The sequence below is a fragment of the Calliphora vicina genome, chromosome 1, assembly GCF_958450345.1.
Source record: "Calliphora vicina chromosome 1, idCalVici1.1, whole genome shotgun sequence".
Classification (NCBI taxonomy): Eukaryota; Metazoa; Arthropoda; class Insecta; order Diptera; family Calliphoridae; genus Calliphora; species Calliphora vicina.
In genome coordinates this window covers 98646195-98718283 of record NC_088780.1, presented here as the reverse complement: position 1 = coordinate 98718283, position 72089 = coordinate 98646195, and the positions used below count along the sequence as shown (strand labels likewise).

The following is a 72089-nucleotide window of genomic DNA, read 5'->3' as shown; positions in this document are numbered from 1 at the left end:
ATGATTTAAGATGATGGGAAGCAGGTTATGCTTCGTAAGGGCAGTTACACAGTATTCTCAAGGAATATTTTCTATAAAGAAATTTGTTTGGTTATTTTTTGTTGAAAAAATAATCAAAAATTAAAATTATTCATATTTGGTTTTAATCGAAGTAACTAAAGGAAATTTAAATCAATTTTAGTTATTGCTTTTTTAGGCCTTGAAAACCGGTTAAAACCGAAACGACAAACGTTAAAAAAATTTTGTATGGAAAATATTCAAGTTTCAAACCATTTTCCCAGTATTCTTCATACAAATTGCTTACGCTTCCAAACGTTTCGTTTTATAAAATGAGGCCCTAAATGTATAACAAATTTTTCGATCTTTTTTAATATTATTTATTTTTTATCATTACAATTATATACTAAATAAAGTTTTTTTTTAAATAAAACGGACACTTCACTTAACTTACAATCTTAGGGTATAATTTTATAAAATGAAATGACAAACGTTAAAATAAAATTCTATGGAAAATATTCAAGTTTCAAACGTTTTGTTTTATAAAATGAGGACCTTAATCTCGTTTCAACTTCTTCCCCAACATTCCAGCCATTAATCTAATAACCAGTTTTGACAATAACTTAATTAATTTAAAAACTACATATAATACTGCAAAAATAAATGCAATTACATCTAAATTTGTAGCCTCCACAAATGACATAGATTTCAGAGAGCTTTGCATATGAGGCGCACCCTTATATCTGATCAAATATTCCAACCAATAAACAGCAGTATCTTTAGCTTTTAAAGGTCGATCACGATATAACAATGAAAATCGTTTTACAGTATTAGCATACTTTGGATTTTGTAAAACTTCTGTAACAGTTTCGTAGATAATTTCTTCGGTTAGTGGTTTTTCATTATCGATACTTAGACCATAACCTTTTTTAACAACTTCTACCATATTCATGGGTTGATCACCAAATATGGGCAATCCCACCATGGGTACACCATAGAATTTCGCTTCAGTTATGCCACCCTTACCGCCATGACCAAAGAATAATTTAACATTAGCATGGCCCAAGATATCACTTTGTGGCAACCATTTGCGATATAGAATATTTGTGGAATTTCCAGGCAACTTGGTCTCATCATCCACTTTCCATAAAACTTTTTGTGGTAATTTTGAGAAAACATTGTAGATTTTTTGTAAGGTATTAACATGCATATGATGCGTCTTCACATTGGTGCCCATGCTGAAAAAGATCACTCCATATTGGGCGGAATTTATGAAGTTTTCTAGGTCCTAAAATAGTTGAAAAGTGTTGTAAGTTTTTAGAAAGATTTTTAAGTGGTAAAGAGAGTTCTTACCTTTGGCAAAGCATTACGTTGATCATTTATATGTATGCCCCCAATTTCAATGAGTGCTGGCACTAAAGGTCTTACGGGTTTCTCGCTGAAATGATGACTAAACAAAACCATGTCTACTCTTTCTTTGACTTTATCGTAACTGATATATTTATCGGCCGGAAAATGTTTACTGTCATATGAATGAATTAAAAACAAGTAAGAGTACTATATTCGGCCGTGCCGAATCTTAAATACCCTCCACCTAAATATGATGGTATAAAAGCTGAAATAATATAATAATTGTTAGAAAGACTAGTTTACGCAGAAGATATTTTATTTCAAATGTACAAAAAATTGTATCTAATTCAGCAATTTATAACTGAAATTCCTATTAGAACGTTTGACACAGTTAATTATTGTGTTTTAATTGAGAAATTGTCGTCTAAATTTAATTTTTCTAAATCTTCGTGTACATTATTATTTTCTTACATAGGTAACCGTAAACAGTTTGTTGGAACTGGGTTAAACGATCTACAATATCTGAGTGTCAAAGTGGCGCACAGTGGTATGAGAAAAAAAAAGAGGGAAACAAATCTGTAACTTCTAAACCCTTAGTCCGATTTTAATGAAATTTCACATGCGCAAAGGGGAAGTGTTGTCGAGTTTAAGTCTATACCTCAACATTTTTCCCTTTTAACCTCAAGTGAAGAAACAGAGTATAAAAAAGGGTATACAAATATATTTAGACAAATTTCAAAATATTTTGTTGTGGGACTTATGCGGGAGCTATGACCTATTATGATTCGATTGTCATAAAATATTTTTGCGTGATTTTTATGTATTTATATGAGAGCTGTGGCCAATTATGGACCAATATTCACAAAATTCAGTATTATGATTTTTGAATACAAATTACTGATCTGTGTACTATTTTGGTTTAATATATGGATGCTATGACCTATTATAGTCCTAAGTATTTAAGGGCTATTTTTGTAGAATTTCATATAAACAACGCTATTAACAAGAATGGATCTTATGTGGGAGCTATGCCGAATTATGCACCAATATTTAAAAAATCTTGTAGTACAATTCTTGGATACAAATTACTCATCGGTGTAAAATTTTGGTTGATTGTAGATTTTTATGGATATTTGTGCAGGATAATGTGTTTTCCTGAAGAAGTTCTTATATGGAGGTTATGACCAATTATGGGCCTATCATCATAAAATTTGGTACATCGATTTTTGTATATATTGAATAAATTTGTTTTGAATTTCAACCTGATAACTATATTTGTAAGGAATGTATGAGGATATTAGTGATTTTCGGGAGTGGACATTATATGGGAGCTATGGTTAAATATGGACCGATATTCACAAAATCCAGAAGTATGATTACTGGATTCAAATTACTGGATCTGTGCGTAATTTCATTTTGATATCGATATGTTTATAATACTTTTTAAGGTTAATATCTTTTTTCGGAAATGGGCCTTATAAGGGAGCTATGACCAATTATCGGCCAATCTGCATAAAATTTGGTACAGTGATATATGAGTATAAGTACATATATATGAGTATAATTTTTGTCGAATTTTAGCATGATAAAGATATTTATAAGAGATTTATGAGTACTTAACTGATTTTCGGAAGTGGACCTTATATGGGAGCTATGGTCAAATATGGACCGATATTCACAAAATCCAGTAGTATGATTTCTAAATATAAACTACGGATGTGTGTGAAATTTTGTTTTGATATTGATATTTTTTAGATATTTATGTAGGTTATTGTGTTTTTCGGAAGTGATCCTTATATGGGAGCTATAACCAATTATCGGCCGATCTTCATATAATTAGGTACAGCGATTTTGGTATATATGGGGATTATTCATGTCGAATTTCAACTTGATAGCGATATTTATAAGACATTTATGCTTATTTAAGAGATTTTCGGAAGTGTACTTTATATGGGGGCTATGGTCAAATATGGGCCGATCCACGAACAATTTTGTAATATAATTTCTTTTACCACGAGACTTATTTTTGCTGAATTTTATGTGGATATTCCTATTCTGTAGGCATTTATAGACCATAGAACCATATTTCGGGAAAAAATTTGTATGGGGGCTAGGAGAAATCATGGACCGATTCTTATAATTTTCACCAGAGTTACTCCGTTTGTCATAAAAGTAACGAGTGCAAAATTTTATGATATTAGCTGCAATATATTTACAAAAAATGTCCAAAAATATGTGAAAATTATTAATTTTTTTTTGAGGTTGTCCCACATTTTCATTCATAACTTTGGTTCCACTGTACCGATTTCGCTGATTTTCAATACCAAACTGCTTAGGACAATAATAAACATTTTTCTTGTAACTCTACTAAGTTTGTTTGCGTATTTTGGACGTGAGCGTGTTTTACACAGACGGACAGACGGACAGACGGACAGACAGACGGACATGGCTCAATCGACTTAGAATTTCATAAGGATCAATAATATATATACTTTGTTGGGTCTCAGATGAATATTTCTCAATGTTACACACGGAATGACAAACTTATATATACCCTCATTCACCACTTATGGTGGTGGAGGGTATAAAAAAAAATAGTTATAATTATAATAAATTAAGATACAGTGCCGAACTTAAATATTCACACAGCATAGAGATTTATCTTTAATCTTAAATATAATTATTTAGTTACTAGCTGACCCTACAGACGTTGCCCTCTCCAAGTTTTGGCAAAGGTAAAAATAGTTAAAAAGAAAAAAAAACGTATTTTTGAATGATAATTTTTATTCATATAGGACATAGAATTAAATATACATAGAAGCTCTACTGACAGACAAAGAACATAAGTTTGTTGTCAAAAACCTAAGTCTTGCAACAACAGAACACATATAAATCAATGTTTATATGTATTTTGAGTTTTTATATAAGTAATCGAATTTTGGTCTGAAAAATGAGTGATAACAGATCGAGCTCCTTTTCTTTAGAATTTAGATATTTTGAATTTTTATATAACAAATCGATTTTTGTTAAGAAATATAAGTGATCACAGATCGAGCTCCTTTTCTTGATTCAACGCTTATTGAATAATTTTGAGTTTTTATATAAAAAATCGATTTTTGATAAGAAATTTGAGTGATCACAGATCGAGCTCTTTTTCTTGATTAAACGCTTATTGGCCAAGTTATTAGCGAATTTAGATATTTTGAGTTTTTACATAAAAAATCGATTTTTGGTCAGAAATATGAGTGATAACAGATCGAGGTCCATTTCTTGATTAAACGCTTATTGGCCAAGTTATTAGCGAATTTAGATATTTTGAGTTTTTACATAAAAAATCGATTTTTGGTCAAAAATATGAGTGATCACAGATCAATCCCCTTTTCTTGATTCAACGCTTATTGGCCAAAGTAATAGCGAATTTAGATATTTTGATTTTTATATAAAAATTCGATTTTTGGTCAGAAATATGAGTGATCACAGATCAATCCCCTTTTCTTGATTCAACGCTTATTGGCCAAAGTAATAGCGAATTTAGATATTTTGATTTTTATATAAAAATCGATTTTTGTTAAGAAATATGAGTGATCACAGGTCGAGCTCATTTTCTTGATTCAACGCTTATTGGCCAAGTTATTACCGATTTAAGTTATTGTGAGTTTTTATATAAGTAATCGAATTTTGGTCTGAAATATGATTCATCACAGACCGATGTATTTTGCAGATGTATTTAATAAGTGGGCGTATTAGTGGACTTGGACAGTTTTTATTTATGTAAAAACTTTTGCGGACTATGTATTGCTAACATTAAAAAAAAATTAGTTAAATCGGTCCAGGCGTCCTTTGACCTGGTAGAAACTTAAATTGGATTACTATGATCATTTAAACAAAAAATTAGCCAAATCCATATAGCCGTTTTCCGATTTTAAATAAATCGAAAAAAGTGGGCGTGGTCAATTTTTCATTCCGTAAAAACCTAAGTTGGGCTATGACCAACATTTAAAAAAAAAAATTTCTAAATCGGTCCGTCCGTTCTCTACTGATGCAATTACCAACGAACGACATTTGATTTTTATACCCTACACCACCATAGTGGGGAGGGTATTATGCGTTTGTGCAGATGTGTGTAACGCCAAAAAATATTGGTCTAACTTAGAATCACTTTCTGAGTCGATTAAACGATGTCCGTCTAGCTGGCTGGTTGGTTGGTTGTCTGGCTGGCTGTCCATGTAAACCTTGTGCGCAGAGTACAGATCGCAATTTTGAAGATATTTCAATAAAATTTGGTACATATAATTGTTTCCAAGGACCAAGCCTATGGAAACTGGCTGAAATCGGTCCACTATTTCACCTAGCCCCCATACAAATGTCCTCTCGAAATTGGACTTTATCGGTCATAAATGTTTAATTTATATATGTATCTACACAAATTTCGCTCCAAATAAGTTTTATATATACAAAATTCATGTCACCAAATTTTGTTACGATCGGTCCATAATTAGTCATAGCTCCCATATAGACCCGCTTCCGAAAATCACTGTGTATCGTGTAATCGTGCTTAAATCACTGTGTATACACAAAATTCAACATAAATAACTTTCATATAGACATAAATCACACGACCGAATTTCATGGTGATCGGTCCATAATTGGTCATAGCTCCCATATAAGGCCCACTTCCTAAAATCACTCACGAATATAAATAATTGACATTTTAAAAGAAAAATATTTTTACTCATTTACTTTGTGTAGGGTTATTATATGGTCGGGCTTGACCGACCATACTTTCTTACTTGTTATTTATATAGATATGTAAAAAAAAATATTTAATTACATATAACTAATTGAAATATACATACTAAACATAAATTGGCACATTTCAGAAAAATAATTAACTAATGTTTCGAAGTTCGATTTTAAGGGGACAAAAATATTCACACAGTTTCTAATTTTTAATAGGAAAACAGTTTTTTTAAATAGTTTAATATTTTGTGGAGAAGCATTTCTTTTTAATGACTTCTTTTAATCGTTTTGGCTTTGAATGGACCAGCTCCAATTTATCCCACAGATGTTCTATGGGCTTCATGTCAGGTGATTGCGGAGGAGTCGGTAGAATGTGGGGAACATGAAGCACTATCCATATTTGGACGTCATGGTCTGTGTATTTTGGGTCATTGTCCGGTTGAAAATTAAAATGTTCCCCAAGATTCGACTTTAGAGCGCATTGTAGTAGGTTTTATTTTAAAATATTACGGTACACTGTTTTTTCCTACAACAGATGCCGACATATAACCCCACAACATGACCCCTCCTCCGCCATTTTTGACAGTGTTTACTTCATTGTTCTTTTCCAATTCAGTGTTTGGCCTTCTCCAAACTGTTACTCTGCCATCCGATTAAAAGCTAATTAGCTAATTAGTAATATATATTAAGATTTATTAAGAAACATTAACTAAGCAGCTATTTAGTATTTCAGAATTTAGGTCATTTACTTTTGTTATTCCATTTGTAACATATCGAAAGTATATATATATATATATATACTTATATATATATATATATATATATATATATATATATATATATAAAATTCTAAGACGATGTAGCTATATGCGTACAGTCTGTTGAAAACACAATAGGGCCCAAACGAAAGGAGCTAACTGGCTGATTTTCCACACATGGGCAATACGGTAATTGATTTCATCTAGTCCCCATAAATATTTCTGAATACTGTTTGATCAATAATAAATAAGTTATGCGGCAATCCTGATAAAATTTTGCACAAATTAGTTCTAACTACTCTGAAATTATACTGTAAAGAATGGCGAAAATCGGACAATATTTGTCACTAGTCCTCATACAAGGTCACCCTTAGAAAATTACTTATAATAATAATAATAATAATATCTTGATGAAATTGGACATAAACATGTTTTATATGAACCTAAATATTTCTAACAACTTTTTTGAGGATCGTTCCATAATTGACCCTACCCTCCATATAATTAACATGATATTAACATAAATTTTGGACACTAAAGTTTTAAGTAATTAATCACTCTATCGAATTATGTACAGTTCGAACCATAACTGATTCAAGTCCCCATATAAGTCCAAAACTACATACGTTCCTACAAGGAGAACAGGTCGATACAATGTTTGAACATTAGGGTGGCCCTTAATAAACGAAAGTTGGATTTTGGCCATTTTCACCCCGCAGTCTGGTGAACATTAGTAAAATAATCATCCTGAAAAAATTGTAGGTAAATCGGTTGGGGTTAAGACGTGCCGCAAGCCCTCTGAAGTTTTGAGATGCATTTACAAGGGGAAAAATGCATTTTTTTCAGTTTTTGTAAAAATTTTGCCATTTAATTTAAAAGAATAGAAATGTGTAAGTAATTGTCGTTCTAATGACACATAAAAAACCGAAATTAGTCAAAAAATGTTAAAGTTATTAAAAATTCGCCAGGCCATTAACGTGTCTCAGGCAACTAGAACCAGAAATGTAGGAAAAAAATTAACATATTTTGATGAATATTAAAATAAAAGCTCATTTTTACTTAAAATATGTACATATTTACTTGTATATGAGTTTTTGTCTTTGTATGATACCGTTAACCTATTCGCAGATATGGCCAACAAAATAAAAATTTTTTAACGGCAGTTTCAAAACTCCATTTTCAAATTTTTAAAAATTCTGTTAAACAAATTTCAGAATTTTTTGATCATCTCATTGGGATTTATTGAGAACATAATGGGGAATAAAAATATGAACAAAATATGAAAATATCGCTTATAGTTTTTCCGTACCTGCGATTTAAATTTGGAAATTTTCGAGAAAAACCAATTATATGGCAATTTTTTGGCGAATGTGCTCTACTTCATTACTGTTATGAATTTTATGTAGAACCTATTCAGAATATTATAGCCCAAATAATTATAAATAGACTCTGAAAATTTTATTAAAATTGGAAAACTTTAAACCTTAAATCGTGAAGGTCAAAGGTAAAATTCTTCAATATTTGGAATTTCTAATTCAAAGTTAGCGGAATGTTATTTATTTTTGGGTCGATTTTGATGAAACTTCAGAGAAATATAACATGAAGTCTAGTATTTATAATAATAGAGCAAAAATGGAAATTAACCCTTAATGGCACTTGTGGTTAAAATGACCCCACTATTGAAATTGCCAAGGTTTTTTATGATTTTAAAAGTTTGAGGTCATTTTAACCACAAGTGCCATTTAGTGCCATAAAAATTTGAAAATGGAGTTTTGAAACTGCCGTTAAAAATTGTTTTTTTTTGGCCATATCTGCGAATAGGTTAAAGGTATCCTACGAAGACAAAAACTCATATACAAGTAAATATGTACATATTTTAAGTAAAAATTAGCTTCTATTTTAATATTCATCAAAATATGTTAATTTTGTTCCTACATTTCTGGTTCTAGTTGCCTGAGACACGTAATGGCCTGGCGAATTTTTAATAACTTTAACATTTTTTGACTAATTTCGGTTTTTTATGTCTCATTAGAACGACAATTACGTACACATTTCTATTCTTTTAAATTAAATTGCAAAAGTAATTTTCTAATGGCAAAATTTTTACAAAAACTGAAAAAAATGCATTTTTTCCCCTTATACATGCATATCAAAACTTCAGAGGGCTTGCGGCAAGTCTTAACCCCAACCGATTTACCTACAATTTTTTCAGGATAATTTTTTTACCAATGTTCACCAAACTAGGGTGTGAGAATGGCCAAAATCCAACTTTCGTTTATTAAGGGCCACACTATTGAACATGTCTCTATTTTGTGCTAACGCCTTCACTTCTGCCCAACTTTTGCCACTGCTATTTAGTTCGGCCTCAATCTGCCTTGTCCATGTATGAGCTGGGCATCCCCTTCGTCTGTTCCCTTGGCAGTTCTCGTTCGCCATTTTCGTCTCCTTATTTCAGTTGATAGGATTTGTTGGCCTGTTTTTTTCCCAGAGCGTCTGATTATATTTGGTTGTCGGCCAGGATCTTACGAAGACATCGGTTCACGAATACTTGCATTTTTCGTATATCACGAGTGGCAGCGTTCCAATAAAGGACGATTTTACATTGGCATTGAAGATTGATCTCCAAATAGGTTTTAGGCCTCCAAATGTTTGACGTGCCTTCTGCAAGCGATTGTCGATGTACTCACCTGATCCCCGTACGTAGATATAATGCTCCCAAGATAGCAGAATTGGCCGAAATCTTCTATTTCGCTTGCAAATAAATTCTTCATGGCAATTATTTTCAATTCTGCTGATTCCGCTGCCAGCATAACGCTTCGTATGTTCGCCGCGAGATCTGAGTAGCGTGAGCCAGTAGGCAAATATGGTCTGCATAATCAAGATCGTTTAGACGACCCTGCAATCCCCACAATATGCCCCTGCCGTTATCGAAGGCTCCTCCAAGGATTGTGTCCAAGGCTATATTAAATATAAGTGGTGATAGGACACATCCCTGTCGGACAACTATGACAACTCTCACAGTTTCACTCAGCAATTTGCCATGTTTTATCCTACAAGAGGCATAAGCTTTTTATAAGTTTGAGAGGTATTCTCCTACATGCCAATGAACTTCAAATCACATCGTGGTTTAGTAGTTTATAGAAGGTCTCTCGAAGTCTATGAAGCATAGATACAGTGGTGAGCGCCACTCTACAGATTGTTCCACAATAACACGTAAGCTGTTTATGTGGTCGATGGTGGACTTTTTTATGTCAGATATTATCTTTTCTAAATTTATATCGGATATATATTTCTTTTCTGAAGCTTTTACCACTGTTATTACAGTCAAAATGGTCACCGAACAAAAGGTAAGTAAAAAAAAAATTAAAACCTATCAAAAAAATCCAATATGAACTTTCAAAACAATAGTAAATTATTTGAAGGTTTATCGTCACACTGTTTCCAAAGCCATTAAACTCTATAAGGAAGACATGAGCATTGAAAGAAAAAAGGTTGAACAGATATTTGTAAGGCAAAAGAAGCCGAAAAACACTTTCGAAGATCCCCTAACACTTCTATGTAAAAAACAGTTCGTAAAGTTAAATGCTCTGATTCTTTTGTGCGCAGAGCCAAAGCTAATGCTGGTTTGAAGTCGTATAAAGTTCAGAAAGTTCCAGATCGCAATGCGGTAATGAACTTATAAGCAAAAGAACGAGCGAAAAAATCGAGGTAAAATTTTATATAAAATACAGTTGTTTCAGCTTTTCATAACTTCCGAGTGAAGATTTTTATGTGACTGATGGACGAGATAATGTTCAAAAAGTTTCTTGTAAGACATTTGCAGTTGTGCCAAAAGAAGCCAATCATTTGTGACATCAGGCATGATAAATACAATATACAAAACCGGCTTTAACATTTCTTAAAACATATTTCTGGACCGAATTGGCATCATGCCACTATGGAAAAAAGGCTCTTGAATGGTATTCAAACAATAATGTTAATTTTGTACCACTGGAGGCAAATCCACACTGCTGTCCAGAACTTCGGCATGGGGAAAGATATTGGGTTCTAGAGTAAAAAATTAAAGAACACAGGAAAGGTATCCTAGGATATGTCCGATTTTAATCGTAAATGTTACCTCGTCCAAAAAGGTAACGGAAGCAACTATAAAATCATTAATGGGAGGATTTCCGCAAAAAGTGGAAAAATTTATAAATACCGAGTAATATGCCAATATTTTAATGTTTAGTGAATTTGTACAATATTTGAATAAATTTATGTATTTTTTTTTTGGCTCACTCTTTAGTTTCCATGATTTTAAATATCTTATTACTTGTTAAATTACTTACTTCTGAAATGTTTTACGTTTAATACGTTTCTGTTCGCTTATCTTGTCAATTGTAATTTGTATTCATAAAACTACTTCAATGACTTAATAATATGTCTACTACGGTCTGTTTTTGAATTATTATAAATTATTAATCAATTGTAGTAGATTACTGAAATATGTTCTTGATTTGTTTTCCAAATGTTATCGAAAGTCTGTTTTATTGTTTATATATGTAAATATGTATGTATATGGATATGAAAATTACATAGCAATTTATTTCATTAGTATAAAACTAATTTCGAACGGCAATACACAGCTTTAGATTTAGGAATGTTTCAGTATCACGAGATATCAGACAGTCATATCCGAATTAATCTTATCTGGAGTTGCTCAACTCGGTATATTATCCTGTATTCCAACAGACTGATCACAAGATTAATATTATAAAATCTTAGCTAATTTTATTCCAATCGAACTTTTAGTTTAAAAAATACTTAATTGAATTAATGTTCTTTAATATTTTACTCATGATCAGTGAATCAAATCGGCACTTACCGAAAACATCAACTTAATATTGATTGGTGTGTTGGATAAAGTAGAATGAAAGTTCCATGTAACGAACGAAGAATTTTATGGAACTTCTCGAGTCTTGAACTGGAAATTGTAGTTAAAGTTAATGAAGAAGAAGCCACAAACGATAAGCTTTAGGAAATTGCAGAGAATAGAAATTTCACTGTGGATAACAATGGTATTATGTTGCAAGATGCATGATCTAGCAACATAAATTAATCATCTTCAGTTTCAATAGGGGCCGGTACGAAACCTCTATTAGAATAAAGTCTGCTCTGTGATACTTGTCTCGGTCGTCCAAACACGACCTTTATATGTCCGTGTGTGTTTCGATGCCAAACCAACGAGATGCATGAATTAACGAATGCATCTTTCGAACATCCAACCCCAACAGAACCATCAGGTCATACTGAAACTGACTCCTTATCCCCGCTACAGAAGGCCAAGAGGACAACATCTACAAATATCTATAGCAGGTAGATTAAATTTCCATTAAACATTATTCTGTCAATACCATCACCAGAACTTGTAGCAGTTCCCGTTTAATAGCCATCAAAGCACATAAGCCTCGATTTCAAGCATTTATTTAAAGTAGACCATATAATCTGAGCACACGCAGAGAAAAATCATGGTTGTGGTAACCATAAACTAAGAGCAACATATTATGATCAGATTTATGCTTGTAGTCCAAAACATATTATGATCATTATTAGTATCATTAAATATCATAATATGTTCTGAAATAATCATATTATGATACAAATCATTATGACCCAATTAAATCATATTATGATTCAAAGTAATCATATTATTATTAAAATTTATTTTTAGAAATACAAAATTTTATTTTAATAGGTTTTAGTTTTAAGGTACTAAATTCTCAATTAAAATATTATTGATAAATTCAATGAAATTTATTGTTATTCGCTCTAGAAAAGTTAAAGATAATATACAAATAAAACTATACAGCGATTGGGAATTACAGACACTCAAAATTTACTTGTAAAAATAACACAGCTTAGACAAACACCAGCACTCACAAATGGTGGGGAAAAAGTCTATTAAAAGTAAACATATTTTGTCTAATGTCGTTCGTTGGTAATTTCATCAGTTGAGAACGGCCGGACCGATTTAGACAATTTTTTTTTAAATGTTGGTCATAGTCCAACTTAGGTTTTTACGGAATGAAAAATTGACCATGCCCACTTTTTTCGATTTATCTAAAATCGGAAAACGCCTAATTTTTTGTTTAAATGTTCGTAGTTATCCAATTTAAGTTTTTACTGAAGGAAAAATTGACCACGCCCACTTTTTCGATTTATCCAAAATCGGAAAACGGCTGCACCTAAATGTTCGTAGTAATATTCGTAAGAAAAATTTATCGCAGAACGCCTGCACCAATTTGACTATTTTTTTAAATGTTCGCAATAGTCCTCAAAAGTGTTTTACGCTCAATAATACGCCCACTTATCAAATGCATCTGTAAATATGTGACCAAAGGTAGTGACATGGCAATTTCATATGGGCCGCTATGTTAGCAGTAACGAAGCCATTTGGCGCATTTTTTCATTTGCCATGAATGAAAGATATCCAACTGTAGTTGATTTAGCCGCACATCTGGAAAATCGTCAAAGAGTGTACTTTACTGCGGAGAATGTATTACAATGAGTTGACCGACCGCCATCTACAACATTGATCAGATTTTTGAAATGTGCCGGAATGATAAATTTGCCCGAACTCCGAAATGCAAAGTTCACCGAATCAAAATCCGAAAGGTGTTTACAAACATTGCACAAAATTACAATAATATATTGGCTGCGAAAAACATTGATGTCGACGAATTGAATTTTAAGATTCAAATTGAAATTGCTGCCGCCTCACAATCTCCAACTGAAAGTTTGATCGGTAACCATAATGTTACGAAACATAAACCAACCACGTCTTTGTAATGGCACCCGACATGCGGTAAAAAACCTGATGAATAAACTCATCGAAGCAACAATACTAAATCGATCGATCTGACAAAAAATCGATTTTTTATATAAAAACTGATAATATCTATATTCGCGAATAAATTGCCAATAAGCGTTTAATCAAGAAAAAGAGCTCGATCTCTGATCACTCATATTTCTGGCCAAAAATCGATATTTTTTATATAAAAACTCAAAATATCTAAATTCGCTAATTACTTGGCCAATAAGCGTTTAATGAAGAAAAAGAGCTGCATCTGTGATCACTCATATTTCTGACAAAAAATCGATTTTTTATATAAAAACTCACAATATCTAAAATTGGTACTAACTTGGCCAATAAGCGTTTAATCAAGAAAACGACCTCGATCTGTGATCACTAATTTTTCTGAACAAAATTCGATTACTTATAGAAAAACTCAAAATATGTAGGTGGATTTACATGTTTTCTGTTGTAAGGTTGTAAATCAAACATAACCCAGGATATGTTTAACTATTTATCATTATTTAGTTGTCCGAACAATTCTGTGATCCATATTCATATTTATAACATTTAATGGTTGTACATGAATATATAAACGTTTACAGTAACTAAAATATTGTTTAAATTAAATTAAAACAACAATTATATGTTTACGACAACAATATATTGTTACAACGAACATAGTATAGTTGTCGTAACCATGTCGAACCATGTTTTTTCATAAAGTTACCGCTGTACAGACAGACGACTTACCGGATTTCACTAGTTCAACCGTAATTTACACAGTAAATTGTTTGTCAAGGAAGGATGTGAGTGTGCAATTATTGTATAAATTGAAAAAAACTTTTGGAATAAGTACGAAATAAAATTGTGTTCCTACATAACGTTTCTTTCCTAACTACTTCAAATACAGATTATTCAACTTACTCATAAACTTGACGCTGACCTCTACTTTGAACTTTCAGCAGTAACAATTCACCAGCAACAGCCGCCACATTCTTTAGCCGAAACATGAAACCCGTACTATCGCTCACAGCATTGATTAGGGTCAACACCGTATACGACATTTCCAATGGATTACCGATCATATTTAATATGCCAGCAATGGGTATATTTGGCCATATTAAAGCCAGTGGACAATCAAAGTGCTCAGCTATGCCAAAAAAGAAATCACCAAACATATAACCAAACAGCATCAAATCAAATTTATTTCCCGGATTATGTAGCAGCTCTTGAAATTTGGGATCCTCGAATATTACCGCCATCTGGCTTGACATCATTTTCATCATATCCATGGATTTGCGAAATTTCTCGAAACCTTTCATTTTTGTTATATTAATGGCAATGTCCATGTCAATTGAACCCTTATCCAACTGTATATGAGTCATGGAGGAATGTAACCAATCCTCTTTCAAAGGCAACACTGAAACTACAGTGACATTATGCTGACGTTCGGCCATTGCCTTGACCACGGCCATTTCAATGATTAAATGTGAAGGACTGCATGAGGGTAAAAATGCCAAGATATTTGCTGCCTCAGAATATTGGGGTGCTGAACAATACGTTAACGCTATTATGGTTAGAAATTTCCACTTGTTTATCATTTTGTTTTAATATTATTTTTATTTACAAAGTATTCAATTGTACGATTTTGTTATGTCCATACGATTTGACTGCTTAATTGAAACTAATTGAAAATTCTATTGTGTTACTATCTATATATCAAAGCATGCTACATTTTAATCAGTTTTACAATTTGAGAGATTTGATATAGATCTTGTGGGTTCTCAGGCTACCCGGTAGAACAAACGATAACGTCATTGCATTATTCGTATTTTTGTGTATTGTAGATTAAATATAACATTGCGGGTGATAAGAAACTATACTTGAAGAGTCATTCTGCTACAAATATTCTCGTTTGTCAACAAAATACAATTTCGTGAAAACCACCGTTAAATGTTTAAGTAATTCCATTTTTCTTAGCATACATTTTATTCAAATCTCATGTTTGGAAATTAAAAACAGATATAAATATTAGGGTATTCAAATTATTCGATTTTTCTCTTGTTCGAATAAAAAAATAATTCGAATAAGAGATTTTAACTTGTTCGAATAATTCGATCACACGTTTAAAATTGCACTTAAATCTCATTATAGCGTATAGTATACGTTGGATGTATCTTATTTGAAAAACCAAAAAATGTTCATATTTAAATATGAAAACGTGTACGAATGTAACATTCGTCACGCAGGATTTGCCCATATGTCAGCGGAATTGTTCAAATAAAACAAAATTTTAATTTCAAGCTAGATTTAAGATTTGCGTGGTTATCTGAGTTATCTGCGATTTTAGTGTGGTTATCTGAGTGAGACAAATGCTCAAATCCCCGTAGAGTTAAACAAGGAGTTCCTCAGGGCGGGGTCCTGTCGCCACTCCTGTTTAACTTCTACCTCTCTAATCAAGGAGTTCCACAGGGCGGGGTCCAGTGCGCCCACAGGGTGTGGAGGTTATCACCTATGCGGACGAATGCACCATCTTGGCGACAGGTCACAACGTTGATGAGCTTTGCGGTTTGGTAAATGGTTATCTGAACGAAATCCACAATTTCCTCAATGCACGAAACCTGCAGCTATCACCAACGAAGTCATCGGCAGCACTCTTCACCACCTGGACGAAGGAGGTAAAACACAACTTAGGCATCATGGTCGACGGCGTACAAATTCCGACAGTGAACCACCCGTAAATCTTAGGTGTCACTTTTGACAGCCTTTTTACCTCCTCAGCACACGCCACTGCAATCACGCATAAACTGCGAAATAGGAACAAGGTCCTCAAAGCACTAGCCGTCAGCACTTGGGGTATGGACAAAGAAACCTTGCTAGCAACCTACAAGACGATTGGCCGGTCAGTGGTTAACTATGCTGCTCCAGTGTGGTCGCCTTCGTTAAGTGATACTCAGTGGAGAAATATTCAAAGGTGTCAAAATGCAGTCTTAAGGACCGTCACAGGCTGCCTCCAAATTACCTCCGAACACCACCTTCACGAGGAAACTAAGGTTCTACCGGTCAGGGAACATAACGTCATGCTGACGCAACAATTCTTTCTGGGATGTCACCGGAGGAGTCATCCAAACTTCGACATCACACAGTTGGAGTCTCCCCCGAGGCATGTCAGACAGGACCTTAGAATCAGAGGTATGTGCAGGATCCATTTGATCGCTGCTCGTATTTGACAGCTTTGAATGACATTCATAGAGACGCCATCAATTCCGCGGTAGCAGGATACCGTATGAATGTCGTACTTGGAGGTCGCCCACCACCGATATCAGACACCGTAAAAACTCTACCGCATAAAACAAGAGTTGTTCTGGCACAACTAAGATCAGGAAGGAACAACAGGCTTAATTCCTTCTGGTCCCGCTTAGACCGTGCCGTCCTCAACTTATGCCCAGCATGTGGTCAGGGTCCCCATGATACCCTCCACATTTTCAACTGTCCAGCAAGCCCTACTTCACTACGTCCAGTAGATTTATAGACCTACCCAGCAGAAGTAGCACAATTCCTTGGACTTGATCTTGCAGAACCCCCAGATTAAATATTGTAAAATTGTTGAAGCTGATACAACAACAACAACAACGATTTTAGTGCGTTAAATAAACAATTAATAAATCAGGTGATTAAAAATTATAAACAAAATTTCGTAAGACAGGTATTATTAAAACTTAACATAATAGCAAGAGAGTTTTTGTAATTTCCAAAAATCATTCCCTGGGGGGTTACCACTAATTTACAATTAGCCGCAGGGCAAATGACGCGGGGCGATAGCAATGAAGCGTATATTTCTAAAAAAAAACATATTACTCGTATATACAGAAAAAACAATTTTTTAAACAGTTTCAATTCAAATATTTATACACACCAGCGCACGGTGGGGCAGAATCAAAATTTTTTGGAAATAAATCTGGCATTTCTAAACGGCTGGTCCGATCGGGATGAAATTTGACTTGGGCGTAGCTAAGGAGTATTAAGCTATTAAACTGGACCCTACAAATGATCCAGGGGCGCTATGCGGGCTCAAATAGGGTACCTTCGACATGTAAAATTTTTAAACACGTGCTATTTTTTTTTGTTTCCCATCCGATTTCAAAGATTTTTATATTTTTAAAAAGCGCTCGGCTAGGTCTTGAAAAAACATGATTGCGTGTGCTATTTATCTCTTCTAATTTTCGAGTTATAAGCATTTAAAAATTGAAATTTTTAAATTAGGCCATACGTACATAAAGCGTAATTTTGCACCGAATGGACTCGAATTTTTTGTATTAGTTGCGCAAGTCTCTTGTGTTTGTAGATGTCAGAGGTAATGTCGGGTTAAGGAGAAGAAAATTTAGCATGCTGTTTTCTTGCTGTGCAAGAGACTTGCGCAACTAAATTGCCTAGTGTGAAAGGGGTCTTAGACAACTAAATTACCAATAATATACAAAAGATTTGAGATCAATAGCTATTATGGATCCAAAAATAAACGATTTTCAATTTAAATATTAAAAAAATAGTAGATTTTTGCTAAGTTAATAGCGAATTTAGCTATTTTGCGTTTTTATATAAAAAATAGATTTTTGGCTAGAAATATGAGTGATCACAGATCGAGCTCCTATTCTTGATTAAACGCTTATTGGCCAAGATATTAGCGATTTTAGATATTTTGAGTTTTTATATAAGTAATCGATGTATTTTGCAGATGTATGTAATAAGTGGGCGTATTAGTGGACGTGGACAATTTTTATTTATGAAAAACTTTTGCGGACTATGTATTATTAAAAATTAGTTAAATCGGTCCAGGCGTCCTAAGATTTTAGATATATTGAAAAAAACATTGGAGTGGTCAATTTTTCTTTCAGTAAAAACTTAAATTGGATTACTATAATCATTTTAACAAAAAATTAGCCAAATTTGTGTAGCCGTTTTCCGATTTTAGATAAATTTAAAAAAGCGTGGTAAATTTTTCATTCCGTAAAAACATAAGTTGGGCTATGACCAACATTTGAAAGAAAAATTGCCGTTCTCTACTGATGCAATTACCAACGAATGACATTTGATTTTAATTTATATAGATTGCCAATAAAAGCGATCAGTAGTTTAAAAATTGTAAATTTACACAACAATTTAAATAGTCACTCTCTTTTAATACATACAATTATATTACACACTGGTAATACGGTTCATGTTAATTCAAACAGTGCTTACGATACATTCCTCGGTTGTTGCTCTAGCTTCCAGTATTTATACACACCAGCACCATCTTCTAGTGACTTCCAGAAACACTCAAATATTCTATTTCCACAATGATCACCTAGAGCTTTTAAACTACTTCACAGATATTATTGTTATCAAATTGTTCATAACTAGAAGTTTCTAATAGTGGAAATGTTTATAAACATGATGTGTGTTGCAAGCATCTGCTTTAAATTCAAATTGATAATGCAATTTCATAACAACATTTAAAGCTTATTATTGTATAATTGTTATTGCAGTGAAAATAATGGACTGATTAAAGCTCGAATTTGTCATAAAGAGAACAAGCAACACAGATTAATTAAAAAAATATTTGATTTTCATCCAATCATCAAAATGATACTAATAATTACGTTACAAAATTCAATTAAATTTTTTATTGAATCAATTAAGTTTATAATTAAAATTTTGCATAAAATCGATTAAAATATTAATTAACACAATTCGCCTATTAACCCAACAAAAATAAGAATATTTTAAAAAAATTTTTAATTTTTATTATAATTATTTAACATATGTATGTGTACATTTAAAAGATATAAATTATTTTACATGTTTTATTGTATGTAATGTATGTAATAAGCAGTGTTGCCAATTCTTGGTGAACAAAAGGCTAAAAGGATAAAAAATAGCTAACATTTTTAAATTAAACAAGTAAGAGTACTATATTCGGCCATGCCGAATCTTAAATATCCTCCACCTAATTATGATGGTATAACAACTGAAATAATATAACAATTGTTAGAAAGACTAGTTTGCAAAAAATGTTATCTAATTCTGCAATTTATAATTGAAATTCCTATTAGAACAATTTATATACTTAATAACACAGTGCAACAGTGAAAAAAACACACGACCGTGACTATATAGGTTCGACTCTACTACCAAAGGGTAGTAAAACCCTATACTCAGTTTGTCCGTTTTGGTGACCGATTTTTTTTAAAAAATTTAAAAAAAAATTAAACTTAAATATAAAATATATTTTTTCAAGAAAAGTACACGAAAAAGCTATTTTTTGGAAACAAATTTTAACAAAATTTATTTGGCGGACTCTTAGCTATATTATTGCCATATAAAGTTAAGTCGTATCACAAAGTCTGAATTAGCTGTTAACCAAAAACTGATGACACAGTTTTTAGAGGCCCAGCTGATTTTCAGAAACTTTGGGGCCCATAAAAAAAAATCGGTCACCAAAATGGAAAAACTGAGTATAGGGTTTTACTACCCTTTGGTAGTAGAGTCGAACCTATACTGTCATGATCTTGTGTTTTTCCAAAAGTCTTCATTTGTTGCATAGTGTAATTAGTTATTACATTTGAATCAACATGTTTCCTTTTTAACCTCAAGTGAAGAAACAGAGTATAAACAAGTAAGAGGTCTATATACGGCCGTGCCGAATCTTAAATACCCTCCACCTAAATATGATGGTATAACAACTGAAATAATATACTTAACAATTGTTAGAAAAGTACATATTTCAAAAGTACATAAAAATTGTATCTAACTCAGCAATTTATAATTGAAATTCATATTGGAACGTATGAAATTTAATAATACTTAATAATTAGTTAATACGTTTGGATCAACATTTTTCCTTTTTAACCTCAAGTGAAGAAACAGAGTATAAACAAGTAAGAGTACTATATTCGGCCGTGCCGAATCTTAAATACCCTCCACCTAAATATGATAGTATAAAAGCTGAAATAATATAACAATTGTTAGAAAGACTAGTTTACGCAGAAGATATTTTATTTCAAATGTACAAACAATTGTATCTAATTCAGCAATTTATAACTGAAATTCCTATTAGAACGTTTGACACAGTTAATTATTGTCTTTTAATTGAGAAATTGTCGTCTAAACTTAATTTTTCTAAATCTTCGTGTAAATTATTATTTTCTTACATAGGTAACCGTTAACAGTTTGTTGGAACTGGGTTAAACGATCTACAATATCTGAGTGTCAAAGTGGCGCACAGTGGTATGAGAAAAAAAGAGGGAAATAAATCTGTAACCTCTAAACCCTTAGTCCGATTTTAATGAAATTTCACATGCGCAAAGGGGAAGTGTTGTCGAGTTTAAGTCTGGACCTTATGAAATGAAATTTAACAATTTATATACTTAATAATTAGTTAATACGTTTGGATCAACATTTTTCCCTTTTAACCTCAAGTGAAGAAACAGAGTATAAAAAAAGGGCATACAAATATATTTAGACAAATTTCAAAATATTTGGTTGTGGGACTTATGTGGTAGCTATGACCTATTATGATTCGATTGTCATAAAATATTTTTACGTGATTTTTATATATTTATATGAGAGCTGTGGCCAATTATGGACCAATATTCACAAAATTCAGTATTATGATATTTGAATACAAATTACTGATCTGTGTATTATTTTGGTTTAATATATGGATGCTATGACCTATTATGGTCCTAAGTATTTAAGGGCTATTTTTGTAGAATTTCATATAAACAACGCTATTAACAAGAGTGGACCTTATATGGGAGCTATGCCGAATTATGGACCAATATTTAAAAAAACTTGTAGTACGATTCTTGGATACAAATTACTGATCGGTATAAAATTTTGTTTCAGTATAGATTTTTATGGATATTTGTGCAGGTTAATATGTTTTGCTGAAGTGGTTCTTATATGGAGGTTATGACCAATTATGGGCCTATCATCATACAATTTGGTACATCGATTTTTGTATATATTGAATAAATTTGTTTTGAATTTCAACCTGATAACTATATTTGTAAGAAATTTATGAGGATTTTAGTGATTTTCGGGAGTGGACCTTATATGGGAGCTATGGTTAAATATGGACCAATATTCACAAAATCCAGAAGTATGATTACTGGATTCAAATTACTGGATCTGTGCGTAATTTGGAACAGTGATATCTATATATATGAGTATAATTTGTGTGGAATTTTAGCATGATAAATGTATTTATAAGAGATTTATGAGTACTTAACTGATTTTTGGAAGTGGACCTTATATGGGAGCTATGGTCAAATATGGACCGATATTCACAAAATCCAGTAGTATGATTTCTAAATATAAACTATGGATGTGTGTGAAATTTTGTTTTGATATTGATATTTTTTAGATATTTATGTAGGTTATTGTGTTTTTCGGAAGTGGTCCTTATATGGAAGCTATAACCAATTATCGGCCGATCTTCAGAGAATTAGGTACAGCGATTTTGGTATATATGGGGATTATTCATGTCTAATTTCAACTTGATAGCGATATTTATAAGACATTTATGCTTATTTAAGAGATTTTCGGAAGTGTACTTTATATGGGGGCTATGGTCTAATATGGGCCGATCCACGAAAAATTTTGTAATATAATTTCTTTTACCACGAAACTTATTTTTGCTGAATTTCATATGGATATTCCTATTTTGTAGGCATTTATAGACCATAGAACCATATTTCGGGAAGAAATTTGTATGGGGGCTAGGAGAAATCATGGACCGATTCTTATAATTTTCACCAGAGTTACTCCTTTTATCATAAAAGTAACGAGTGCAAAATTTTATGATATTAGCTGCAATATATTTACAAAAAAATTCCAAAAATATGTGAAAATTATCAATTTTTTTTTAAGGTTGTCCCACATTTTCATTCATAACTTTGGTTCCACTGCACCGATTTCGCTGATTTTCAATACCAAACTGCTTAGGACAATAATAAACATTTTTCTTGCAACTCTACTAAGTTTGTTTGCGTATTTTGGACGTGAGCGTGTTTTACACAGACGGACAGACAGACGGACATGGCTCAATCGACTTAGAATTTCATAAGGATCAATAATATATATACTTTGTTGGGTATCAGATGAATATTTCTCAATGTTACACACGGAATGACAAACTTATATATACCCTCATTCACCACTTATGGTGGTGGAGGGTATAAAAAGGTTAAACAAATGGCTAAAGGCTAAATTAGTTTTTTAGTGGCTAAACAAGATTGAAAAGGTCTAAATCTAGCCAGAAAAGGGCTAAATTGGCAACACTGGTAATAAGTAATAGTTTTTTCTGTGTATAAAACAAATATTTCAATATTAAACCCCTGTCTATACTTGACAAATTTTTATCATGATAAACGTCAAAATGGTTGTCAAGATAAAAAATTATCAGGTATAGTCCCCATTTATTAGTATTATTGCTTCGTTATGACAAAATTGTTAGTGCTTTTGCTAAGACAACTTTGTCTTGACAACAAATGTCATTTATTGTTATGATAAATATTTGTCAAGTATAGACAGGGGGTAATACAATCTATTTCAAATATGTAGATCGAACGACTAAATGTTAGTAAAACTTTGATTAAAAAAAAAAAATCACACACAAAATTTCATGTGCTAAAATTATGACATCACTCACAAAACAGCTGACAGAACAAATGGGAAATGTTAACAAATCTGTAACTAAAGTCACCGTTAAATTTAAAAAAAAAATGTATACATATACAGTACGGGCTCGATTTGTGCAACTACCTATTATTGCAACTGACCTATTAGCGCAACAGCCTATTTTTCTTTATAACTGCAACTTTTTTCAAAAAACAGACGCGATAAGTGCAACTTTATTTTTTTTTTTCATATGTAATATTATTCAGAAGTTATTCTATTCTCTTCTCTATTTATTCTGGTTGTTTTTTTAATCAGAAGCGTAATTCAGAACTATTTGCCAAATCATAGGCACCTAAAAAATACTTTCACGACGACACTGCTCTCATAAAGAATTTTGGCTGTTTATTCACAGTTATTTTTATAAAAATATTTTTTTATTTATTCGAGTACATATTATATACATATATTTACACCATTTATTTTTACTTTGTTTTGTTTAATAAATGAATTAATTACTTTTTGTTAATTAAATTGCAAGTTTTTGTTAAAAAAAAGAATACAAAATAATAGAGTATATAGTGGTTGCTTATTGCAACATTTCGAATATCGCAACAACCTCGATTTCCTTTCGGTTGCGCAAATCGAGCCCGTACTGTAATTACTTTTTTAGATAATAGGATTTTTCGAATGTATTCCTTGAGGTACTCTTGCGTGTGGGATGGTTAAGAACACTATTCGAAAAACATTCCTCATTACTAATCTTCCTAGATCGTTCAGTCTTATATCGATAATCTTTAAGCAACAGCAATGCACGTTTCTCGAATAATGTTGATTCCAACTCATAAGATTTTTTGCCTTCTTCAGCTAATATTTTAGAACAATTATCAGTAAAATAAGTTTCATCCTCCAATTCTTCTAAATAAGATTTTTGTTTGTAATATGGTACGACGAAAAGTGTTTTATGCATCTTTTTGGCATATGCAGAAGAGGAATTTATACGATCTCCTTGTTTAATTTTACCCATACGATTTAGATATTTATCATATTTCTTACTTCGTACAAATTTAAAAGCTTCTTTCTCCACATCGTAGAACTGCAAGATGCGACGTTTTTCTTCTTCATCTAATTCGGTCTGAAATTCGGCTGAATGATCATCTATTTGTTGATTCGAATATGTCTGTAATTTGTTTTCGCTGACATTGCCATACAGACAATATGATGTTGAAGGTGATTGGGTGACCTGTTGAAAATCCTTGGTAATGGATACAAATAATGGTGCAGTTTCCTTTGCATTAGTAGCCATGGGTTTAATGTTATGTGATTTTGTGGTATCGCCCATAACTAATTCCGGAGCTTTTCCAAAACAATCCAGGGTATCGTAATAGTGATCATTTTGTAAACTGTCAACGACGTTTTCAAATAGGTTATTGAGGCTTGAGGGTGATTTCAAATCACGAAACGACCTAGTAAATTTGTTTATAAATAGTGCTCCATTTTGAGGATGTCTTGGTGATATTACTGTATCAGGAACACTGTAAATTACCGAAGTATTAGGTTGCAACTGTTGAATTTGGGTGGGCAATATTTTTTTCGAATCATCATGAGTTATATATAGACCATTTAATTCACCACGACAATAATTATTGACGAATAAAATATTTGTTTCCTTTAAGGTAACATTTGATTGTATGGGTCGTAATATATCTTCAACAAAGTTTAATTCCCCATCATTTGTGTAGAGGATGTCATTTTCAGCGCCATGAGTCATCGTAATGAAATATAAGCACTCAAGTTGTTCTAGATTTTTATATCGCAAATATTTTACCAAATTCAAAAGCTGAGCTCGAGTAATATCTTCTATTAAAATATAGGGAGTTCGGATTCTCTTAAATTCACGTATCAACTCATGAACGTTTTGTTCACTGCCTACACGTATTCCCATGTGATTTGTAAAATAGTAATTATTGACGATAATGGCCAAAGCAGGATTTATACTATAAAAATACAATTCGACATTGGTTTTCCTTGTTGTCAATATTGCGCAGAAATTTTGTATAATCAATTCCAATTCTTGGACCGATATAAATGGCCGGCATTCCACTATTTTCAATAAATTTTGAATCATTAAGTCACCTGAACGGCAATGACAGTCTTGGAATAAAAATGTGTTCTCCAATTGACTTAATTGAAAACTAAAGAAATCTACGAACATTTCATGCCGTTGAGACACAGAATTCTCTTTGCTTTGGTAAAAAGTGCAAATTACCTTAATTTTATAGCGTAAAGTCTGGTTGTTTTCGATTGCCTTAATTATCGTACGTAGACTTCTTGCACGACAAGGAAAATGACAACAATTGATACAAATTACTATTGATGAATAGCTCATGAATATCGGTTTTGATATAAAGTCATAGATTTTATTTGACTTTAGTATTAGCAAGTCCAAATTGCAAATAGAATAATTATATGTTGGAGGTTTCTTCCAAATTTTTATTCCATAATCATGGTTTTGACAGGCAACAACGAGCAGCATTAGCCTTAATCCCAACATTTCTATATCTGATTCTGTCATGAAGCTCGGTAAAGGCATTGTGTGATTTTAGACGGCTGTAGTGGCTGGAGTTGAATAAAATCGATGTTGTGGCAGATGGACGGCGAGTACCAAATGTTTTTACAATTAGCTGTAATACAAAAAATTCTATTAACAACTTGAAATAAGCCGTAGATTTTTTTTGTTAAAAAATGTATAATGTAATTAGACTCTAAAGGCCGAACGTTGATGGAATGTAACCGTAATGTTGACTTAAGGTAAGGCTTTAGAGGAATTATAGAACATTAAAAACTTGTCATGTGTTTTTGACATAAACAAACAAAATATTCTTTAGTCGGTCAATTTGTTTTTATATCCTTCACCTTCGTGAGAAGGGTATATACAAGTTTGTCATTCCGTTTGTAATTTCCCCAATATAATTTTCCGATAAAGTATATATATTCTGGATCCTTATAGATAGCGGAGTCGATTAAGCCATGTCCGTCTGTCTGTCTGTCCGTCTGTTGATATAAACTTTCCGAAGCCCATAAATAACTTATATACACGATTCATACATCAATATCTCCGGAATTCTTCCGGCTCTGTTGCTATGAGAAAATCGGTCCACAAATGGCAGAGATATAAGTAAAAAACCAGCACAACCTCGATTTTTTAAAAAAAAAATTTTTAAAAAATTAAAAATCAACTTTGGAAAAAAAATTTTGTTTACCTAAAAATATTTAAAATTTTTATTTTGAAGTATAATTTCGTGAAGGGTATATAAGATTCGGCATAGCCGAATATAGCTCTCTTACTTGTTTTACATTAAATAATTTTTTTTTTATCTCTTTGGCCTGCACCAATAATATTAATTGTTCGACATTCATTTGAATATATGTATGTATGTACATAATTAAATTTAATGTTTTTTTTTTAAAATTTCTCTCTTGTCGCTGATTGAAATTGTCAAAATTTAAATAGCTGTTTTATAGTGTTAGTCCCATTTTACAATGTAGAAATTGAAAGGCAGACAGACGAAGTTTCATGGCGAGGGGTTGAATAGGTAGAGTTGAACAATTATTTAAATACTATTCAAAGGATTTTACAATTTTTTTCAGCGATTGTAAATAAAATTTATTATGTGCTGTTTTATAATACAAGCGAGTACTTTGAGTGTAAATTTTACATGTACATATTTTGTTTTATTACAATAACAAAACACATGTAAAATTTCAACTCAAAGTACTTGTATTATAAAAACATCACATTAAACATTGTTTGGTAATATTACTTATAACGGCCATTTTCACAATGTACCTACAATTATTTAATTTTTAACGGAAAATTAACGAACTGTCGGTTTGTTTAACGGGGACCATTTAACCAACGGTTAGTGCCCATTTTACAATGCAGAAATTAAAAGGCAGACTTTTTTCTCATTCTCTTTTGAACTTGCCTAAACCTTTTACAATCGCGAAATTGATAGCGTATGAATATTTTCATTGTCAAATGCATTTAAATATTGATGTTTGAAAAATGATATGAAGCAACAACACGAAACAAAAAATGGCTAGTACAGATAGTCGTGTACTACTGCCTTTTCAACCCCTCGCTAACAAACTTCGTCTGTGTGCCTATCAATTTCTGCATTGTAAAAGGGGACTTACCGATTTACATTTCACCATCATTTGATTACTTAACAAAAGCATTCAGTAGAAAGTATGGCAATAATGCACACATTTGTTTACGAAAAATAGTGTAATGAAAGATTGAAATATAACGATTTTCTAAAAAGTCGGCATCAAGGCGAATTCATATAAGGTGTACTCATGAGCCCAGCTGATCATCAGCTGTTTTATCAAAACTGTCAAAATTTATGTTTGGGTTGGTGCGCGCCATATATATGTGTGTGTTTTTAATGCGTCAACTATTTTCTGTTGTTTTATATTCAATTCTTCTGTTTCTCCACGCGTTTGAACTCATCATCGAATATTTTAACATCCTCCACATGAAATGAAGCAAAAAAAATATATATTACACTAGTTTTTTGCTAAATTCCACAGTATTGAATTCGTCTTACTTGTGTTTTTTGACAGATTGGATAAAAAGCAAAAACAAAATGTATGTTGTTTTTGTATTGTTGTAGGGACGAGTACACCTTATATGAATTCGCCTTGGGCGGCATCAAAAAATAATAATTTGTCTTTAATTAGTTTTATAATAATAAAAAATTTATAAAAATCAAAAACTGAACAAACAATTACTGAAAACAAACAAGGAAAAGTGCACATTTTTTGTTTGGTTTGTATTTTTTTCTGAAGTGCAATATCCGGGTGGGATCTGGATCTCGCCGTGCAAAATTTACATTTTTAAAAATATTATATTTCTTACAATTAAGATGCTAACTGGCAACTTTTCTGTTAAATAGTGTTAGTTAAAAAACAAGTAAGAGTACTATATTCGGCTGAGCCGAAACTTAAATACCCTCCACCTAAATATAATGGTATAACAACTGAAATAATATAACAATTGTTAGAAAGACTAGTTTACGCAGAAGATATTTTATTTCAAATGTACAACAAATTGTATCTAATTCAGCAATTTGTAATTAAAATGCCATTTTAACAATTAATATACTTAATAATTAGTTAATACTTTTGGATCAACATTTTTCACTTTTAACCTCAAGTGAAGAAACAGAGTATAAAAAGGGTACACAAATATATTTAGACAAATTTCAAAATATTGGGCTGTGGGACTTATATGGGAGCTATGACCTATTATGATTCGATTGTCATAAAATATTTTAAAGTGATTTTTATGTATGGACCGATATTCACAAAATTCAGTAGTATGATTTTTTAATACAAATTACTGATCTGTGTACTATTTTGGTTCAATATATGGACCTAACTATTTGAAGAATTTCATATAAACAACGCTATTAACAAGAGTGGACCTAATATGGGAGCTATGCCGAATTATGGAATAATATTTAAAAAATCTTGTAGTACGATTCTTGGATACAAATTACTGATCGGTGTAAAATTTTGGTTCAGTACAGATTATTTTGGATATATGTGCAGGTTAATGTGTTTTCCGGAGGTGGTTCTTATATGGCCAATTATTGGCCTATCATCGTTACATTTGGTACATCGATTTTTGTATATATTGAACAAATTATTTTCGAATTTCAATCTGATAACTATATTTGTAAGAAATTTATGAGGATTTTAGTGATTTTCGGGAGTGGACCTTATGTGGAAGCTATGGTTAAATATGGACCGATATTCACAAAATCCAGTAGTATGATTGCTGGATACAAATTACTGATCTGTGTGTAATTTCATTTTGATATCGATTTGTTTTAAATATTTATTAAGGTTAATATCTTATAGGGGAGCTATGACCAATTATCGGTCAATCTGCGTAGAATTTGGTACAGTGATTTCTATGTATATGAGTATTATTTTAGTCGAATTCTAGCATGATAAAGGTATTTATAAGAGAGTTATGAGTACTTAACTGATTTTCGAAAGTGGACCATATATGGGAGTTATGGTCAAATATGCACCGATATTCACAAAATCCTGTAGCATGATTTCTAAATATAAATTACGGATCTGTGTAAAATTTTGTTTTGATATTGATATTTTTTTGATATTTATGTAGGTTAATGTGTTTTTCGTAAGTGGTCCTTATATGGGAGCTATAACCAATTATTGGCCGATCTTCATAGAATTAGGTACAGCGATTTTGTTATATATGGGGACTATTTATGACGAATTTCAACTTAATAGCTATATTTATAAGACATGTATGCTTATTTAAGTAATTTTCGGAAGTGAACTTTATATGGGGGCTATGGTCAAATATGGGCCGATACACAAAAAATTTTGTTTTGTGATTTTCTTAAGCACGAAACTTATTTTTCCTGAATTTTGAGTGGATACTGCAATTTTGTACGCATTTACAGACCTTAGAACCATATTTCGGGAAGAAATTTGTATGGGAGAAATCATGGACCGATTCTTATAATTTTTACCAGAGTTAGTCCTTTTAACATAAAAATAACGTGTGTAAAATTTTATGGTATTATTGCAATATATTTGCACAAATAACAAAAACTATTTTAAAATTATCAAGTTTTTTTTAAGGTTTATAACTCTGGTTCCACTGAACCGATTTTGCTGATTTTCAATACCAAACTGCTTAGGAGAACAATAAACATTTTTTTTGCTTGTCTATTTTGGACGTGAGCGTGTTTAACACTCAATCGACTTAGAATTTCATAAGGATCAAGAATATATATACTTTGTGGGGTCTCAGATGAATATTTATCAATGTTATATACGGAATGATAAACTTATATATACCCTCATTCACCACTTATGGTATTGGATAATGGCCCATAATCATAGTCAGAAATAAATATAATATAATACTTTAAGAGAATTAAACTCGACTTTACTTAAGAGTGGACTTTAGGTCTATCATAGACGAGTTAAAGTATACTTCTGACGTTGAAGTCGACTCTAAATATAAAACTAGCTGAAGCTGTTATTAACTCCTTTAACATCAACATCAGCTGTTCTTCGCCAAGTAAAAAAGTTCACCAAAAAGTAAAAAATGTTTAAGTTACAACATATTGGCAGAGATTTTGCAATTATTGAACAGTTATCAATATAATTACTCTAATACCCCGGTTTGCGTCGCTAATAGGGCCTGAAGAAACGCTACGTAAACCGAAACGAAGCACGATTTTCCATACATTTGTATTGATTTTCATTTAATTGGTTCCGAGATTCATAATTTTAGCTGAAAAAAAAAGATTTTTCAATCAAAAATATTGAATTTTTTGTCAACTAACAACAGCATTTTAGATTTTTAGTATTTAGAAATGTACGTTCTACCTGGCAAACGCTTCCAAAAAAGTCCCGTTTCATCAGCGTTTAAAACTTGTTGTGCAGAATATACACCCTTCAATAATTGCTTTTAATTCAAGCTTGAACTTTTCTGCAGCTGAAGTATCTGCACTAGCAGATTCTCCTTTTAATGCAATGATATGCAAATTTCCACGGATTTTAAAACGGTCAACCAACCTCTGCTTGCATCAAATTCTTCCGGATCTTCTTTCAGATCTTCAAGTTAGTGTTTTTTTTTTTAATTACCATTTGACTTAATGGCATTCTTCGCTGATGTAATTTGCAACCATCAGACAACATAAATATGTATGTATTTCTATTAGACTTAAACGGGAAATCTCCTTTTTCTGTTTTAGCATTGTACAAACATTTTCATATTAACGACGCAAACTGAAACAAAAACGACGCAACTTCGAAGTCACAGAAATTTTAAAATGAATCAACTTCGAATTTGCACTAGATTTAAACGGGAAATACCCTTTTTTCTGTTTTAGCTTTGTACAAACATTTTCGAATTAACGACGCAAATCGAAGCACTAATGACGCAACTTCGAAACATGCGACGCAAACTGAAACAAAAACGACGCAACTTCGAAATCACAGAAATTTTAAAAAGACGCAACTTCGAAGCAGACGTAGTACCAAAATATCCTAAATATGATGGAAAAATGGAAAAGATATATTATCTTTTCCATTTTTCCACCACAAAAAACTTGTTTTCATTAGTTGTCCCGGTTACATTTATTGTTTACCTTTTTTGTTTTTTTAATTTTCTATGTCAGCTGATGAAGTGCTTCGAAATGTCTATAATTGTGGGGTGAATAAAACACGAATATGTAACACTTAACAACTATTTATTATTTATTCATTTAATGAAAAGGAATTTACACTTAATTTAACAAAATACTGCATGTGTAGTAGCAAAGACGACTCGAAGAATTAAATTCTGTTTTCTGTCTGTAAACACGAAGTATCTTGTCAATTCTTTTGCTTCTCTCTGGCGCGTTGCCAGACAGTTGGTTTTGTAAAACAGTTGTTCATATTAGGGTTCTATAGCAGAAACAAAAAGTCGACTTTTCGACTTTTTCCGTTTTTTAAATAGTCGACTTTTCGAACTTTCGACATTTTTCGTTTTTTAAAAAGTCGACTTTTCGAACTTTCTAGATGGTAATGCAGTGTTATAAATAGTGGCAGAGGTTGCAGTCGTGAGTGAGTTGATCAGAGACGCTTTTCGAAGAAACATCATCTGAGTGCCTTAAAGTGTGTTGTGTTTTTTTCAAGTAAATTCGTGTACATTATAAATTGTGTCTGTAATTCTGAAAATTTATAAACCTGTATAAAAAACATTGAGTGGCTATTTAATTCTGTGGTTGTTGTACATTTTAAATAAATAAAGAGTTGTTACAATTTTTAAACTACTAAACGGCTTTTATTTGCAATCAAAAGTATCCGGTTTATTTAAAGGAAATAAACCAGCGTTTTGAAAAGGTTAAAACGTAACAATATATATATATATTGTTATTAAAAAAGGGCCCATATTGGAAAAAAATTTTGATTTTGCAAAAAAAAATTAAAAAATTGTATGTCTTGCGTTACAAAATATTTATTTTGATAGATATCCCACTCGCATCCCACTAAGGGACTAAAAATATCTTAAAGGAATGGACCTAAGCTTTCTTTTGAGCAAAAAAAAATTTTTAAAAAAAAGTCCCATATTGGAAAAAAATTTCGATTTTGCAAAAAAAAATTAAAAAATTGTTACAAAATATTTATTTTGATAGATATCCCACTCGCATCCCACTAAGCGACCAAAAGGGTCTTCAAGGATAATATCTAAGCTTTTGTTTGACCTAAAAAAAAAGATTAAAAAAGGGTCCATTTTGAAAAAAAAAAGTCAACAAAGTTTTTGATTTTGCAAAAAAAGTCAAAAATTTTATGTTTTGAGTTACAAAATATTTATTTTGATAGATATCCCACTCGCATCCCACTAAGCGACCAAGTAGGTGTTCAAGGAAAATATCTAAACTTTATTTTAAGAAAAAAAAAAAAAAAAAAAAAAAAGGACGCATTTTAAAAAAAAGTCAAAAAAGTTTTTGATTTCGGAAAAAAAATATTAAAAATTTTTTATTTTTTTTTTAAATATTTTTTTTCGAAAGATCGAAGAAATAGCTATCTATACTATTTGGGACACATTTTGCTAAGAACAATAGGTAATAAGTTACATGGATAAGAAAAAACCCCTGTTTGACCAAATTGTCAAAATTTTACCCCCTATAACTCAGAGAGTTCTCGACCGATGTTGTTGAAAAATTGTGTCTGAGTTACTATCCAATAGAGCTAACCTTGGTGCAAATTTCATCCCGATCGGAAGACATCGATTTCAAAAGTTGGTTCACTTGACATGAAATGCCCCATATATAATTCTTCTGTACGTGTGTTAGTAACTGAACTCCTCCTTAACGGTTGGGTTGATTTCGATGAAATTTGTTGTGTGTGTTTGAGTGGGCAGTGGATGGTTTAGATTCACAATTGACAAATATAGGCACAATGGGCATGGCACCTCCCATACAAACTAAAAATTTATTATTCCATTTCTGGAGTACAATTACAGCGGGAGTCTTCAAACTTTGTGTGAGCTATGGCAGAACAATAAAATGTTAGCATATTTAAATAAAAATATAAAATACGAAAGGAAAAGTTTCGCGTTAAAAATGGGAAGCTCGATATTGATTTTAGACCCATGGTTTCTTCGGCAAAACTTCTTAGAATTCATCGAAGATTACGATTTTTGATATCCGCTTGGTGCATTTCTTTTATCCCTACAAATTTACCCACTCTAATGTATATATTCTGGATCCTTATAGATAGCGGAGTCGATCAAGCAATGTCCGTCTGTCTGTCCGTTGAAATCAATTTTCCGAAGCCCCCAAATAACTTACATACACGATTCATACATCAATATCTCCGGAATTCTTCCGGCTCGGTTGCTATTTAAAATCGAGAAAATCGGTCAACAAAGGCTGGGAAGGAGGAGGGAAATTGATCCTCTAGGATAAAGCCTTGTTGATGTGACATGTTCCTTCCTTGAAAGTATTAGAACTAGTATTAAAACGATGTATTTTCTTGTAAATATATACAATGAAACGCAAAATTTTCTAATGTTTGTTACTCCCATTAACACGAAGTCTGGTTAGGTGCTAACTAATAGTTATATTGTCGTTTAAAATTATTTTTGTATGAAAACTGTCAGTATAACTATTAGTTAATACATAACCAGACTTCGTGTTACTGGGGGTTAGCATGAGAAACTCACTATCAGTATTCCCAATTCATATTTCTAATAAATTTTGTCAAACTAATTTTGAAAATCATAAAAATAAAGTTGTTAAAGTTATTTGTGAGTTTTTTTCGGTCTCACCTTTCAATCCACTTTTAAGAATTGTTTTTTATTTAATTTCGCATAACGCATTTGTGATTATGGAATACACCAATATAAATATTTATTACTAGTTTCGTTTCTGTTTCGAATTCGATTTAGAATTTTTTTCGCGCTCCATTCTTGGTATCCATTGGTAAAATGATCAACAAATTTTTTAGCATTATCGGCAATTCGACCAACAGTATGAATTGTATTGTAACCAAAGTTTGTCTGAAAAAAAATATTAAAATTATGTACAATAAATATTTAATAGAAATAAATTTAATTAAACGTAAGAAATTAACAACTCACCATGGTTTAAAGTAAACAATCCAAAATATTTTATGAAATGCATTTAAAAAAAATGATTACTGCTGAGGACGGGATTCAAGATATAATTCTAAATTATTACTGATGCTAATGCCTGAATAAACACAGATTTAAATAGTATTTGTGGATGATTTAATAAATATGAGATCGTAAAGTTTTGCTAAATTTTTTACTCAAAGTATAAACATAAAGGATGTTTCGCTATTTTTATTTTCACAAATACTTACTCTCTGCTTACAAATTTAATTATGAGTGATGTATGAATCAGTATTTCCATTTAAGGCTATTTTCTGTTATATTAATGGGTTTATACTATACAGTAATTTGAATTTTTTTTTTGTGATGAATGCCACCACACTCCCTAGCCGATCACACGGAATTGTTATGAATGTTGCTGATCGACGAAAGTAATACTCATCATCAGGGAAACCAAAATATGCAAATGCATGTTTTTTCTGGTGAGTCTAATGAGCACATGGATAAGATATTTACACGTTTCAGAATTATTTAAGAGTTTTGGCATCGATTTGTTAGTGCATATTTTTGCATATTTTACCCTTAAATGCTTATTTTTGCATATATTTGTTTTAAGAGCATATGTATGTCATATTTTTGCAATTTTAGTGCATATTTTACTGTTTAATATCATATTTTGACTTTATCAAAAACAAATTTTGTCTTACTTATTTGTCACAGGTTTTTACTTCCTTTTTTTAAAATTCAAAATTGAAAAATATATGGAGTTTTTTAATATAAAATAAGCACTATTTTAATAATAGCGCCATCTATATATCAAATTTTAGTTCTAATTCAAACTTAACCGTTCTAAGTGTTAAAGAAATATTGTCTTTTAAATTTGCTCTTATAACATCAGTTGATGTCGAAAGAACATTTTCTATTAATAAAAATGTTTTCAAATCCAATAGACAACGATTTTTATTTGAAAATTTAAGTCAATATTTTGTAATTTATTACAATAATAACCTTAATTGAAGAATGACTTTATATTTATATAAAATATCATCAAAAATTACCTCTCGATGCCTTTTCATAGCTTATTGTTTTTATGTTGTATTTAGTTTTTGTTATACTTGTTTTAGTTCATATTCAGCCCGCGGGAGTTTGTTCCCCGGGAGTATTTTCCCATTGAATTTGAATAGGAAAAATTAAAAAACGGCAAAAACTCCCGCGGAATTTTTATTCATAATTGGGCTGATTATTTTTGTTTATTTTATGTTACTTTACCTTTTTAGAATTGATTTGTATTGATTTTTTAAATAAAAGTAAATTTGTTTGTTAAAAATTATGTAAAAGTTGTTTTTTTTAAATTTTAAGGGCATATTTTAAAGTTTTTACTTTATATTTAAAGCGCTTAAAACGCTTTTTTAGAGAATATTTCCGGTTTCCCTGCTCATCATATAAGAGATAGGCTAGTTTTTTTTTCCATTGAATCCGTAATACGGTTTCCAGAGACTATTTGGTGTCCTGAAATATACAAGAATGTCTTCTCATCTCATTGAGTGATGTTTGTCATTCCAGGACAATATATATACAAGTGGAAATTATCCCATAAGAGATTTAAAAACTGCCTGATTATCAGTGTAAATCCGAAAATTCTCTCCGTATATTCGCTGAAATTTCAGCCCCTTTTTCATTGCTGAAATCTCTGTCTGAAAAATACTACATTGGTCATTCGTTTCAGTTCATGCAATGTACATAGAAGCTCACCCACTTCAAGCTATCAGAAAATATAGAAAACCCAAAAATAAAATAGGTTTGCATTGGATAGATAGAGGAGAAACTTCATAAGATCCAATCAAAAACCCTACATCCTCTCTATGGCTCTTCTACATGAAACGCTCGCCTAAGTGTTCTGATTTGAGAATAGCTTCGAATCAGGAATAATGCCTGGTTGATACATATAAGACATTAAACATGTTTTTAATTCCTATTTATTTCGGTCGCCAAAGTTTTCGGTATACCGAAACGATAACTTTTAAATCTTTAATTTATTTGGTTTGCGTTCTACAGAATATAATTTAAGATGAACGAACATAAATAAGTAGGTATATAAGATTCGGCATAGCCAAAAAATAACATTCCCACCTGATTTTATACCCTACACCACCATAGTGGAGAGGATATATTGGGTTAGTGCTGATGTTTGTAACACCAAAAAATATTTGTCAAACGCTCATCTTTAAATATAGTAATGATCACTTTCTGAGTCGATTTAACGATGTCGGTCTGTCTGACTGGTTGTCCATGTAATCCTGGTGCGAAAGAAATAAGATTTTTGTTCATAAATGTCCGATTTATTTAGGTATTCACGCAAAATTTCTACACAAATTAGTTTTATATAAAAGGAAATCACATTTAAATTTTTTTTCGGATCAACCCATACTTGACCATCTCTCCCATATAAGTACCACTTCCGAAAATCACTTTAACGATCTGAAATCTCATAAAAATTTTAAAATCCAAATAAAATTTAACAAAAATAATAATTAACGTTCTCTGTGGGGAATCTAAGCAAGTAATATATGCAATCACAAGTTCGTGAACAGAACTGTACTTGTATTATTATTAATATGCCGAATTTTAGATCTGTTAAAGAGAGTGACGTTAGTTACTACTCTTATAACTCTATAACGCCTGGGCCGATTTCGATAATACTCCCCGATTCGGACTGGTCTTCGACCAAACAAAAAGAAAATTCCAGAAATATCCCCGAAAAACAAAATGCTGAAGAAAATTTATTTTCCCATATAAGGCTTTCAAAGTCCGTGATTTTAAAATTTTCACAGTGCACAGTGGGGCAGAAAAAAAAGTGGCATATTTTTGAATCTAATGGTGTTTTCTTTTCTGACACAAAATGTTGCCTATATATTTTGTACCATTTATTAAAGGTTAAACATACCCTCATAATGTGTTGCATTTTTAACGATCACAATAGAACAAAAATCATTACCATTTATGCACTTTTCTTTTGACTTGAAATTATTTTTGTAAGACCAAAAATTTACTTATCTAAACAAAAAAAAATATAGCTCGGAATAAATGTCGATCAAATTGTTCCTAATATTTGCAATTTTATTAAAATGTTGATATAAATTTTAGTTTTAGAAACTCAATGAATATGTAATATTTAATAAAATCTTTATTTATTAACGAAACTCAATGAAATTTTTAAAGTTTTTTAAGTTTGTCAGTCTAAATAACAAGGAGTAAAAAAAACTTGTCAAAAGGTAAAGGTAAAGGGGATTACCTTTACCTTTTGACAATTCCTAAAAACTGGAGCGAAAATCCCAAAAATGGTATTTTTTACAATTTTGCTTATAGGGTTCACATTTCCTTCGGGGCTGGGAAAATACTTTTTCGATAAATAGGGAACACATCAAGGTTTCCAAGGCAGCTTTTTGTTTTCTGATCCCAGCTTTGGGATTTTAGAACATGTGACCCAAATTTGAATTTTTGTTAAAAAGTTGGTCAAATTCGAAGAATATGACATGTTTTTTATATCAAAATGTTCCCCGTAAAGATATCTTTCAGATAAACATAAAATTGTTATATGTTCTTAAAGAGTTTTTTTTTTAATTAAAAAAGAGTTAAGTCACCTTTTCGCCCAAAAAACAGCAAAAATCAACTATTTTTTTAATATTTAAATTGAAAATTGTTTATTTTTGAATCCATAATATTTATTGACCTCAAATCTTTTGTATATTATTGCTAATTTAGTTGTCTAACCAACAAAAGAAATTTGAGTCCATTCGGTCCAAAATTACGCCCTATATTTTTAAAATAGAAGGCCAAGGTATGACCAAATTTTAAAATTTCAATTTTTAAATGCCTATAACTCGAAAATTAGAAGAGATAAATAGTACACCCAAGCATGTTTTTGAAGACCTAGCCGAGCACCTTTCAAAAATATTAAAATCTTTGATCGGATGGGAAACAAAAAAATGGCACATGTTTATAAATTTTACATGTCGGGACCTTCGACATTTCATTACTCATTACCAGGGAAACCAAAATATGCAAATGCATGTTTTTTCTGGTGAGTCTAATGAGCACATGGATAAGATATTTACACGTTTCAGAACTATTTAAGAATTTTGGCATCGATTTGTTAGTGCATATTTTTGCATATTTTACGCTTAAATACATATTTTTGCATATATTTGTTTTAAGAGCATATTTATGTCATATTTTGCGTTTTTAGAGCATATTTTACTGTTTAATATCATATTTTGAGTTTATCAAAAACAAATTTTGTCTTACTTATTTTTCGCTGTTGTGTTACAGGTTTTTACTTCCTTTGTTTAAAATTCAAAATTGAAAAATAGATGGCTTTTCACTAAAAAAAAAATTTAAAAAACAGAAATTTTTTTTTAAAATTTAAAATAACAATTCGAAAAATTTTTTTATCCAAAAAATGAAAAAACTGAAAAAAAAATTTTGTTCACCTAAAAATATTTAAATTTTTTATTTTGAAGTATAATTAGGTGAAGGGTATATAAGATTCGGCACAGCCGAATATAGCTCTCTTACTTGTTTTAATATAAAATAAGCACTATTTAATAATAGCTCCATCTAAATATCAAATTTTAGTTCTAATTCAAACTTAACCGTTCTAAGTGTTAAAGAAATATTGTCTTTTAAATTTGCTCCTGTAATATCAGTTGATGTCGAAAGAACATTTTCTATGTTTAAAAATGTTTTCAGATCCAATAGACAACGATTTTTATTTGAAAATTTAAGTAAATTTTTTTTGGTTAAAAATTATGTAAAAGTTTGTTTTTTTAAGAGCATATTTTTTAAATTTTAAGAGCATATTTTAAAGTTTTTACTGCATATTTAAAGCGCCTAAAAAGCTTTATTTAGAGCATATTTCCGGTTTCCCTGCTCATTACTTTGAGCCACCATATCGATGTCCCTGGAGCATTTGTATGGCCCATTCGAATGCTCCTTGGCTACGCCCACGTAAAATTTTATCCCGATCGGACCAGCCGTTTAGAAATGCCAGATTTATTTCCACAAAATTTCGATTCTGCCCCACTGTGCAGTGTTGTACTCTGAAGCGAATGATTTGGTGTAAGCGAAGAAAGGAATACATTCTAGCACATGTCCGGTACATATCAAAATTTTCATATCGTTCGATAAAACAAGTAGGCAGTTAATAAGGTGCAACATTGTACTATAAAATTGCTTTAATATTTCTTTATTGGAGTGCGGGTAAAATTATATTTTATTGTCTTATTCAGTATTTGTCAAGCTTTTAATATAAATTTTAGTAGATTCCAGGTGTAAAAAATTTTAGATTTCTCTGTTTAAAAGTGTTTTTCTGAAATTGGTCGTGCAAAATCTTTATCTGCCGAAGAACGTGCAAAATTATCGGCTTATAAAGATCAAAAGCTTTAAAAACACCAAATTGCTAACAAGATTTTCAGTTATAAACAACTTTTTAGGCGCTTTACATACACAGAAAGAATGACGCGTCTGGCAATATCCGACCTTCATCATAGAAAAGCTTCCTTTGAAAAATGATGAGCTCTGAAAATTATAATGAATGATTTCATTTTCCAACAAGACAAAGCTGCCATTCACACATCCCGCTGAACTAAAGATTGGTCTAGATAAAAAAATATTGAGATGCAAGAATGACCAGCTGGAAGTTCCGATCTGAAACCGATTGAAAATGTATGGGGCATTTTGGCCCATGCGATTCGGGCAGTGTGGGAAAATATTTTTTTTTTGTCTGGTTATTATTTATTTATTTATTTTTTATATTACTTGTTAATTCAACAACCTAGCCTATTGACAATAATCGGTCATAAATTTCTTAATAAAATATTTCACCAAAAATGTTTAAATAATTTGTAAATTCGATGAATAATCGCATTTTTAAGGGCCTGTATAAAAAAAAATTCAAATTTATTTGTTGTTTTCAATATCAAATAAGAAAGAAAATGTTCGTTCGCATTTAGTGAGCCTGGCCCTAAGTTTATTGAAAATATAGGAGGGAACATTAATTACGTATTCATTTTGATATTTCACCAAAGTAAGATTTGGGTTTTTCGGGATATTAAAGATGAACCTATCATTATTTCGCACATACATATATTTGAAAATGTTTAATTCTATCATTGTAAATTTAAAATTAATTTTGTGATGTAAATCGATCGGTTTCAAAACGATCGATTTAAAAGAGTAGGATGAATTTCGTTCGATTTCAAGTATGATTTTTTAACTACTGGGTTAAAGTAGTCCAGATGACAACTATCAATTAATTTAAAATAACTTAGGCCGGGTAACTTATTAAATTTTAAACATAGTTTAGGCTTAATCAAAGATAAAATTTATTTAATTTGTATGAAAAAAATTATAATTAAACATTGATTAAGCCTTAATCAACAACACACAACACAAAAGTGATAAATTCATAACAAATTTTATCGGTTTCAAAACGATTCGTTTTCAAAATCGATCTCCATCTTTAATTCAGAATACGAAAGTTACATTTTTTTATGCTTTACCTATGATTGGAGTGGAAATTATAAAAAAACCATATTAATATCATCATTTAATTAATTTGTAGCATTACAATTAACTACTAATTAAAGTTTTTTAAAATAAAACTGAGTCTTCACTTAACACTTACAATATTAATCTGTTTTCACCTTCCTCCCCAACATTCCAGCCATTAGTCTAATAACAAGTTTTATCAATAACTTAATTAATTTAAAAACTACATATAATACTGCTAAAATAAATGCAATTACATCTAAATTTGTAGCTTCCACAAATGACATGGTTTTCAGAGGGCTTTGCATATGAGGCGCACCCTTATATCTGATCAAATATTCCAACCAATAAACAGCAGTATCTTTAGCTTTTAAAGGTCGATCACGATATAACAACGAAAATCGTTTTACAGTATTAGCATACTTTGGATTTTGTAAAACTTCTGTAACAGTTTCGTAGATAATTTCTTCGGTGAGCGGTTTTTCATTATCAATACTTAGACCATAACCTTTGTTAACAACTTCTACCATATTCATGGGTTGATCACCAAATATGGGCAATCCCACCATGGGTACACCATAGAATTTCGCTTCAGTTATGCCACCCTTACCGCCATGACCAAAGAATAATTTAACATTGGCATGGCCCAAGATATCACTTTGTGGCAACCATTTGCGATATAGAATATTTGTGGAATTTCCAGGTACCTTGCTCTCGTCATCCACTTTCCATAAAACTTTTTGTGGTAATTTTGAGAAAACATTGTAGATTTTTTGTAAGGTATTAGCTTGCATGTGATGCGATTTTACATTGGTGCCCATGCTGAAAAAGATCACTCCATGGTCGGCGGAATTTATAAAGTCTTCTAGGTCCTAAAATAGTTGAAAAGTGTTGTAAGTTTTTAGAAAGATTTTTAAGTGGTAAAGAGAGTTCTTACCTTTGGCAAAGCATTACGTTGATCATTTATATGTATGCCCCCAATTTCAATGAGTGCCGGCACTAAAGGTCTTACGGGTTTCTCGCTGAAATGATGACTAAACAAAACCATGTCTACTCTTTCTCTGGCTTTATCGTAACTGATGTATTTATCGGCCGGAAAATGTTTACTATAATGTGAATAAATTTAACAAAAAAAAAATAGTTATAATTATATTAACTTAAGATAGATAATTAGTAAAATATATTATGATTTATTCAGACACAATAACTAAGCAGCTATTTAGCATTTAAAATTTATTGAAAGACCCAACGAATTATGTATAATTGTATCTCATTTACTCCAATTTGACAAATTTTGTAATTGGGCAATTGTTGTATTTTAAAGACTATAAAAAATAAACATTCTCTACTTTTACAGTGGTGAAAATGTGAAATGCAGCAATTTTAGTAGAAAAAGTAGAATCTACATTGTAGATGTATATTGTATCCAGTTTTACACCCACCATCAACCAAGAATGTGGTTATATTGATTTTGTCATTACGTTTGTAATATATCGAAATATTGGTCGTAGAACCAACACGATCCTCATAAGATTCTCAGACGATCTAGTTGAAAACACTAGGGCCCAATCGAAAGGAGCTATCTGTCTGAATTTTCACAAATACTCTATGTTGACAAGGATTGTTTGACATTAAATATGGGCAATATCGGTCAACGATTTCACCTAGCCCCCAAGCGGCAATCTTGATAAAATGTTGCACAAATTAGTTCAAAGTACTATGAAATTATACTATGAGGAAGAGCGAAAATTGGGCAACATTTGTGTCTAGTACCCATACTAGGTCCCTCTTAGAAAATAACTTGAACATTAATAACTTTCTTATAATAACACTGTCCAACAGCATTTTTGGAACAGACTAGCGACCCTATAATTCTGAAAGGGCATGTTGAGTAGATCATTTTGTAGAATAAACTTATAGTCCAGCTGGTCTGAATTTTTTTTACAGTGGGTCAAAGTTTTAAATTTTGGTCGAAGGTAGCATTATACTAACTGAAAAAAATGTTGTAAGTTAATATCTGAGAGAATTCTTATTGTCAGAGTTATATTGTGGAATTTTATGGGGATCATTTTTGTGGAAGATCTTAACCCCCTAACTCCTCTCTTTAGGGGTCAATTTGACCCCTTTTTTGAAAAAACCGAAAAAAGTCCTTTCAAAAGGGACATTTAAGGATTGATATATTCTACGAAAATTTTTACCGTAAAATTTCATTGGGGGTCACCAAAGACACAAAAGTTGTAAATGGAGCCCTTTACGCTTAATTAGCAAAATTGCACGCCATATCGGGTCTCACATTTTTTATGAATATCTCCAAAAATCCAAGTATGATCCGAATGAGCTGAAATTTAAAGTGTCCATAAGGAGATCTACAAAATATATGTAAATATGTGTAAGTTATCTCTTTTAGTTCAAGAGATATTTAGGTTTATTTATTAATTTTTTTTAATTCTGCTCGATCTTTTTTTGGTTTTTTAGATATGGCGGGCCTACGAAGGTTCGAAATTTTTTTTAAATATTATCTATATTTACTATAACATTTCGAAAACAATAAAAATAACATGCTAACAGTTATCTTATCCCTATAAAAAGTTACACGCATCCAAAGTTGGAACATGAAAAAATGGCCATATTTTTACGTTTTTTCAAAAACACATTTTGCATGGAATGTATAAAAAAATTTTAAATTTTTCAAAAGGGAGCAAGGTTTTTCAAGTTAGTATAATGCTAACTTCGATCAAAAAATTAAAACTTTGACCCACTGTAAAAAAAATTCAGACCAGCTGGACTATAAATTTATTCTACAAAAATGATCTACTCAACATGCCCTTTCAGAATTATATAGGTCGCTGTTCTGTTCTAATTAAAAAGTCTCAATTTGTTGGACAGCGTAATTAATATCGTGATGAAATTGGACATAAACAAGTTTTATATGAACCTAATTCTTTCTACAAATTTTGTGAGAATCGGTCCGTAATTGAATCTACCCTCCATATAATCCCTATATCAGAAAAATATTTTCTTGTCAATAAATAATTTATATATAATGATATTAACACTCTATCGGACCATAACTGATTCAAGTCCCCATAGAAGGCCAAACTTTTACAAGATTCGACACAGCCGAATATAAAGATCTTACATATTTACTTCAGTTCGATTTATATTTGTAGTTTCCACGATTTTTTATATTTATACCCTACACCACCATAGTGGGTAACGCCCAAAAATATTAATCTAACACCCACCTTAAAGTATACCGATCGACTTGTAATCACTTTCTGAGACGATGTCCGTTCGTCCGTCTGTCCATGTAAACCTTTCTATCAAATTTGGTACATATAATTGTTTCCAAGGACGAAGCCTATTGAAAATTGCCGAAATCGATTCGTTATTCCACCTAGGCCCCATTGGACTTTATCAGTCATAAATGTTTAATTTATATAGGTATCTACACAAATTTCGCTCCAAATAAGTTTTATATATACGAAATTTTGTTACGAGCGGTCCATAATTAGTCATAGCTCCCATATAGACCCGATTCCGAAAATCACTTTAACGTGCATAAATCTCTTAAAAATGTTGGTGTACACACAAAATTCAACATAAATAACTTTCGTAGACATAAATCACACGACCTAATTTCATGGCGATCGGTCCATAACTGATCATAGCTCCCATATAAGGCCGACTTCCGAAAATCAGTCACGACTATAAAATATTGATATTTTAAAAGAAAAATGTTTTTGGAAAAACATTTACTTAGTGTAGGGTATTATATGGTCGGGCTTGACCGACCATACTTTCTTACTTGTTTATTACTTAATTTATTATTACTGTAATTAGGTTTTTTATCCCGGGAATTTTGCCAATTTTTCACTACCCAATTCCCGGGATTTTTAGTCAGGATTCCAGGGAATTAAAACAAAACAAAGAAAAGAAAACAAGTTAGAACTCTATTTTTTTACAATTTTTTTTTTATATCTCGGCAATAATAGACAGCTTATTATTATTATTTATTTGGGGTCTTTCGAATGAATGTTTAAACGAGCTATATTCGGATGTGCCGAATCTTATATAACCTTCACAAAATTATACTTCAAAATACAAATTTTAAATATTTATAGGTAAACAAATTTTTTTTTCCAAAGTTGTTTTTTTAATTTTTTGGAAAAAAATTGTTTTCGAATTGTTATTTAAATATTTTTTTTAAATTTAAAAAAAAATTTTAGTTTTTTAATTTTTTTTTGGTGAAAAAAATTCGGGTTACAAATTTTGACCCATTGTAGGTCCAACTTACTATGGTCTTATATACGTCGTTGCAAAGGTCTTTGAAATATCTATCATTAGATAACCATATTGTCTATATTAGTATTCCAGATATAGGTCAAAATAGGTCAAAAATGGAGGTTGTCCTGGTTTTTTCCTCATATCTCAGCCATTTGTGGACCGATTTTGCTGATTTTAAACAGGAAACTTCTCGAAAACATGTCTGACAGAATTATTGAAGATTTGGATCCCGAAGATATCTGGGGTCTTCAGAAAATTGATTTCAACAGACAGACAGACATGGCTTAATAGCGGGGTCTATCTATAAGGATCCAGAATATATATTCTTTATACAGAATATATATTCTTTATATATACTTTATAGGGTCGGAAAATTATATTGTGGAAATTACAAACGGAATGACAAACTTAAATATACCCTTCTCACGAAGGTAAAGGGTATGAAAAGCATATGGAAAACTGCAAGATCTACAAATAAAGGTGAGTAATCTTCAATGCCAAGATTGACCGGTGCGAATTATTCCAGAAACCACTAGTAGAACAAAGGCCCCTACTTTTGATGGCGGCACACAATTTGGTATTTTCAAGTATAGAATTGAAAGGAAACACAGCAATAGTCCTTGGTAACAATGACAGCTTTATAATGAGTGTGTTTTGCAGATGTTGTATTATAAAAATTCACTTTTGCATCCAATTATTTGGAAATTTTTGAGATCAACATAAATTGTATGTCTTAACTATTCAGTTAAATATTCCTTTTACTAAAATTACTAAGAACATTTTTTTCAATTCATTTTGAAAATGATTAAAAGCTAAATAAAACTGAATGAAGAAAAAACATTTTAAGTCAATTTGTAGTAGATTTCAATTAACACAAATTTAATCATTCAAAGTTTGAATAAATTCTGTTATTAATTAACTTCAAAATTAATTCAATTTAAATGAAGCCTTTGAAGGAAGCTAAAGAATTAGATATTGGGAATGGATATATGAAATGAAAGGCTGATATTTTTTAATTACGGATTAAGATTTTAGTGAATTAAGCTGAAATTGAATTAATTAATACCAAGCTCTATCTATATCTAATCATTATAACATAGTTTACAGTATTATTATATATTTCGGGAATAGCCGGGTACCCGGGAATGTAAAGAAAAATTTTACCGATTCCCGGGAATAAATAAAGGTCGGGAAATTAAAAACCCTACTGTAATACATTTTCTTTAATGTTTTACGTTTAACACGTTATGTTCTTATCAATTGTATTGTATATTCATGAAACCTCTTCAATGATTTAATAAAATGTCTACTACGGGATGATTGTCTATTATTTATGATTGTAGATTAATGAAATATATTGTTTTATTGTTTTTACCTCCCCCAAACACACAAATTAATTGTTAACAAGTAAGAAAGTATGATCGGTCAAGCCCGACCATATAATACCTTACACTAATAAAATGAGCAAAAACATTTTTGTTTTAAAATTTCAATAATTTTTATTCGTGAGCGATTTTTGGAAGTGGGCCTTATATGGGAGCTATGACCAATTATAGACCGATCACCATGAAATTAGATCGTGTTATTTATGTTGTATTTTTTGAGAGATTTATGCACGTTAAAGTGATTTTCGCAAGCGGGTCTATATGAAATTATGGACCGATCGTAACAAAATTTGGTGACATAAATTTCGTATATATAAAACGTTTGGAATAAGTACAAAATAAAGTTGTGTTCTCAAAAAATATTTCCTAACTACTTCACATAAAGATTATTCAACTTACTCATAAACTTCACGCTGACCCTTATTTTGAACTTTCAGCAGTAACAAATCACCGGCAACAGCCGCCACATTCTTTAGCCGAAACATGAAACCCGTACTATCGCTCACAGCATTGAGTATGGACAACACCGTATACGACATTTCCAATGGATTACCGATCATATTTAATATGCCAGCCACTGGTATATTTGGCCATATTAAAGCCAGTGGACAATCAAAGTGTTCAGCTATGCCAAAAAAGAAATCACCAAACATATAACCAAACAGCATCAAATCAAATTTATTTCCCGGATTATGTAGCAGCTCTTGAAATTTTGGATCCTCGAATATTACCGCCATCTGGGTTGACATCATTATCATCATATTCAAAGACTTGCGAAATTTCTCGAAACCTTTCATTTTTGTTATATTAATGGCAATGTCCATGTCGATTAAACCCTTATCCAACTGTATATGGGTCATGGAGGGATGTAACCATTCCGTTTTCAAAGGTAACACCGAAACTACAGTGACATTATGCTGACGTTCGGCCATTGCCTTGACCACGGCCATTTCAATTATTAAATGTGAAGGACTGCTTGAGGGTAAAAATGCCAAGATATTTGCTGCCTCAGAATATTGAGGTGCGGAACAATACGTTAACGCTATTATGGTTAGAAATTTCCACTTGTTTATCATTTTGTTTTAATACTATTTTTATTTACAAAGTATTTTTTATTATTTATTAAGTACGATTTTGTTATGTGCACTCGATTTGACTGTTGGATTGAAACTAATTGAAAATTCTATTGTGTTGCTACATATCAATATTTCTAGGCGTGCTATATTTTAATCAGTTTTAACAATTTTTGTTTATAATTTGAGAGAGTTGATGTAGATCTTGTCGGTTCTCAGTCTACCCGGTAGAACAAACGTAAACGCCATTGCATTATTTGTATTTTTTGTGTTGTAGATTAAATAAAACATTGCGGGTGATAAGAAACGATATTTGAAGAATCATTCTGCTACAACTATTCTCATTTGTAAACAAAATACAATTTTAAATTTTCAAGTCATTCCATTATTCTAAACATTCATTTTATTCAAATCTCTCTCGTTTTTATACCCTTCACCATGAGTGGCAAGTAGAGTATCCAAAACCAAAAACCCGGCAACCGGTTTTTTCATCTTTGTAAACTACACCGGTTGCAGGTTTTTTAACTTTTCGGTTTTCTGACAAACCGGTTTTTGTAAGACGGTTAACCGGTTTTAATGATATATATTTTCTAAATTCAAACATATTTATGAAAAACTTTGATACCATTTTAAAAATATTGATTTATTTTATAGAAAATTGTAACATTTTACAACATTTCGTGAACGATACAAAATAATTGCATAAAGATTTCAATTTCGATTAATTTCGATGTGTTGAAAGCAACTTTCTGAATAACAACCCCAAATAACTTACATACACGAATGATACATCAATATCTCCGAAATTCTTCCGGCTCGGTTGCTATTTAAAATCGAGAAAATCGGTCCACAAATGGCTGAGATATAAGGAAAAAACCAGGACAACCTCGATTTTTGACCTATTTTTGACCCAAATCTGGATTACTAAATCATTAATATAGACAATATAGATATCTAATGATAGATATTTCAAAGACCTGTGCCACGACGTATATAAGACCATAGTAAGTTGGACCTACAATGGGTCAAAATCGAGGTTGTCGATTTTTAAATTTTTCATAATCAAAAAATCTGTAATAAATTTAAAAATTCTAAATTGAAATGAATATGATAAAAAATAAGAGGATTAAAATGTTATGTTCAATTTAAATTAATATTAAATTCAATTTAGAATATTTATGTGTAGAGAATTTAAAGAAATTTTAAAACATTTTACCAGATTATAAGACTCACCAAATAATATTTGCTGAATTTGGGTTTGTTACAGCAAATATACTATTAGATTTCGAGACGATCGGCAAATTAACTCGCATAAATATTGATAACAATTTTAACATAAATTGTGGATATTGTGACTATCGGTCCATAATTGTACAGAGCTCCTGTAGAAGGCCCATAACGGTATAATTTAATCATTTAATCATAACATGAGTTGTAAATCTAGATAAAAATTTTACAAAAAAAGAATTGAGTGGGAAATTCGTAATCCCTTTTCATTCTAAATCCTACCTAAAACTAAGTAATACCGAAAATAAATTATACATAAATAAATTGCATTACATATTTATTAAATTTGTTTAGAACTGATGTTAAAGAACTGATAATTCTGTAAGCCGTTGTGAATGTTGCACATAATTTGTTTATAATCTTTTTATTTTGTTAATACATAATTCGGTAGCTTGTGAATGTTTGGATAAATCTTAATGAAATTTCACATAATTAGTGTTAAGGTGTTTTTCAGTTTTATTTTAATTGGTTCATGTTGCATCAAAGTGTTCAATGACCGGCATAACAAATTTAGATAACGAGGATCGTTTGATAAACAGTTGGTGTTGATAAGAAAATGGCTGATAGAAATGTTTTTTTTTATATTATTATTATTATCACTAAAATGTATGACGACATAAAAGTGAATTTTTACTCAGGAATTATTAGTTGAAATTTAGTAGTTCTGACAATTTAAATAATTGTTTGCCAGAAATTCCACAATAACTATCTACATATGTGTTGTAGTCTAACGCTTAATTATCATTTGTCATGATTTGTTTCAAAAATAACGACTTATCTTCAATTGTTTACTATTGTAGAAATTTTTAGATTACTAGTACTTAATTTAACACAAAAATACTTTTTAATCAAGATATTACCTAAATATTTCAGCTGCTTTATGTAACTTCATTAATTTGACCGTTTGATTTCATCACATTTAATGGTAACAAACTGATAATATTGTTACGTTTTTTACCTTTTAAAAACGGTGGTTAATTTACTTTAAATAAATCGGTTTATTTTAAATTGCAAATAAAAGCGATCAGTAGTTTAAAAATTGTAACCATTTTTTATTTAAATACATACACATATACAAAACAATTTAAATAGTCACTCGCTTCCCAGCGGCGAAATTTTTGAGGCCTTCTGCTATAAGGCCTTCTATAAGACCTTCCTAGACCTTTTTTTAGATCCAGTACTCATGCTCGCTTGCCTTCTCAGGAAGACCTTATGGAAGGCCTACCTGCTCTCTTCTTTTTGTTGCTACAAAAAAAGTACAAGCACAAAATACCGTTAAAAAAATCATATTCCAAAGACAAAACAACAAACACAAAAAAAATGCAAAAAGTGAAAAGAAAAAAAGAAATAAACTTAAAATAGTTTTGCTTAAATTCTTTGACAAAGCGGTTGTGCGTTGTGTGAATTTTTTACGAGTTTTTATTATAAACAAATTAAAATAATTTGTAATATGTTTAATTTTTAAAGGTAATTATAAAAATTACCTTTAGAAATTACAGTTTTTCAAATAATTGTGACAGCTATTCAAATAATATACAAAAGGCCTGAAAACAAGCCTGTGAAGAAGGCCTGCTACCAGGCCTGTTGAAGAAGGCCTTCTATCAGGCCTGTTAAAGAAGGCCTTGGCTGGCTAGGACATCGTGTGTAAAAAATGTATGAGTATGGAATGGGTCAATAAGTCCTTGTGTCTGCTAAATAAGGCCTTCCAGAAGGCCTGCTTACTACTTCTTTTCGCCGCTGGGTTTTAATACACACAATTATATTACACACTGCTAATATGATTCGTGTTAACTCAAACAGTGAAAAACCGGCAAATTTAAAAAACCGGTTTCCGGTTTAACCGAAAAAGTTTGTTTTTGAAAAAACCAGTTTCGATTATTGTCTTTTAAAAAAACCGGTTAAGCGGTTTTAGTTTTTGTCTTCAAAAAAACCGGTTAACCGGTTTATATTAAATTTTTATTTAATGGAAATTTAGCATTTTTGAATTCTTGCAATTATTTTATATATTTTACTAAATGTTGTCAAATGCTACAATTTTCTATAAAATAAATCAATATTTTTAAAAATGGTATCAAAGTTTTTCATAAATATGTTTGAATGAGCTTTAGAAAATATATTTCATTAAAACCGGTTAACCGTCTTACAAAAACCGGTTTGTCAAAAAATCGAAAAGTTAAAAAAACCGACACCGGTGGAGTTTACAAAGATGAAAAAACCGGTTGACCGGTTTTCGGTTTCGGTTTTGGATACTCTAGTTGTTGCTCGAGCTACCAGTATTTATACACACCAGCGCCATCTTCTAGTGACTTCTAGAAATACTCAGATATTCTATTTCCACAATGATCACCTAGAGCTTTTAAAGATACTTCACAGATATTATTGTCACACAACAAACAATGTTAACAACAACATGTTATCAACATTGTTGATAAGTAGAAGTTTCTACCGATGGAAATGTTGATAAACATGATATGTGTTGCAAGCTGCTTTTACAGACCGTTAGATTCAAATTGATAATGCAATTTCGTAACAATATTTAAAGCATATTATTGTATAATTGTTATTGAAGTGCACAGAATGACCTAATTAAAGCTCGAATTGACATAAAGAGAACAAGCAAAAAATTTAAATGAAATTGCTTATATTATTTAAAAAAAATATTTGATTTTGCTCCAACCTGTCCAACAGCATTTTTGGAACAGAATAGCGACCCTATAATTCAGAAAGTGCATGTTGAGTAGATCATTTTTGTAGAATAAACTTATAGTCCAGCTGTTCTGAATTTTTTTTTTACAGTGGGTCAAAGTTTTACATAAATAAAAAATTTTTACATAAATAAAAATAGTCAACGTCCACTAATACGCCCACTTATTGAATACATCGGCAAAATACATCGGTCTGTGATCAATCATATTTCAGACAAAAATTCGAGTACTTATAATAACTTGGCCAATAAGCGTTTAATCAAGAAAAAGTGCTCGATCTGTGATCACTCATATTTCTGACAAAAAATCGATTTTTTATGTAAAAACTCAAAATATCTAAATTTGCTAATAACTTGGCCAATAAGCGTTTAATCAAGCAAATAGCTCGATCTGTGATCACTCATATTTCTTAACAAAAATCGATTTTTTATATAAAAAATCAAAATATCTAAATTCGCTAATAACTTGGCCAATAAGCTTAATCAAGAAAACGAGCTCGATCTGTGATTACTTATATTTCTGACAAAAAAAAAACCGATTTTTATATATGCGCACAATATCTAAAATCGCTAATAACTTGGCCAATAAGCGTTTAATCAAGAAGAGGAGCTCGATCTGTGATCACTCATATTTCTGACAAAAAATCGATTTTTTATATAAAAACTCAAAATATCTAAATTTGATAATAATAACTTGGCCAATAAGCGTTTAATCAAGAATAGGGTTCGATCTGTGATCACTCATATTTCTGACCAAAATTCGATTACTTATATAAAAACTCAAAATATGTACATTGACTTACATGTATTCTGTTGTTGCAAGACTAAGTCAAACTTAGGTTCTTTGTATCTCAGTAGCGCTTGTATGTACATATATGTATTTTATTATATGTCCTATATGAATAAAAATTATCATTCTATAATATGTTTTTTTTTTAGTTTTACCCTTTTCAAACCGCTTCTCACAAATTCATATTATAAAAAAATATTTATAATTTTTCTTTGATTGGATTTAAAAATAACGGTTTCATTAAATCTTTTAGGCCACCTTAAGAATAATCATAAGATGGCATCTCATTTTTCTTGCGTCATAACGTAATGAAATGTCAAAATAAACAACAACCACCACCATTGACAACCATTTTACGTCTAAGAACCAAGTCGATGTATAATGGTCGGCGTTAGGATTTATTTTGGTCGGCAAATGAAACGTTACGGCGGCGATTGAAATATCGGCGGAAATTTGAAATAATATACATATTTTTAACTTCAACAATTTTGTCACGTAAAATCGTAACAAATTCTATTTGCAACTTATCTATTATTTCAAACAGAAATCAATTATATGTTTTCTACATAAAATTTAAAAACATTACAACACATAAATGGTTTCAGCGGCGCAGATGATAATCGGCGTCTTTCTTTAGTTAGCGTTGTAATGTGAAATTTATCAGCGGGGGCTAAACGTCAATTTTAAGCAAATCGACTTGGTTCTCTATATTGCTTTTTGTTTACAATTCTTCAGATAAATTGCTATTAAATTTGTTAACACAACTAAAATAAAAACAAACAAATTTATAAAGAAATAAAACAATATAATGGCCACCCGACGATCTTACAGAAAACAAATCAAAAAACCCAATTACAAAACAACCAATAAAAAAAGAAAACAACCGAAAAAGAACTATTCAGCTAAGCAATCCTTGACACAGGAACAAAAAGCCGAAGTTCGTGCCAGAGATAGCATGAGGAAACGCTTACGAAGAGCCAACCTAAGCACGGAGGACTTATTAAAACTACGAGAAAAAGAAGCCCAACAAAAGAGAATATATCGTGAAAAATACCAAACTGAACAGCAAAAAGCAGCAGAACTTGCCAAGAATTGTAAAAGCAAACGTACGCGTAGAGCAGGTTTAAGCATGGAAGAATTATTGGAAGTGCGTCAGCAAGAAGCGATGAGAAAGAAACTACGTTATGAAAGCTTAACGCAGGAACAGTTGGATGAAATTCGTAGCAAAGATGTTGAGCGGAAACGTGTGGAACGTTCAAGAATTGGAGTGCGAAAAACTAACGATTCCTATGTTTCTAAGAGAAAAATTAAAAGAAAGCAAGTGGAAATAGCTGCTAAAGCTGTACAAACTAATGTTAACAATAAATCTGCTAAGAAAGTTTCGTTTACTTGAAGTACTGAATCTTTGAGTATAATTTAATTTTAAGTATTGTATTGTATAAAACTTAAATATAAGTTTTTCAAATAAAATAAGTACCTATTAAAAAAATATTCATTCTGTTGCCTTAAACTGCTGCGATCTTAATACATAGCGTTTTAGATGCTAAGATTATTGGCGTAAAAAAGTGTTTCTGCTATCTTTTGGTGTAGAAGTTGTAGAAAGGCCCTAACTCGTGTTTTTTAAGTCGAGATTATTTTGCTAAATATGATATATGAGCGGACCATATATCGAAATAATCGAAAATCTGGGAATACAAAAAAAAAACACGAGTTAAGGCCCTTCTATATTCACCCTTATCGTGGTTGGCGTAAACGTCTTATGTCTACGACAGTTTCGTACTAGATTAAAGATAAAATGCAAACTGTTTCTTTAATCTAGTACGAAACTATCGTATGCGAAAGACGTTTACGCCAACCACGATAAGGGTGATTAAGTTAACTATATGCATATATTAGGGAAGCCAAATTTACATTGCAAAATTTTACAGCAGTCTTATTAAAAATTTAACCTCGATAGAAACCAGACCATATCAAATTTAATCATTTTAAAATAATATGTAAAATATAAAAGTATTGCTTTATTTTATACAGGCCTGTCACACATTTTGTTCGGAATGGTTTCAATTCCGTAGTTTTTATTCCGATCGATTTCGTTTTAGGTTCTTCAGATTCCGTGAAACTTATTAATTCAAAAAATATTTAATAATTCTATAGTTTTGATTTTAATTTGGCAACGTTTTTAATTTTAAAACAAAAGTGAAATTTTTGGTACAGAAACTGTTTAAAAATTATAGATAAATAAATAAATACAAAAAATATCAATTGAAAACTGAAAGTGGTTTTATTCCGAAAGAAATTTTCGTTTTACTTTTTCTGAAGAAGCAAAATGCGGAATTAATTCCACTTTCGATCGGAATGGAATTCTGTGACAGGCCTGATAACTAAAATAATAAAATTCTAAAATCGGTCCATAATTAGTCATAGCATAAATATCTTAATAATGTAGGTATTCAAATAAGATTCAATATAAATATGTAAGTTTCATTTCAAAAGAGAACTGTTTATAATCATATACTCGGTGTAGGGTATCATATGGTCGGGCTTTCTCGACTATACTTTCTTACTTGTTATTCATACTTATTTGAATCAGAAGCAATTTTTTTAAATTTCGTTTAAAAAAATATTTAAAAGTGTAAACTTTGGGATTTGAGATTTGCATGCAATTATATGATTTTTATATTTTTTGTATTAAGTTATTGATGTCGGAAAATTTAAATGGTTTGTTGTTAAACATCTATTGGAAGGTAATGATTTTTTATTTTATGGTTTGTTGTTAAACATCTATGGGTAGGTAATGAATTTGGATTTTGTCTTAAAACACGGTAATTCAAATAAATTATGCAAACTCTAAACGTAATATGATTTTGCTCAAACTTTCAGCATTTGATTTGTAGACGATGATGAAAGATTTTAGACATCGGGAGCATCGAAAATAGTTTACGATTAAAACACGATCGTTATCGAATAACATCATTATAAATTTGTATACATTTTATTCGAAAAGGGAATCCTAAATATAAAAAACGAACGTTCGATTCTACAGTTGCAGTATAGGTTAAACGGCTACCAAAACTGTGCTAAAGTCCAATTTTTCAAATGCAAATATTGCACTTTTTTTAATGCCATTTTGTAACCAATACTCCAAATTAACTATGTCAGCTTTTTGTTTTTGGTAAATATTAAATTCCGTTTGACAACACGCAGTCAAAGACATTGTATTGTAATCACTTAATAAATTTTGTTGAAAAGCCTGTATGTCTTTCAAACTTTCAATTGTATGTTTAAATAATTTCGCGAGTTATAAAGAAGAAAGTGAAAATGGGGAACAATAAATTAAGTAAGTAAGGTTTTTTGTTAAAAAATGTGATAAAATTATTTAAGTTGCCACTTTTTTAACATAACCTTAAAAGTGCTGCGACTGTTTTCAAAATGTAACTTCGTGGAAGCTTTTAAAATTTCGGCAAAGTTCGGTAGATTAAATGCAATCAGAAATGAATATATTGAAATGTTATAAACCAATTTTCATTTACATTCAATAGTCATTTTTAGCTGTTTTCGAATAATGCTATATTTTTTAGGTTATTGTTTGAAATTTGGCTTAACGAAAATTCAAAAAAGAAAAATTGTATGTCGTTTTCAAACATGTAGTGGACAATTGAATTGAAGTTAACATATTTTCAGATGAAGTGGAGAAGCATATAACGCAAACAATGCATTTCTTATATATTAAACCACCATAGTGGGGAGGGTATTATGCGTTATGTTTGTAATGTCCAAGAATATTAGTCTAAGACCCACCTTAATATGGTACATATAAAAATTCGGCCCAAGGACAAAGCCTATTGAAACTTTCTGAAATCGTTCCATTATTTCGCCTAGCCCCCATACAAATGTCCTCCCGTTATTGGACTTTATCGGCCATAAATGTTTAATTTATATAGGTATCTACACAAATTTTGCTCCAAATAAGTTTTATATATACGGAATTTATGTCACCTAATTTTATGATGATCGATCCTTAATTAGTCATAGCTCCCACTTCCTAAAATCACTTTAACGTGCATAAATCTCTTAAAATTGTTGGTATACACATAAAATTCAACTCTCATAAAGAAATTAATCACACGACCTAATTTCATGACGATCGGCCCATAATTGGTCATAGCTCCCATATAACCCATTTCCGAAAATCACTCACAATTTTAAAAGAAAAATAATAAAAGCAAATGAGACCCTTGCCAAAGTTTCGTTGCAATCTATTTTACTGTATATTGCTGAAAAATTTTTTGATATACAAAAAGACGCTGTAATGGAAGCGGAGAAGACAGATTTTTTAAGCTCCGAATTAATATTAATATTAAGCTGTATCTCAGATCCATTAATTTCCACATCATTTTTATATAGGCGCTTACAAAAGCGGAATTACTTCCACCTGAAGTAATTCACTATACCCACCAAGACGATGAAATTAATGAAAGTTAAGAGGACCTTTTTGATTTAAATTTACAAAATGAATTAGATTTAAGCAATTACTAAAAGTTTTAGTGTAATTAAAATAAACTAATGTATTAATTTTGCATTAATGATTGCAAAAGGGTTAATTTTTGGTCGTTAGTGGGTTAAATTCCATTTTTTTAATAGAGTTATTCTTATGAAATTCTTTAAGGTTTTGGTTTGAATACCATACCATGATTTTGTAGTCGTTATTAATTTTGCACAGAAAAAGTAGTAGTGAGTTGTAACAAAAATTTGACTTTTCGGCTTTTTAGATTTTTAAAAAGTCGACTATTTGAACTTTCGACTTTACCCTCATATTCATAAAAAATTTTTAAATTTAAACAATGTTTTAATGCAAAATTTCCATACAAAATTTGATTTTAAAACGTTGTTTAAATTTAAAAATTGTTTAAATTGGCCTTTAAACTATAGCTATTTATGAAAGTCGACTTTTGTTTACTTTATTTTGTTGCTAGATTAATTGATGAGACTTAACGCATTTTATAAAATTTTTACAACAAAAAAATAAAAAAAATCGACTTTGTTTAGCAAAGAATATTAGTTCGAATGGTATTCGAATGCGAGATTTAACCACATGTCTGAATTACTATCCAATAGGACTAACCTTGGTGCAAATTTCATCCCAATCGGAAGACATCGATTTCAAGAGTTGGTTTACTTGACAGATGATAATCCCCCATTAGTTATATTTGTTTCTTCTTTTTCTTTATCTTTTTTTAGCTGTTCAATTTGTTAACGTTATTTTATTCAGAAACAATTATTTTTCTATTGTTTTAATTGCTACTCTGTCAAAGGCCATAATTTTTAACGAAAATTTATTTGAATTAATTCGCTAATAAACCAACATGGTTAAATCCCCTTTGACACACCCTTAACCCTTTAATTGAAAACAATTCGAATCACGTGACAGTGTTTTCGAAAATGTCAATTGAATTGTAATACATAAATTATGTTTGCTGCTCTTATGCAGAAATTTGTTGACCTTATTCTATCTCTCTAATAGGTTTATATTGAGAATTCATTCTAGTGGAAAAATAAATGAAATTTTTCTATAGATTTATGCTTAAAAATAGCACAAATATTTTTCAAACACAATAGACACTGACATACACATAATAACACCCCTAAAAATATATGTATGTAAAAAGGCGATAACTTTGACATTTAAAGGAAACAATGGTTTGTAAAGTATGTGTGCCTAATAAATAGAAAGGAATTCATAATTTCGCAACAAAAAATATAAATTCCATTGTCTAATTATTTCGGAAAATAATAATAAAAAATTACAAAAATGTTGTCTATTTTTCAAGCATTCTATTGAATTGATATTAAATCCCACCAAAAAGCATGTCCTTTACGTTAATGTCTTATTCTCTATGTGTATTTAGAAACAATACTCGTATTTACTATACCAGCAGTTCTGGGTGACTGTCCCGAACTAGTGATTGCAGATATTGTAACAAATATGTGTCCTAAGGTGAAGCTAAAAGACTTAGATTACTTCTGGTGGGTAAAATAACTACATACTGTTACGAAATTGTACTTGAATTAAAATATAACGATTTTAAGGGCTGATTTAAAAGTACCATAATGCTTTCAAATAACAGTGCTGTAATAGCAAACTGTAACATATCTGTGGGCATTATTAAATAAAAGCTTTCAGTTGATTTGATGGTAAGTTGGCAACGAATTCGAATATTCAGTTAAAGAACATTGTAGAAAGTACACCACAGATGGCGTATGATCTAGAATATTCGAACTTTGACAGTTAAAGAGCTTTCTAGATGGTAATGCAGTGTTATAAATAGTGGCAGAGGTTGCAGTCGTTAGTGAGTTTATCAAAGACGCTTTTCGAATAAACATCAACTGAGTGCCTTAAAGTGTGTTGTGTTTTTCAAGTAAATTCGTGTACATTATAAAGTGTGTCTTTATTTCTGCGAATTTATAAACGTGTATAAAAAAACACTGAGTGACTATTTAATTCTGTTGTTGTACATTTTAAATAAATAAAGAATTGTTACAATTTTCAAACTACTAAACGGCTTATTTGCAATCAAAAGTATCCGGTTTATTTAAAGGAAATAAACCAAACGTTTTGAAAAGGTTAAAACGTAACAATACTTTCTAAAGTGTAGTACAAAATAAATCTTTAAAATTACTACACTCTAGATTACTTAGAGACACTAAAGTAAGTATACTTAAGCTAAAATTAAATAAACAGTATGATAATTATATCAACACAATTTGTACAAAAACAGTTTGTACATATCACTCACAAAAAAGTGCAGTACAAAATAAATGTTTAAACTGATTACACACCAGACACTTAAGTGCCAATTGACTTCACACTAGATTACCTGGGATGTATACAGTAACCAACAAACTTCTCGCTGCACTTCAAAGAGCACACAAGTGTCAAAAGTGGGAGTCAGAAAGGGAACAGACTTTTGTGACCATTACTGTCTATAAGGGATACATTGACTACCCAGTAGTTAAACAAGTAGTAGTGAAAAGTAGTTAAGAAGTAATCTATTGGAGTGTTGTAGGAGGGAGGCTTGTTTACAAACATCTGATTATTGGACTGAATATGATATGTCTTTTTAACTGACCAGTTGACGTTAATTGGCACTCGTAGATGTTAAAATAACTATTTATGTAGCTGATCAAGTAAGTTACCTTACTCTATGTAACCGGTATATTAATTCACTGCATCGACTACTTAGGGTCTGCTTTTAGATATTCTCATTTTAATCCTTAGGACATGCACGTGTTGAAATAACTAGTCACGTAACTAGTTGTCTCACTAAATTATAGGTAAAAGCACCATTTCTGTACAGTCTCCTAGAACTGCTGGGTACTTGCTGGGATGTGGAAGGAAGGGTTTACACATGTATACGTTTTTCTGTGTGTGGCTCAGGTCATGTATCATTTTGTTAAATGAATCCTTTATAATAAATAAAATCGCAATAAACGTTTGACTGAATGGAAAAAGGGTGCGTATTTCTTACTTTGTTTTCCCGCTTTTATTCAATGTGTTTTTCTTTTTTATTAATACTTATAAAATGTTTGAATTATTTTCATTTCGTAAATAATGTGATGATGTCACAGGAGTTTTTTCATGGCAATAAATCCTGAGAAATACAATGTAAATCTTGTAATGAATGTTAGATATTTGGGGTTGTATGAATGTATTAATATTTTTATTTTCTTTTTACAAATGTGATTTTGCGCCTGGTTAGCAACATGGTTATATTTTGCTTAAGGTAACTACTCGTATGACATTTGATTAGTCAGGAATAATGGAATTCTTTGTAATAATATAAGATTTGAAATATGCGTATATTTATTGTAGTTTATAATCAGAAATGAGACATGTAAATGTTGTATGTAAGACGTCATATAGTGTTTTTTTTATATATAAAAAAAGTTTTTCTTTAACAAAAAAACTATTTTAAATTTTAAGGTTGTTACCAGAAATAATTATTCGAAAACAGAAAACGTAAAAACAGTTGAGTTACCTCTGCATTGTTCACATAAATTCTGGTCGCATACATTTTTTAATATAAATAAAAACCAAATGTCGTTCGTTGGTAATTTCATCAGTTGAGAACCCACTTTTACGGCCACTTTTATCGATTTATCTAAAATCGGAAAACGGCTACATCGAAAAGTTTTTACATAAATAAAAATTGTCCACTAATACGCCCACTTATTAAATACATCTGCAAAATACATCGGTCTGTGATCAATCATATTTCAGACGAAAATTCGATTACTTATATAAAAACTCACAATAGCTTAAATCGATAATAACTTGGCCAATAAGCGTTTAATCAAGAAAAACAGCTCGATCAAAAATCGATTTTTTTATATAAAAACTCAAAATATCTAAATTCGCTAATAACTTGCCCAATAAGCATTTAATCAAGCAAAGCAGTTTGATCTGTGATCACTCATATTTCTGACCAAAAATCGATTTTTACCCTTTTCAAACCGCTTCAAATTCACAAATCGAACACAAGCATTTTTTTAACTTGGACAGGACAACGTCTGTCGGGTAAGCTAGTTTTTTAATATTTATGTAACAAAAAAGTGATTGAATACTTTTGAACCACAATTTGATACTCATTTATTTATGTTTAAGAAAATGTAAAAGAAGAAACTAAAATTAATTTCCTCTTATTAAAATCACTGTTTTAAAATATTTTTTGGAAATAAACCTGGCATTTCTAAACGGCTTATCCGATCAAGATGGAATTTGACAAGGGCATAGACATGGAGTATTCGAGTTTAAGTTATTAAAATAGACCCTATAAATGCTTCAACACATGCAATTTCTTTTGTTTCCCATTTCATTTAAAAGATTTTTATATTGTTGGAAAGCGCTCGGCTAGGTCTATTTATCTCTTAAAATTTCCAAGTTATAGGCATTTGAAAATTGAAATTTAAACATTTTGCCATACCTTGGTCCCCATTTTTAAAAATATAGGCCGTACTTTTGGACCGAATGGACTCGATTTTTTTTTGTAGTTAGACAACTAAATTACCAATAATATCTAATAGATTTCAGAGCAATATCAATTACGGATCCAAAAATAAACGATTTTCAATTTAAAAATTTAAAAGTAGTAGATTTTTGCTGTTTTTTGGGAGAAAAGGTGACTCATTTTTTATTAAAAAATAACTTTCTTTAAGAACATATAAAAATTTTATGTTTTTCTGTAAGGTATATTTACGGATAACATTTTGATATAAAAAACATTTCCAATTTTTTGAATGTGTCGCCCCTACGCCCTTCGAAATTTTACCTATTTTTTATCAAAATTTTAACTTTGAACCACATGTTCTAAAATCCCAAAGCTGGGATCATAAAATTGAAAGTAGTTCTGGTGTGTTCCCTATTTATCCCCAAAGTATTTTCCCAGCCCCGAAGGAAATGTGGGGCAAATATGTAAAAACTAAAATTTTTGGGATTTTCACTCCAATTTTTAGGAATTGCGGGATTCCCTTACCTTTTGACAAGTTTTTTACATTTTGTTATTTAGAATGACAAATGTAAAAAACGTTAAAAATTTCATTGAGTTTCGTTAATAAATAAAGATTTTATTACATATTACATACATATTTATTGAGTTTCTAAAACGAAAATTTGCATCAAAGTTTTAATAGGATTGCAATATTAGGAGCAATTTGATCCACAGTTATTCCGAATTATTATTTTTTCTTTAGATACATAAGTTAATTTTTGGACTAACAAACAAATGTTCAAGTTAATATCTCAATTAGATTCAAAAATATTGCACTTTTCAAGAGCTAGTCGAGCGCTTTTCAAAAATGTTAAAATCTTTGAAATCGGATGGGGGGAAAAAATGGCACGTGTTTAAAAAGTTTACATGTCTAAGGTACCCTATAGAGCCGCCACACATTGGTTGAAGTTCATACAACGAGCGGCTAAAAATAGAAGAAGTTATCCAAGGACAATGAAACTTGGCACATACGTATTTTTTGTTTGAATCAAGAAAAAATTGAAAAATCAAAATGATCCGCCCTCTTTTAAGCCCACCTCCCATACAAAGTGAAAATTAAATTTTGACCTACGGCATTGATTTTTGGCACATAGTATTTTTAAACACTCAGAATCATTTGTGTGAAATTTCCGCCCACTTTTACGCCCACTTCCCATACAACTTGTATTGAAAAAGTTTCATAACTCCCTTGATTTTTAATGCATCAACTCAATTTTCACAAAAAATAAATATTATAATTGTAAAATGTGCTCCTAAAAATATATACCTGATCGGCCCACTTTTACGCCCATCTCCCATAGAAAAAACATGAATAAGTAATTTTTTTAAATAATTAAAAATAATACTAAAGAGGACATATTAAGACTTTTATAGTCCGATTTGTCCCTTTAAACAAATAAATAAATAAAAAGTATTACCCAGCTTTGACGTTGATCGACTCGCTTGGGTTTACTTAATAATTTAAGTATACAAAATAATAAAATAACAAAACACCCAGGAAAGGAGATAAATTTCTCCTTCCTACAACTAAAGAATTATGGCAACAACAACATGCATGAACGAAAATTCATGTTTTGTTTCTTTATCACTCTATCACTTTATAGTTTTTACTGTTTTTTTTGGAAAGGAGCAGGTAGGAGCAGCTGACTTTTAGCTGAGACTTCAAGCTGTAATTTGACAGCTTTCGTTAAACAGCGCTCCAAAGCGCTCCACAGCGCTAAAAAAATGTAGTCCACTGAAGTTGATGAACATTGAAATTTTGATGTTGTTTACGAAATTTTGTTGTTCTACGAAATTTTTTATATGGCACTTTTTTAAATTTTTTTTAATGCAAATCTCATCTATGGCAATTGTCATTTACGAAAATATACAACAAAGTCAAATGATAAGTTTACTGTGATTGTACCAAAAGATTGAATATACAGTAAATTTGCATGCCATTTTAAACAAGCAAACATATATGAACTTCGATCGTGTCTGTCCAAACAAAGAATAAATATATCAGCCTAATATTACGGAATCATAATATTCTGATATCTGACCAAATTACCAAAAAATTATCCAAATCGGCGAACATGAAAAAAATGAATTTCGGCCACTCTTCAACCATTGTGCACCATAGCGCCGCCGCTGGAGCATTTGTAGGGTCCATTTTAATAACTTAAACGAAGACGTTTAGAAATGCCAGATTTATTTCCAAAAAATTTTGATTCTGCACCACTTTGTAATAGTTGAGCCAACCTTACTAAGTAAAACCCAAAATCCTTGTGACTAAATAACAATTGTTAAAGTTAAAGTAACTTTAATATAATAATGATTTTACAAAATTTTGTTTTCCATAACTAAACCTTTGAAATCTACAGAGTTATTTATGTAAAATTCATAAATAATTTAGGTGAGATCGAAGTTATAGGTCGCTAACCGTTAGCGTAACTGTTAGTTTTTAACAATTTAGAAACGGTAACTAAGTTTGATTTATCTATTTAGAAATATTAATTTGTTTGCTAATAAGTATGTACATCTAGCACTTTACTAATAAACTAACTTTGTATAAATTAGTATTGTAATAAAGTTTTATTTGAAGGAAGTTGTATTATGTTTCTTATTTTCTTATATGAAAACCTTTAGGCAGGGACCCGAAATAACTGTTATTTTTTTTTTAAATAAGCAATTGGTTATAGAAAAAATAACTGCAAAAAAATAGGTCCCGTAATAACAATTAAAAATAACTCAAAAAAATTTTAGTCTATGATAACCATTATGAAAATTTTTAATTTTTTTAGGTCTTTGATAACCATTATGAAAGATTTTTATTTTTTTTGGTCTTCAATAATCATAATGAAAGATTTTTATTTATTTCGGTCTCTGATAACCATTATGAAAGATTTTTATTTTTTTGGTCTTCAATAACCATTATGAATGATTTTTATTTTTTTGGTCTTTGATAACCATTATAAAAAAAATTTATTTTTTTGGTCTTCGATAGACTACAGCCATTACAAATATTTATACCCTACACCACCATAGTGATATAGCGTATAGTGCCCCAAGGACGAAGTCTATTGAATTTGGTTAAAATCGGTCTATTATTTCTCCTAGCCCCCAAACGATTGTCCTATCTGAAAATAGATAATCCCTCATAAATATCTTAGTTATACAGATATCCAAACCAAATTCAGCACAAATAAGTTTTATATAAGCCGAACTCTCACTACTAAATTTTGTGACGATTGGTCCATAATTAGTCATAGCTCCCATACAAGGCCCACTTCCGAAAAGCATTTTAACGAGTATAGATTTCTTAAAAATGTTGGTATTCAAATAAAATTTAGCACAAATAACTTTCATATATACAGAAGACATGTCACTTAATTTTATGCCGATTGGTCCATAATTAGTCATAGCTATCACATATTGCACATTTTAAAAGAAAACTGTTTATAATCATAAATATTCTTGATTCTTATGAAATTCTGGAACAATTTATCTTTCTCTGTCTATTTTAAAATACAAGAAAACCAGGTCCATGCGACCAAAAAACTTTGTTGGTACTCATAATGTTTACGGAAGACCAAAAAAATAAAAACCTTTAATAATAGTTATCAAAGACCTAAAAAATAAAAATATTTTATAATGGTTATTGAAGACCAAAAAAAATAAAAATCTTTCATAATGGTTATTGAAGACCAAATGAAATAAAAATCGTTTATAATGGTTACCAAAGACCAAAATAATATTGGTTATTTTTAACTGTTATTCAGGGACCATTTTTCAAAAATTATTGATAAACAATTATTTCAGGATTTTTTCCAATATTGGTTATAACAGTTATGTCCCTGCCTTTAGGGAAATAACTAAATTAAATTTTTTATAAGGTTTTTCTCAATAGCAACAATATCAATCAAATTATAATTCAAAATCGTGTCTACTGTCAAAAATCTCATAAAACAACAATCATAACACACAAATTATTGGAAAATAATTGACAGCTTAAGTACGCAAAACATGAGGAAATCTTATAAAATTACATGTAAAAAAACTGATTAAAATTTTAATTCAAAGAACGCATACACAATTTGTTCTTCCGTTTTTTTGCCCTAGGCTGACTTACAGCTTTTCTAATACAATCAATATGGATTATGGCAACAGCAAAAAAGTAAAAACAGACAAAATCAAATAATTTGAAAATAATTTATGCATTAAATCCAACACAAAAATCTTGATGACACCATGATGTTTAGCCGAAATGAAATTAAATTTTTAAACAACAACTTTCTTACACTTCCCTAATCTTTAACATGTTCATTTCCTGTTCCGCTTTCTATTGAATTTCCCACAAATATGAACAAAGAAAGATTTTTTTAATCTGCTTATGGCTTAGAAAATATATTTATTTAGTAGAGAAAAGAAATTTTAAAATATTTTACGCGCTTTTTAATGTGTTGTTTGGGGTTGATTTGTTTTCGGTGTCAAACTTGAAAATCTGTCAATATTTGAAAATCATCTAAATACGCTATTTTAACAAATCATTTATTGTTTTGTTAAGATGATGCCTGTAGTGTCTTGTGTTGTTATACGAAACAGTAGGAGTTTAATTTGAAAACGAAATTCATGAAAATACTCTTCAATTGTAGTGTTTTCAATATGGTTTTAAAGAATTTCCCCCTTTCTTGCCGAAAACTGTACCGTCATACGTATATGTTTATAGCCAGCGGCTACAATTTCCATTGAAATGAAAAACTCTTGTGCCAAATTTTTACACTTGAATTTTTTGTGATTTATTCGAAAAAAGTTATTAATTTTTGTTAAACATTATTTGTGCCCTACAAGCGAATATGTGGATATTTTAATTTTATTGTGATGTTTGTTATAATTGTTAACAATACTATGTGATCAGATCGTTTGCTCATAATTATCATTATTCTCCGAACGCTGAAATTATATCAAGTAACCATGACTCTCTTAGGATATGACATCGGATTCTATCGAGGTATGACAAATTCTGAAACCTGGCAAGTAGCAGTATCTATATAATCAGACCATTTACCCATATTAAAATTATGTATGCATAATTTTGGACTGTTTTTTATTCAGCTCTCTGTGGTATTTATGAAACTCAACCTTCGAGGCTGGGAAATATTTGTGCTTAACACGACAAGCCCAGACAAATACCGTCATAGAATTACAATCATAAAAATACACTTACACTTAAACACTTACCTTCCCATTGTGGTATCATGATGTCACTCCTGTTAAACTTCTACTTTTCTTAGCTCACCGTGCATCATAAGAAGTTCACTATTTGTCTGGTTTTTGGGTTCCGTTTAAGCAGCAATGACTACCAATCAATAACAGCACTCTTCCCTACTTGAAAAAACGAGCTGATGTCAAAGGATTATGTCGTCCGACAGTAAATGTTCCGAAATTTTTTAGATTCATTGACAGCAATTTTACCAAAGTAGAAATAAAGTCTTAATAACGCTTCTTCAGTGCAGTCATTTTCTTAAAGCGTCCTCCAGTATACGTGACCTCCACCTTGACTTTATCAAGACTACTTCTACAGAAGTCATTATAAAAAGTGTTCAGTCTTCAAGCATGCTCACCAATTAAGCAGTGAGCACGGCTATCAAAATTCGTAGCCTAGCCCTTGATAGTCCCGTAATGGACAATGGCCTATGATGGTCATAAACCGCCCAAATAAGCCTCGATAGCGAGCAATTTGTCAAACTAGACCATCTGAGCTGAGAAGACTCAAAAAATTTACACTGTATTAGAGATTTACAGCAGGAGAGCGGTAAACCGACCATCTCGTACTTCATCCAGAGTACCGCCCTTTTAATGGCTGAAATCTCAGCTTGAATTACACTAAATTAATGATGTAGTCTGAAACACATCCCCTTCTAAAAACGGGGAATATAGAAGCCCCAACCACCCCTAGAATAAGGGTAAGAGAGTGCAGTAGTCAATTTTTGCTAGATATTAGATAAACATCAGAATGATACCCTGGTACTTAAGTTCCACCCCGTTAAGGTGCCGTAATGGGAATTTTGTACCTTCTTGAAAAAAGTACAAGCTCCGTTTTCCCAGGATTCACACCAAGCCCACTAACAGTGCTCCAACGGCTAAGTGTACTAAGTGAAGTTTGTAGAAATTGTGATAATGTGTCAAGATGTTTCCCAGAAACAGCCACGCAACATCATTAGCATATGCGACAGTTTTGCACATCATGGAATCTAATTTTGTGAGCAGTAGGTTAATGGCAAGATTCCATAGGAGTGGCGATGAAACCCTTCCTGCGAAGTCCACCGGTTCACTAATCTAAAAATAGTAGCATTCCCCATAGAAGAAATAATGACTCTATTGGTCAGGCACCTTCAATATCCAGAAAGGCTACCAATGCATATTCCTTGTGCTCAAGTGATTTTCTTTACGAATCCCACAAGCGAGTGTAGAACCGTCTCAACAGATCTGTCCTTCATGTAGGCATACCGAGACAAAGAAAGTCGGGTTGGATCAATCGATGAACGAAGGTACAGATCGATTATCCTTTCCATGCTCTTCAAGAGGAAGGACAATAGACTAATAGTCTTGAAGTCCTTCGGTCTAGTATATACAGTACATCTGGTCCAGGACTACGGAATATATGACCAAACTAAGCAGACCGAATATATTCGATTTAACCAGGGTATAATTAGATTCTCATTCCGTTGCAGATCATCCGTAATGATATCATCACGAATGATGGTTCAAAACTTCGCAGGGCCCATTTCAAAGTTTTGCAGTGTTCCCTTCGGATAGTACCAAAATGTATGCTAAGAGACTAATTTAGTTACATTTGTTTCGCTATTACGTTGTGTCAGTTGCAGTTGAACCAAAAGTATTGTATGTGTTTGGGCCTTATCAGTGTTGTTGCTTAATTATACCCTTCACCTTCGTGAGAAGGGTATACATATATAAGTTTGTCATTCCGTTTGTAATTTCTACATTATTCATTTCCGACCCTATAAAGTATAAATATTCTGGATCCTTATAGATAACGAAGTCGATTAAGCCATGTCCGTCTGTCTGTTGAAATCAATTTTCTGAAGACCCCAGATATCTTCAGGATCCAAATCTTCAATAATTCTGTCAGACATGCTTTCGAGAAGTTTGCTATTTAAAATCAGCAAAATCGGTCCATAAATAACGGAGATATGAGCAAAAAACCGGGACAACCTCGATTTTTGACCTATTTTTGATCTATACCTGGATTACTATGTCATTAATATAGACAATATGGATATCTAATGATAGATATTGCAACGATGTGGATAAGGCTATAGTAAGTTGGACCTACAATGGGTCAAAATCGGGAAAAATATTTTTTAACCCGAATTTTTTTTTCACCAAAAAATTTTTTCTGTCATAAATTTTTTTTCCAAAAAAAAAAAAAAATTAAAAAAATTTGGAAAAAACTTTTTTAAAAAAAAAATAAAAATCTATTTCAAAAAACAAATTTTTGAAAAACAATTAAAAAAAATTAAATTTTGTTTACCTAAAAAATTTATTTTAAAGTATAATTTGGTGAAGGGTATATAAGCTTCGGCACAGCCGAATATATCTCTCTTACGGCCATTTTCACAATGTACGATTAAAAGTTAACGTGAACTTTAACCGCAAGTTAGGCTAATATGAATTTCACAATGTACAATTAATTCTTAACTGACACTATTTAACAACAAAGTTGCTGTTAAATATAACCGAATAAATTTCGCCGGTTAGCATCTTAATTGTAAGAAATATAATAAAAGAACATGGAAAAATATTTATATTTTTGTAATATTTATAATTTTTAAAAGTGTAAAGCGAAGAAAAGTAAATTTCGCACGGGGTGATCCGTATACCACCCGGATATTGCACTTACAAACCAAACAACAAATGTGCACTTTTCCTTGTAGGTTTTCAGTAATTGTTGTTCAGTTTGTTCTGTAAATTTTACAGTTAGGTACCTTAATATTTTTGAGTTTTATACGTTTTTTTATTATACCAATAAGAAAACACAAATTATCATTTTTTATGCCGTCTTTTAGACAATTTTTTATATTTCAATCTTTCATTACACTATTTTTCGTAAACAAATTTATGCATTATTGCCATACTTTCTACTGAATGCTTTGGTTAAGTAATCAAATGATGGTGAAACGTAAATCGGTAACCGTTGGTTAAATGGTCCCCGTTAAACAAACCGACAGTTAGTTAATTTTCCGGTTAAAATGAAATAATCGTACATTGTGAAAATGGCCGTTACTTGTTTTATTTATTTTTTTTATTATTGCGTGTAGTTGTAGTGATTCTTTCTTTTCACTATTAGGCTAAAATTTTCTTTCGAGAAGCAATCTTTACTCTCATTGTTTCTTTGTTCAAATATTCCATTTTCTACATTTCTGAAGAACATTTTATGCCTGGGCGGTAAATTGATCTCAAATATCTATTTATATAAAAATGAAATGGTCCATGTATGTAATGGCATCACGTGAGAACGGCTGGAGCGATTTGACTGATTTTTTTTTATTCGATTCGAAATTTTCAGGAGATTGTTTGTATATGAAAAAATTAAAAAATGGCGGCTAAAACCGGCTTTTTTGAATCCAGTCTACTGTAATAAAAAAGCCCCCTAAAGTATGCAGTACACATTTAGATATTTTATTTGCAAATAAATAAGAGCAGGCAGGTGTATGTGGGTTGGAGAAACTTGAAGAACTAACATTAGTAAATAGCTACCGGCCGAAGCCGGGGCCGGTCAACTAGTATTTTATAACAATGGACATATGGTTTTGAATAGTATTTATCAATATGGTAATACATTTGTGGTATCCTTCCCTTATACAATTCCATTCAAATGGACATACTTCTGTATACTTTTCTCGTATACACGAGGGTTCTTCCTGATATGCTTTTGTTGGAGACTCAAAATGTATAATGTTAAGCTAGGATGTTTCCTCCCATGTCATCGGTACCATGACTGGGAGAACGACAGTTTCCACATGTAGATGGAAGAAGTAAAACAGCATTTTGACACATTTGGATATTGTTGCACAGGACATCACTCAACGAAGATGACGACACTGAATCAACGTAATTGACCACTGACCTACTAATAATCTTGTAGGTAGCTTTCCTTATCCATGACCCAAGTACTGCCGGATAGAGCTTTGATGACATGAGCTGAGGACATTAAGATGCTGTTAAAAGTGACGCCATCGGCTACGATTCTAAGATTAAGCATTACCTCCTTCGCCCATATCATTGACTTCACTGGTGATCGTTGTAAATTACGCACCGCGAAGACGTTGTGTATTTCTCTGAGATAAGAATTTGCCAAATGCTGAATTGTGTTGCTGCTAACATTGATGGTAACTAACAAACATTTTCCGAAAATTTCAAAAAAAATATTGCCGGGAATTCCCATGAAATTTTTCCCAATAAGAAATCCTAGTTGTGTATGATGTTTTTATTGCCAACCATACCGCTTCAAAATCTCTCTTTCCACTTCTTTACAATTGAATTCACATTGTTAGCAAAAGTAGTTACATTTCAATAAACATTGAAGTGTTTTCAATTCTTTAAAAAAAAAATACACTTCTACAAAACCACTTGAATAATATTTAAAATATGAGTATCTGTTGTTATAATTTTTTAGAACTAGCAATGAAAAGCATTTTGCAAAAATAAATAAAATTAGGTGGTGAAAGTTATGATAAAATATTAACCTCCATTTTCACTTTTCTGCAAATTCAAACTGGGGATTTTCCTAGATTTTATATGTATGTGGTACGATTTACATTTTTATGCCATACTGTTTTAAATTGTTATTTAAACTCTTCAAAATCTGCCATTATTTGCACACAACTTGAATATGTATTTAATAACTTGATGCCTTGTAATGAGGTAATTTAAATTCAATTCTAATATATTTCTGTAGCAGATTTTTCATTAATTTTCTTCTTGTTCGCTTTAAAAAGCGTAAATTTTAATCTTATAATTTCTGAAATTTTATTATACTTTATGTACTACTTGGTATAAATAGAAAATAAAAAGGTTTAGTGAGCTCCTTTTGGCTGGGGTATCGGCAAAACCTCACATACTCGTTATATTAACAATAACTGTCACAAATTTAATGCCGAGTTAATGTCTTGTCTTGTAGTTTATTTTATTTTTAAAAGGGTGCTGTAATAGTGGATATCTTCCAGGAAGAGATGTCAATTGTTTTATGCGCATTAGTACATTCTAAGACAACTCAATGTTAATTATATATAAAAAATGAGTGATCACAGATCGAGCCGCTTTTCTTGATTAAACGCTTATTGGTTATTAGCGAATTTAGATATTTTGAGTTATAATATAAAAAATCGATTTTTGGTCAGAAATATGAGTGATCACAGTTCGAGATCCTCTTCTTGATTAAACGC

The 72089-nt window shown here is 31.0% G+C and overlaps 3 protein-coding genes across 4 annotated transcripts; all 3 read right to left on the bottom strand.

The window, feature by feature from the left end:
• Positions 1–353: 353 nt before the first annotated feature.
• LOC135963399 (UDP-glycosyltransferase UGT5-like) lies at positions 354–15351 on the bottom strand. Its single transcript, XM_065515234.1, has 3 exons — positions 14605–15351; positions 1351–1519; positions 354–1285 (listed from the first exon to the last, which is right to left on the bottom strand). The coding sequence occupies exons 1-3, from the start codon at positions 15279–15281 to the stop codon at positions 554–556; spliced, it is 1578 nt and encodes a 525-aa protein (XP_065371306.1). The 5' UTR covers positions 15282–15351; the 3' UTR covers positions 354–553.
• A 4096-nt stretch (positions 15352–19447) lies between these two features.
• On the bottom strand, positions 19448–31747 carry LOC135963391 (uncharacterized). Of its 2 annotated transcripts, XR_010576845.1 has the most exons (3): positions 31551–31747; positions 20382–26024; positions 19448–19666 (listed from the first exon to the last, which is right to left on the bottom strand). XR_010576845.1 is itself a non-coding variant. In XM_065515222.1 (2 exons), exon 2 carries the CDS (start codon positions 25931–25933, stop codon positions 24002–24004), a length of 1932 nt encoding a protein of 643 aa, XP_065371294.1. In that variant the 5' UTR covers positions 25934–26024; positions 31551–31747; the 3' UTR covers positions 19448–24001. The 2 variants fall into 2 exon arrangements, 1 of the variants encoding a protein (XP_065371294.1); XM_065515222.1 differs by having other exon boundaries at positions 19448–26024.
• Positions 31748–41082: 9335 nt separating this feature from the next.
• Positions 41083–47889, bottom strand: LOC135963003 (UDP-glycosyltransferase UGT5-like). The gene is made up of 3 exons (XM_065514814.1): positions 47143–47889; positions 42009–42177; positions 41083–41943 (listed from the first exon to the last, which is right to left on the bottom strand). The coding sequence occupies exons 1-3, from the start codon at positions 47817–47819 to the stop codon at positions 41212–41214; spliced, it is 1578 nt and encodes a 525-aa protein (XP_065370886.1). The 5' UTR covers positions 47820–47889; the 3' UTR covers positions 41083–41211.
• Positions 47890–72089: the final 24200 nt, after the last annotated feature.

Bases quoted from the DNA above. Each gene is read 5' to 3' on its own strand.
- LOC135963399 (XM_065515234.1), bottom strand. From the start codon at position 15,281: ATGATAAACAAGTGGAAATTTCTAACCATAATAGCGTTAACGTATTGT. The intron at 1,520-14,604 runs GTAAGTTGAATA...TTCATATGACAG, and splicing joins GGTCAGCGTCAAGTTTATGA to TAAACATTTTCCGGCCGATA. The intron at 1,286-1,350 runs GTAAGAACTCTC...CAACTATTTTAG, and splicing joins AACGTAATGCTTTGCCAAAG to GACCTAGAAAACTTCATAAA.
- LOC135963391 (XM_065515222.1), bottom strand. From the start codon at position 25,933: ATGCCTTTACCGAGCTTCATGACAGAATCAGATATAGAAATGTTGGGA.
- LOC135963003 (XM_065514814.1), bottom strand. From the start codon at position 47,819: ATGATAAACAAGTGGAAATTTCTAACCATAATAGCGTTAACGTATTGT. The intron at 42,178-47,142 runs GTAAGTTGAATA...TTCACATTATAG, and splicing joins GGTCAGCGTGAAGTTTATGA to TAAACATTTTCCGGCCGATA. The intron at 41,944-42,008 runs GTAAGAACTCTC...CAACTATTTTAG, and splicing joins AACGTAATGCTTTGCCAAAG to GACCTAGAAGACTTTATAAA.